Here is a 72,089-nt window from a genome sequence, read left to right on the forward strand (position 1 = left end):
ATTAAACAAAAACAAGAAGAGAAAAACACTACTCTTAAAACTGTTTTAAATTTGTTGAATTTTCTTCATTTTTTTCACAGTTTTGAGATTTATATTTTATTTGATCATGATAATCACAACTGCAACCACTATTTAAGAAGTTTATTGTCATATTTTCAAGTATGACAACATGAATAAATCACAATTACGTGACAATACTATTATAATTATTGAAATTTTCACCTAAAAAATCCGAAGCAATTGAAATTCATTGTCAAGACAAACGATTAAAAAGTTTTTTTACTCAGCAAAAGAAAATTATTACTGTCTTCATATTACTTTTAGACTATTAAAAAATAGCTAGTCTCATGTCATAATTGTATTTTCAGATATGATTAGATAATATCGTGTATACATTAACTTACTTGCCCTTCTGATCAGAATTTTTTCAATAGATAAAACATTGAAAAATGAATTCTTTTAAAAATATAACACTATACTTTTAGTACCCAATGCATATTGGTGTAAGCCAACTTCACTTTTATATCAACGTATCTTAAAAAATAATTTCTGGATATTTTCTCAATTATGACTTTTTAACTAAAGGGCACATTTGATACATAAAAACCTTAATACTGTATCTCATTTTTATATAATTTTTTAATATTGTTATCTAATTTTTATCGCATATGGTAACTATAATATCTAGTACCGAGCTATACTTTCTAAAGTCTAAATTTTATATTGAATCCTTGTTTTGTTCAAACCTTAAAAATACAGTTTTCTGTGCCTGAATGTTAGCCCGTTTGGACCTGGTGTTCAGTATATCTGATATTAATAACCAAAATTGCAATATTTTTGTTTTATTAGATGGTCTTTGAAATTATAATTTTGTTTTCCTTGATAGACAACATTATGGAACTTTTAAATAAATTGCTTTATTCTTTATTTTCAAATTCATCTCTTTCTGTTTTTGGAAGCTCTACAATTAATTTTTTTTGTTTGGTTAACGTAAAATAAAAAAAACTTAATTATTTTGTCCAGTTAATCAATGAATGAAAAATCAATTTTCGAACATTTTCTGGAATTATTTCATTTATATTTGGAAGGTCTATTTCCTAAAAAACTTATTCCGGTAACTCAAAAATTTGCAAAAAGCTATATCAAGCGTTAAAATAGGTACCAAAAAAAGTTTTTTAATCAGCTATTTTAAAATTTCGACTAAAGGAAAAAATTGATAGCTCTGGATAGTAGGATTAAAGAGCCACCTCATATGAATTTTAAATTGAATGCATTTAGTGTAAATTTTTCTAAAAAAACCATTTACTGGGTCTCTTAAACTGAAAAGCCAAGTCTAAATTTCCACATGTTCGTGCGGTTCTCTGGCAATTTTAATAAATCGCCACTGAAATTATTAATTGGAACAACAATTTATTTCGAAGGTGTTGAGGTTGAGTTCGAGATTAGTTAGATAGTTTCCTGTGCTGGCAACATCTTCTTGCTTTTATATTCTTTTTGATGTAAATAAAAGTTAAGTTTTCAGTTTGTGGTGGGAACGCCTAATAGGAGTTGTCAAGCGATGTCAACGAAAGGTACTCGGACGAGCACTTCTTGACGAGGAAGGTCTGTCCACGACCCTCATTGGAATAGAAGCCGCTCTGAACAGCCGACCATTGGTGGTGGAAAAGATGACAGTTCCACAGCCTTAACACCAAGCCATTTCCTGACAGGACAAAAACTAACGGCCATTCCCTCCAGCCCAAATAACAACACGAAGCTAAAAAAAATCTACAAGCAGCAGCAGGACTTACTCGACTGCTTTTGGAAAAAATGGTCCAAGAAATATTTGCTTCAATTGCGGTCATTTCATCAAGTTCATAATCAGGACAATATCATTAACATCCGAATTGGCGATATTGTACAAGAGGATGTCCGACTACGGCACATGTGGAAGAAAGCTAGAGTGGTGAACTTGCATGAAGGACGAGATGGAAAAATAACATCCTGTGAGCTGAGAGTTAATGGTCACAATATAACCCATTCGGTAGCTCTGGTCATCCCCCTCGAGGTCGACTAGGGTGGGGAGGATGTTGAGGTTGAGTTCGAGATTAGTTAGATAGTTTTAAGTTTCCTGTGCTGGCAACATCTTCTTGTTTTTATATTCTTTTTGATGTAAATAAAAGTTAAAGTTTCAGTTTGTTCTACGTGATATTCAGTCTAATTTACTCTCAACAAATCCCAATAGGAGGTATATAAAATCGTGACTGACGTTACAACACAATTCCTAAAAAATGCTTGCTACATTGTCTGATTTTGCAAAGAATTTTTGAAAAAATATTTGAGTGTCTATTACGTAGTGAATTGACTTCAATTTTCCTTTGGAATCTCTTTTTTTTACTATAAAAGTAACAAAATAAAATTCTTTTCTTGACAACAATCTAATTTAACATAAAAATGTAACATTTTACAGAACAAGAACAGAAAACAGCTTAACTGTGCCAAACACTACTGAGGTTGAACTCGGTTATTAGACTGAAATACCGAAACTGAAATATAAAAGACGAAACACAAGTATTTATTAAGCATAAAGTGTAACAGAAAAAGAATAACGTACTTTTCGGTAAATTTAAAAGTAAAGAACAGTCAGTACATGTTTACGCGAACCTACTATTTTCTCTCTCTCTCTCTCTCTCTGTATATATATATATATATATATATATATATATATATATATATATATATATATATATATATATATATATATATATATATATATATATATATATATATATATATATATATATATATATATATATATATATATATGAAGAACTTATAGCTTTTCTAAATAGTAAACTGTAAAATCGAACCGCTTGTTGAACTTTTCTTGCCTTTCACTCTTTTAAAACCAATAGCTTCTATTTTCTTAAGAATTCTCACCTATTCCCTTAAGGTATGGTTGGAGGGAAATAATATGTCTGTTCTTTACATGCTGAATTTAAAGTTGCTGGATTGCAATGCCATGAATTTATACATTTCAAGTACTTTTAGCAGTAACAGACTCATTTGTATGTTGGACTTTGTATCTAAATAAATCAATTGCCGAAAATACAGTGCAATAGCCTTAGACAATGCATTCTGTCTTTGAGTCATATCTCAGTGCAATCTTTTTAACAAATCGAAAACTTTGAGATGCAGGTCCAAATTTGCATTTTTATTGAAAAACAACACTTATGCGTCGAAAGAAGAATTTGATTTTCGTCCATTGTAAAAATTGCAACACAATTTTCAAAATAAGAAATTATTTCACTGTTGCAGTTTAAGAAATTCATATCTTGGAATCAGTAATTTAGGTAAAAAAAAAAAGGTTTTTGTTTGATGACTGAAAACTGTAAGTTAAATTATACATGGTGCGCTAGTTTCTAATCAGCAAACATTTTTTTCTCTTTCATGTTTACTCGGAGAAAAAAATTCTGATGAAACTACCGTACTGTATGGTAATAATATTTCTTGTTAAAAAGAAACTATAATAGTGGTCAATAAAAACAGAATATACGGTATTTAAAACATTCATTTGGTAATTTCTCCGTTAATATAGTAACAGTTTACCGGAAATGCTAGTTTTCAAAATTTAAGTTCTTATTACTACGTATTTAGTTTGAAAGTGCAGAACTATAAATAAATTTTGCCGAATAATTTTTTTTAATGTTATGCTTTAAGATATCAAATAAAATCTCCAAATTTTATCGCATTTACTAAATTTTATTACATATTATGAAATCATTTTATTGTTGATTTTACCAAAATCATTCCAAAGGCTTCGGGAAAAATAACCGAGCTTTTTGGAGTTCCCATAAAGCCATAAATATAGTATATTTTACCATATTCTGGTACTTTTCACCATATTTGTTTACTCTATGTACATGCAGACGCTTAAATTGAACTGAATTATAAAATATTTTATTACACATTTTTAGATGTCCACAAAAATGCGACTCAAAATATTAAATAGAAAATGCGAAATAATACAAAAACTTACATTACGAAAAATGCTAAAAGATTTTTTAATTAAAACTTGTGTAAAAAATGAAAATCTTTTCTTTTTCCTTTTTTGAGCCAGCAAAAAATTTGCAGGCATGCGTATTTTTTTCTTTCGTAAAATAGCTATTTTATATTCCGTTTTTATAAAAAAAATTTTCTGAATGTAAATGAAACTTTGTTTGTACCGTATAATTCCATCCAGATAAACTGTTAAATAAGACGACGCATCACACGTAGTTGATTAAGCTTAAACTGAACCCCTGTAAGAATAATGTCATTACTAAAAAAAATGCTCGTTGCAAGCATGAATAATCGAAACATCATGTTCAAAAGTAAGCCAAAATACGGTTCTAATTTGCGGAAATCTTACAAAGAGATTTAAAATAAGCCATATTTTCGCTCAAACCTAACCATTTTATTTTTAGTTTAAAATCGGTGATGAGCAGCCTATCTAATTCTGAGTTTAAGAACATCAATATTGAACTCTGTAGTAACTCCCTTTGTAAGTTTGAAAACGACTCGGAAGACAAGGAAACTCCTATATCAAGCATTGGGCCAAACTAACTTTCAAGGACTTTTAAATTAAATTTACCATCATTTGCGTTACACGGAGAGGAAAACCTCGAAAGCCCGAAGGCAAGGGGATTCCATCCCATGATCCGTCTATCACAGAGGATTTTTTTTCGTCAGCACTAACGTCAGTGCGAGCCAGAAACAGAATTCATATCAACCAGCCACCGTTGACTTTTGGACCTGGGTCACTTAACTAGACCACAGCTTAAATAGAACCATTGTTATCAAATTTAAGAGATACAATATTACTAGTCAACTTAACACTTTAATTTTACAATAAATAGGAACAATATCGTAATTTAAAACTCCCGAAATATTTACAATCTGCAATGAAAATAAATTTCCCTTACATTGTTAAATCAAAAGTTAAATTGTTTAACTTTTAAATAAAATTGTAATGATAATAACAATGCTAGCAATGTAAATTATTTAACTTAAGAACAATTAGTGTAACATTAACTTTCAGTAGTTCAGAATTGAGTTACTTATTTAATGCATTAACTTTTAAAATACAACTCAATACATTAAAAAGGTGATTCGCAAATTCTTCAGTTGAGAAGTTAATTTGTAAGGGTTCTATATCTAAATAATTTCCATTAGTGTGTCTCAAATAAAACAATGTATGACCATTTAAATGTTAAATTTTCTCTTCAAACAAAGGCTTTTACTTAACTTGATTAGATACTGCTTTAAAATATTAAATTATTCACTTAAGTTCTTACAACAGAGAACAAAAATAAAAAATTCCAACTGTTCATTAGTCAATTTAAATGTTCAGAAAGTACGAAAAGTGGATTAACTATTTTTTAAAGAACAATTTTTCGTATTTACTCAAATAGAATTTAAAAGAAAAGAACGACAGAAAGAAAGATAATGCTGGAAAAGTATAAAATTAAAGAGGAAATTAAAAGGTGGTAAAAAATCATTTACTGTTTGTGGTTCGAACAAAAAAATTCAGTTTATGCATTAAGAGGATTTAATTTTTTTTAAATAAATCTTTGTATAGCATCGAGAAAATCTTTAATTATACTGATTTTTTTAAATTTATTACTCATTATCATCTTATCTTTAACATATCAACTAATGCTTCTAACCTGTTTATATCTTTAATTTCCTAGATTGTATCGGTTTAATTTAATTTTTAAGAATCATAAATAAAGTTTTTATTGCTGTTATGTAACAATTATGATAGTTATGTATATAAACAAATAACTACGTAGTATAAAACTGTGAAACAAATTAATATAGCACATAAAGCCACAGAAACACGTCCGCAACTGACGTACGCGAGAACGCGATTCAAACCACCGACTTACACTTGCTTACGTTCGAGTATTAATTGGGGTTAACATTGTAGTGCAATGCGTTAAAAATTAATGCAAATTGGAAGTCTGTAAAAAATCTCCTGTATAAAAACCCATTGCACACACAACACACACACACACTCACACACACATATATATATATATATATATATATATATATATATATATATATATATATATATATATATATATATATATATATATATATATATATATATATATATATATATATATATATATATATATATATATATATATATATATATATATATATAAGTTCAAAAAGAAGAATAAAACGAAGAAAAATTATAGATACATTAAACAGGGAGGTGGGAAATAATAAATAAAAAAAATAACAAACAACATTTGATAAAAAAAAAAGAAATGTTAATTAAAAAGCCGGAAAAGAAAAAGGTATAATCTTTTCTTCAGCCCACACGATTATATCCGCAAAACAGTCGTGTAACATAATCGTGTGGGCTGAAGAAGAGATTATATCTTTTTCTTTTCCGGCTTTTTAATTAACATTTCTTTTTTTTTTTTTTAATCAAATGTTGTTTGTTATTTTTTTTATTTATTATTTCCCACCTCCCTGTTTAATGTATCTATAATTTTTCTTCGTTTTATTCTTCTTTTTGAACTTATCTAATGAGTGCTGTTTACTTGCAGCTTAAGCGCAATAAATGATACTTATTGTTTTTCTTAACTTTCTTAGTGTTTTCTTGTATCTATTTATTTATTACATATATATATATATATATATATATATATATATATATATATATATATATATATATATATATATATATATATATATATATATATATATATATATATATATATATATATATATATATATATATATATATATATATATATATATATATATATATATATATATATATATATATATATATATACACGAATTATTTAACTACAATTTACGAAACATAAAGTTCGTAAATTGTAGTTAAAGTACTACTGTCTCTTAAAATTACATGTTAAACATTGACTCCAAAAATGTTCCACTGAAAGATACCCTAGTCAGAAATTGACTTGTGGAGGGTGCTTTATTTAGAATTAAATAGTTATATGTCAAGCGGGTACAAACTTTCGCTAATCGTTTTCTTGTAACTCAATCCTAATGTAAAATATCATAATTGAGTGTCCTTGTTGCGACGGACATTATCATTATATTCGTGAGGCTGATTGTTGATTATCCAGGCCAATAAATAATTAATAATAAATCAGGATGGTTTTTTTTTAATTTTATTTGAAAAATAAAACTGAGCAATAAATTGTATTACACTTTATATGTAAGTCAAAAAGCTGAAAATTCAATGAACAACCTCTTTCTATCGATTCATAAACTCTTATCTCTCTTCAACTTTCAAAGCCCACTGTTCTAAAAATTCACTCGCCAATCTCGTTTCTCTAGCTTGAACTAGTCATTTTTTATATTATTTAATCCTCTCTCCAATCAACATAAACTCTAGTGGATCCTTAGACTTGTAACGACAATGTTTCTAAAATTAACACTTCTTTAGATGCAAACTATAGAGTATTTTATCCTATTAATAACAAAAACTGACCTGTTACTTATATGACTATCCAGATCAATGACTTACAGGATTATTTATCTTTGAGGAGTGGCTCTTGATAAAACCATAATCTTAAATCTGACCCATTCTTTCGACAGTAATAGTTTTTTCTGTTTTCAGTTCGCCAAAAGTATCATAAAAATATTAATGTTGTTTCTTATTATTTTTAGGAATTGCAATTAACTAATTTTGGTAATTGGTGCAAATTGAAATATAAAAAATTTTTGTTTTAAAATGTTTAATCAATGGAGAATGGAGAATTCGTGTATATTAACCGTAAGAAATTTTCATGTTGTCATTGACGTCAATGATGAGTAATTAGTTTTGGTACATGGTCTAATTGAAATGAAAAATTATGTTTTATACAAAAAGCTAAATTAAGGAAAGAGTTAAATTATATTAAATTATACATATATAGGTATTGTAGTAATTGATTTTTTTCTTTTACCCTAATATCCTCATCCCTCTTCACTCTAATGTCACCATCCTACACATACATGGCACCTAATATATAACTTTTTTTATTATTTATTGTATAATCCGGTACAGTTAAGTACTATTAGATTTACCATTGTCTGCATTAGAGGTTTAACTTACCATAGTTTTTCCATGGCGTAATAGATAACTTCAATTTTATTTCATTAGTTCTTGATGAGTTTCCTCTAATTACGTTTATAGAAACGCGCTTTAAAAAAGCACCAATATAAGAAACAAGTGGTCTCATATAACTTTCGAAATACGAATTCAGTTACATCATTCCCATAAGTTCCAAAATCATTAACGTTGACTTTACTTCCGATAACCTAACATAGGAAACCTAGGATAAAAAAAAACTCATAAGAACTTGCAGTAAAACTAATTTTTGATTAATTAGAGCGACAAGCTAACAAATCACTCATATTTTAAAATTTGTATCAAATTTTATGGAAAATTGTTTTTTTGGGATGTAGTGCACAAACAAAGGGATTTTTAAAGGTGACAGGTCTGCCGTGTTGTTTTTGAACATATATGCACCAAATTTGGTGCGGATTGGTTCTAAATTGCAAACTTGTTACATACATACATATAAATATTCTGCTTTATTTATCTAGAAGATTATGGTAATTTTTTTTACTAGAAATGCCATTATCATACAAGTTCTTTATTTTCTCCTTGAATTCCATAAAACTAAATATTAATCACTGATAAATTAGTTTTTTTTTACCAGAACCACAATTTTCATTCGAAAGCGAAAAAAAATATATAAAAATTCATCAGTCTGAGAACGATTTGAAAAAGATAAAAACAAATTTAAAATAACTTTTAGCAAAATTCACAAAAGCTAGAGAGTTTATAATGCCATCACACATATTATTCTTTCTTAAAGTAAAAAATCTTTCCAAAAAGAATCAAAATAAAGTACACCAAAACATGCAAATTAATATACATTAGAAATACAACTGCTGTTATAAATCCACAGCGGTGTCATTTTATACAAAATCATTTTCATTATGGCAGCATTTATTCGTAAGCGGTAATTCTCCTTATTCTAAATATCAGTACCTACCAAATCATGAACATTATAAATCTATATGAATTTACAAACTTTTCAAAGTGTATCAATTACAAATAATGAGTATATTTAGACAGTTCCAAGAATTCTACAAAACTGTTTCTAATTTATGCGGGCATTGAATCAATTTCACTCTTAAGGCATTTCCCTATCTTTAGGCATTTATTCAGAACTCGATAAATCGCATCCTTTTGCATTGATTGGTCTTCCGAGCAGCATCGCAACAAGAGCTAATCTATACGCATCCTCTTTAGCCTGCCGATCTGTAAGAGACGGGTGCAATTTATTGAATTTTAATTAAGCGGCCCGGTGCACCGTTTCTAAGTCTTTGTGATTAAATAATCAAACTTAATGAATTGTCCGACATTTATCAATGACAGGGAGTTCGGAGAATGTGGAAGTCATTGTTATGAGTGATTTCTAACCCTTCATTTTGATAGGAACGTTACATATGTTGTATTGTTATGATACAATTTACGATTATTTGTAATCCATTTCATGTGTATTTACCGTACACTGTTGGAAATTTCTCGGGAAAAATGGTTAAATAACAATTTATTTAATTGTTATTTTACCATATTCAAACGAAGAAGCCAAATAACCATAAATAAGATGGTGTTCAAACTGTTAACTGGGAGAAAAATTGTTTATTAACTGTTTTCACTTAGTACGGTTAAGCAACCAGAATTTTATCGGGCCAACTAGGCTTCCCAATGAGGTTTAGGCCGCTTTGCAACTAGGTAGTACATGTTATAGCCATTGTTGGCTAATCTTTAAACGAAGAAACATATTCAAACGAAGAAGCCAAATAACCATAAATAAGATGGTATTCAAACTATTAACTGGGAGAAAAATTGTTTATTAACTGTTTTCACCTAGTACGGTTAAGCAACCAGAATTTTATCGGGTCAACTAGGCTTCCTAATGAGGCTTAGGCCACTTTGCAGCTTGGTAGTACATATTATAGCCTTTGTTGGCTAATCTAACAAGCTCTTGACCAACAGAACAGTGTTTCGAGTGCTAGGGTTCATAGCACAATATTGTCCTTTCAACGCATTAAGAGTTTCCAGTGTCCTGCACTCTCTAATTTGTGACCTTGGACTATTAGAATACGATACTTAGATTCAGTTGAAAGCTGCTTAACACAATATCAATGCATCTTTTATCAATGCATCTATTATCAACATAGCATCCATTATCTAGTATAAATATATCTAGTATATCTAGTAAGCATGTAGTATTTCCCTTCTCTTACGATAATGTAAACAACCAGATAAACTAATTAAACCATTTTGCATGGTTCATTTAATAAACACCACTCAACCACAACCTAATTTAAAGTCGATTACCTAACGAAAGTGCTTGATGAACTTAGAAACTAAAGTTGATATTTGAAATTCAGGAAAATAGTAGAAGAAAAAAAAATTTTCAATTGTGCAGGTGGTGGTTCGCTAAAAGGTGGTTAAAGAGATTAAATAATTTTTCTTGGTGGTCCGGGAGTTTCAAAAGATCGGCAATCACCTGCTTTAGTCTATTGCATTTAATCTTTTTACTTTTATCGTAATTTGCTCGCTTAATTTTGTATTATATTTAAAACATTTAAGTGCTTCTTTGCGAGTGAAATAATAATGTAATTTATTTCACAATTAAACTGCATCTTATGCAACCTTCCATAAACTTCGCTTGAATCTGAAATACTTTATTAACGAAATATCCTGATGGCAAAACCTTGTTTGAAGTTTTAGTCAGAATCGTTTCTGATTAAATAAACAGATACAGTATCCAAAACTAAAAACAAACAAACAAAAAACTTATAAAATCATCTACTTTTTTTTGTAAGTGTCACTTAATATTATAATTTATTCATTATTCGAAAGAAATTCCCTCTGCACCCTCAAGGATAAAAATGCTCATTAAATCAAAATATGTGTAAGCTGATTCATTAATAAAAATCCTCTAAGAAAAGCGCAAGAAGTAATAAATAATGTATTATCAAAACCAATTAAGAAATGCGAAGTTTACTAAATTAAAATATATATATATATATTTCTAATAATATATTTTAATAATAATTATCTAATCATTCTTTGTTTGAAAATAGATTAATTTTTCGTGTCTTGGGGCTTAGCGAAGCGATAAATTACTTCAGTTAATTTACCTAACTGCTTTGTTTTCCCAGAAATATACTGTGCATGTAGGCTAGAGCTTTAATTAATCAACAGTTATAAGTAATAAAATTAACTAAGCTTTCATAGCTCATGCTACTAAAAAAATATATAACAAATTTTACAGTTTCTCTGCTTATGACTTTTTTTGTAATTTAAAATTTGATACAATCCTATTTAAACATCAATTTCATACACACTGCGAAATCAATAACAAAGTACTATTGAAAGTAATATCAACACATATTACAGCATAATATCTCTCCCTTGTGACATAAAAAAAACATAATCGCAAAAACATAATTTGTTGAGTTAACCGTTGATTTAAACAACCAGTTCTTTTCTTTGACAAAAAAGAGCCGAATATCTGTAATTGTTATAAATTGCAGCAAAACTAGTAGAATTGGCAAATTACTTTAAAATAATAAATGTATAATGTAAGAAAAATTATAAATGTAAAATAAATGTATAATAAATATATTAATGCATAATAAATATATTTATGTATGATAAATGTATTAATGCATAATAAATATATTTATGTATAATAAATGTTAACATCACACTATTTGTAAGTAAATACGTTTTTTGATAAAATTTAAATAATTTTCTGTGAACTTATTGCCTATAATCAACAAAGAAAAGATGACCGCTTGATATTTCAGACTTTAATGTATGTACACTATATCTGAGAACATTCGTCATTGTTACGTTTCTTATTTTAATGTTTATTTGTATAGTTGTAGAACAAAAATCAGTAAAAATTGTAAAAGTCTTTTGTTAAAAAAAATCTTTGTCCCTTATGACGAAAAAATATTCAGAATTCTAATTTTCCATGTGTTCTTTAGTTTTCGAAACAAAGAAACTTTGATAAAGAGAAAATTTGGTCATTTCCCACAGAACAAGCATGTTTTAAGCTTGCGTTTGGCATTAGAATTTCCAATCTATCAACGTTCTCTGTCGATTTTAATCTCAAACCCAGTTTTCCAAAACTGAGTCTTAAAAGAGCTCATTGATTAAAAGTAGAGCTACGCATCCATCATTTTAGATTATTTCTGTGGTCTCCAGTAAAATATTTTCTACGATCCTTGAAACTTTTGAAAGAATTAATTTTTACTTTACATTGTGATACTGTCTACTAAGTTTCAAGCGAACTGAAACATTTGAAGCTATAATCAAAAATTCCTTTGTATTAACGTGACCTTTAACCATTATTTGCAATTTTAATCTAGAAACATTTGCATTATGGGCTTCTTGGAAACTTTTCTTCCAGTTTTTTCCAATCAAGTAAAGAGTCATTAGTTTAGAATTTTTTTTTTGTTCAACAACAACAGATAAAAGGAAAAAGAAATTTTGAAAAATGAAGGGGGAAATCTACACATATTTTTGAAGCTTTGAAGCATATTTTAAGACTAATTTTACTTATTCCTGAAACCAGGCATAATGTTTACTTAACTTCTATTTTCCTTTCTCAAACTATTATAGTTAAAAGGTAGAAACACAAATTTTCAGTTTCCAAAAACTGGAAGTTTGTTGATTAAAAACTCGTGCTTTGATAAAGTTTAAAATGTGGACGTAGAAAAATGATGCTACGTCAGGCATTGTTAACTTTCTGAAATTTTTAATTAAAAATGATACAAAATAGTGGATTTTTAAAATATTATTCTATTTTGTATTCCACTATAATTCTACTAGTATAATTAAAAAAATACAATTAAATAGTATAATTAAGTAAGTATAATTAAGTAAATACACTAATTATTTTTTAAACAATCTGAAATAAAATAACATTTTTGAGTCTGTCTCAAATCCTTTTCCAGAATTTAAAAAAACTTTTTTTTTTTAAAAAATTGCTGTTATATTTTGCATGACGTTGACATATGAAAAATATATGCGTGTATAACACCTATAAGTGTTCTACACGTTCCATACGTTTTTGAGTCTCTCTCAGATCCTTTTCCAGAATTAAAAAAAAACTTTTTTTTAAAAAAATTGCTGTTATATTTGGCATGACGTTGACATATGAGAAATATATGCGTGTATAACATCTATAAGTGTTGTGATGCCACAATTGGCATACACATATTTATTTTCTATCTTTTAAAATATCTTTCATTACTTAAGCTGATTTTTTATTAATAGAATTACATTTAAAATAAATCAAAAACTTAATCTTTTTAAAACAAACATAAAATATTTATTTCTTCTCTTCCAGATTAATGTAACGGATACCTTTTTTTATTTCATTACTAATGTAGACTTATATATTCACTGTCGCCTCTAATCGAAAACAAAAATCTATTTATAACTTTTTATTCTAATTTTCCAACGGCTAAATATTTCGGTTGCATGGTTGTAATAATTCACATAAATTTGTTGGCGACTCGTGATCTCCAAGGTATTCTTTTAAACCCAATATTGATATGCTGGTTGGCCTTGTTTTGGCTATGCTATATTTTAATAAATCGCTAATTTTGGATCTCCTACCAATGCTTCTGTGTCCGCTGGGAACAATTTACATGTACTTTTTAATTTGGCTTTTGACTAGGCAGGTTGTGGGGGATTCGTCTCCCATGGCCTGTCCTTATTAATATTATTGTGCAAAAATTGATTCAACTGAAATTCTTATGGATAATATGATTTTTATATTTTGTAACTCGAGCACTGCAAATATACTACTAAATAAAAGCTTTTTTTTTATTAATTCTAATCCAGCTCAACTATTGTTTTCATCACCCTTCTGTTTTCATGTATTCTTCAACTGGCCCACTATACGAATACAATCTCCATCCACACTAAATCATCCTTCTCCATAAAATTGGTACCCAGATTACAAATCCTATCTTCATAAAATGGTGCCTAGTTACAAGGAGCGATATTGGGTTATATGCTGATCTTCAACTCATAATTTTTATCTTCACGGCTACTTCAAACCGCTACTTCATACTGAAGCTCATGCTTAGCGGAGAATTTGGAATGCTGCGAAAACGTATGGAATTGGATGAAGCTTGGTTTACGATGCTCTATTTCGTCTGATGTTCGACATTCCCCCTCCTACGCTACTCGAAAGAAATATCTATTAATTTATAAGAAGAAAAGAAGATACTAAAGAAGAAACTAAATTTGTGTTTCCTTCAACTCTCGTCTTGCTTTTGATTTCGTTTTCATCAGGATTTCATCGAACAGTCATCCGTTACGTATCTTTTCAATTATTTATATTTTATGTTTGCAACATTTAATTGAATTTAAAATTTTTGTATGACAAATTGATAGAGCATTTGACTTAAAATTTTTTTAGAAGTTAAAAATATAATAGAAAATTTTTAATTTTATTTAATTACAACGTGAAATTTTGTAATTTATCCAGTTAAGCGGCATATTTGATTTTATTATTAGCCTTTTGGTGATGTTTATACAGGTGAAGAATTTATTGAAAATTGAATTATTGTTGGAACTAACTTGAATTCTGAAACGAATATATTTTCACAAGATTTGAATAATTTAGTTTATATTTTTATTTCAGTGATAGGGATTTGTAATTAATTAATATACAAAAGAAATGATAAGTCAAATCAATTTTTCCATATTTTATTTTCTATAAAAAAAAATCGAATGTTACGTATTTTATTAATGAACATTAACGAAGTTTTCAGTGATTTTAAAGAATTTTTATTTATTCTTAGCAATAACATTTAAGAGCTTTTTATTATCCACATTGATTATTCTATTAAATGATATTTGAGTTAAGATTTAAATTGCTAACTCTTGAATTAAACTATTTTAATGTCTGAACAGAATGATGCAAATCTACTTTTGTTTTCGAAGAAAATGTTTTTGGTAAATTAGAAAGAGTGTTTTCCGACTTTCTTACGTTTTGTTTTTGTGGATGTTATGGGAGCTTTCGTGTTTTTGCACCTGATTTGACCAGTAAGCAAACTTTGTTAATTTGAAAAATATCTTCAATTCTTGTATTCATATAACAGACAATTTCTTCAAAGCAAAACAAGAAATGATTATAGTGTTGGTTAGGTGTAATTTGCATGTGGAGTTTCTTTAGGTATCTGGTATTTACAGATCGTGAGGTGTTTGACATTCTACTTATGTATAAATTTATTTTCAAAGATTAATTTCTGCAATCAAATTTTGCTATCTAATTAAGAATAACAGAACTTAAAATATTCATATCATATATTGTTCATAAAAAGAATTTCAATTTTGTCTGATTTAATTGGTCATTTTAACATTATATATGTTACCGTTAATACCATTATCAATATCAAGATCATTATCAAGAATTGCAATTTTACAATAAAAAGAAATTGATTTTATACTGTTTGCCATAAAATGATATACTATATCTATCTCAAGTGCATATTTAAAATTATTGTTGTTTATTTACAAATGTTATTAAACTAAACCAGAAATGTATTTTAAATAATACTGATAATAATAATGATATATTTATAAACCCTTATGCACACTTAAATTTTACAATTTAAATTGGCTTCAAGCTAATTAAGTTATTTTGAAGTATTCAAAAAAAAATATCACTAATTAACTCTCTATATTTTTTTGAAATGTTGCAAATTTCAAATAAGATAACAATACTTAAATAAGAAATATTGACATCTACACAAAAGCACAATAGAGAGTAACATGTTATTAAAATGTATTATAAGGATTAAGTTATCCCAAAGTGATTCTTAATCAGTACTTATAGTAGTGTAACATAATTTCACCCAGATTTTTTTTAAGAATTATAAAGTAAAATAATAAACACACAATTACACACTTTTGTTATCTTATGAAACCATATTAATCTGATATTCCAATCCTTTAGAAGTTAGGTTGGTATGAGTGTTTGCAAATTTGAGAATTAAAGATTTCAGAATCTATATTTTTTCTTTAATTAAAAATTTCATTAACTGTCTCATTGTTGCTGTTGTTTTGCATGGAGGCGTCCGTGCGGAATGATTTATGGTGATTTTCTTTACTAGGTGCCAAGTAATTAAAATTCATTAAATGACGTAGAGATATTTTTAATAAAATGAACATAGTAATAAATAATTCATCTAATATTTTTTTTTAATTTTACAATAGCTATTATATTGAGCACAAATAGTCTTTCTCTTTAGAAAGTAAGCTATTTCATTCAATGCAAGTGCATATTCAATAGGGTTGATCCAAATAGTTACTCACGAATATTTTGTTTTATCAAAACATAAATAAATCCAGAAATTTTGTTATATAGAAAAGAAAATATTCTATTGATTTGAACAATGCAATTGTCGAATAATTTTTAAGTATTTTAATTTATATTAAATTAGTGTCCAACTGAGCTAAAAATACATTCATGAAAATCAAGATAAGAATAATTGAGAATATAATATGACTATAATATATTCCTTCATTAAAAAGAAGTGAATATTTTGATGCAGTAAGAAATAAAAAATAAAACAATAACTTTTATCTTCTTGAATATAATATACAGCCATGATAGTATAAATGATAATACAATGCATCAAGTATTCAAAAATTCAGGTTAGAATCCTGATCATAGGCTTGCAATAACATTAATTCAGAAGTTGATAGGGTTAAAAAAAAAAAAAAAAAAAAAAAAAACTATAAAATTATTTTACCTTGAATTTAATACTAGATAGCTGTGATAGTATAATTGTTAATACATTGTGTCACAAAAATTCAGGTTGGAATCCTGATCACATGCTTTCTAGATCATATTAGTTAGTTCAAAGGTTAAAAAAAAAAAATTTAAATAAAAATATAGATATACATGCTGCATTTTTAGATAATTTTGCCTCTGAAATAAAAGAGATGATTTTACCTCTTGAAATATAAGAGATGAAAATTTTGCCTCTTGAAATATAAGAGATGATAATTTTGCCCCTTATGAAAAAGGGATGACTAAACCTAGGTAAATAAAATAACAGTCTGATCAACTGTTTGTTTAGAGCTAAAATAAAAGCTCATATTTTTTTGAATGATATGCTCTGCTCAGTATGTTTTTTTTTCTAATAATAAGCAATAAACTAAAGAATTTTTTTTGACACTTATAATTATTTGAATATTTGATACTAATAAACATTTTATTAACTTATAATAAGAAATATAGAATATGATATGATAAATTGCACTTATATGTTTAAATATTTTGGATTGTATATGTATATCAATGTAAAAAAAAAAGTATAGATAATAAGGAAAATATTTGGTAAATGAAATGATTATGCAAATTATGTTGTTTGTTGCTGATAAAGTTTTCTCAAATTCGAGAGAAATTAGAGTATCCTGTCCAGGTGATGACAATGCTCAGCTAATTTTACATCAACATAAGATTTAATAACATGAGTATTGAAAATATATATTTGAAGTATAACTTTAGGTCATAAATTTTTTTAATTGTTTTACTTTGATATTTAGCTATACATAAGTGTATATATAATTATTTTGTTTCTTGAATATATTATGTTTCAATGCATAAAATTTTTTTGTAACATGGGGGAGATCCATTAATAAAAAAAAAAATATCTATATATACATATTTTTTTTCTGTGTTCAGCGGGGATATATGTGATGCCACAATTGGCATACACATATTTATTTTCTATCTTTTAAAATATCTTTCATTACTTAAGCTGATTTTTTATTAATAGAATTACATTTAAAATAAATCAAAAACTTAATCTTTTTAAAACAAACATAAAATATTTATTTTTTCTCTTCCAGATTAATGTAACGGATACCTTTTTTTATTTCATTACTAATGCAGACTTATATATTCACTGTCGCCTCTAATCGAAAACAAAAATCTATTTATAACTTTTTATTCTAATTTTCCAACTGCTAAATGTTTCGGTTGCATGGTTGTAATAATTCACATAAATTTGTTGGCGACTCGTGATCGCCAAGGTATTCTTTTAAACCCAATATTGATATGCTGGTTGGCCTTGTTTTGGCTATGCTATATTTTAATAAATCGCCAATTTTGGATCTCCTACCAATGCTTCTGTGTCCGCTGGGAACAATTTACATGTACTTTTTAATTTGGCTTTTGACTAGGCAGGTTGTGGGGGATTCGTCTCCCATGGCCTGTCCTTATTAATATTATTGTGCAAAAATTGATTCAACTGAAATTCTTATGGATAATATGATTTTTATATTTTGTAACTCGAGCACTGCAAATATACTACTAAATAAAAGCTTTTTTTTTATTAATTCTAATCCGGCTCAACTATTGTTTTCATCACCCTTCTGTTTTCATGTATTCTTCAACTGGCCCACTATACGAATACAATCTCCATCCACACTGAATCATCCTTCTCCATAAAATTGGTACCCAGATTACACATCGCAATCTTTAGTTTGTCAATATCTCCAACTACTCCTCACCACCTGAATGTTCCATCATCACTGAAAATACATCACCAATATAAAATGGCACCCTTGGCTTTTCCTTCATCATAAGTGTTCTATACGCTCCATACGCTTTTTAGTCTCTCGGAAGTCCTTTTCCAGAATTTAAAAAAACTCTTTTTTTAAAAAAATTTGCTGTTATATTTGGCATGACGCTGACATATGAAAAATATGTGCGTGTATAACATCTATAAGTGTTCTATACGTTCCATATAAATCACATGCACGCAATTTTAATATATTTAACAAAATATATAAGATACATATAGCCTTTAGGACAGTGTATATACATACCATCGATTAAGGCATAAATCGAGAATTAACAAACTCAGAAAGTCTGGTTCCTGTCAATAGTAACAGAATCAAAATATTTTTAGAAATACACATTGTAGTTATTAGAGAAAAGTTTGGGCAATATGAATGATAATTCATTACGTAAGAAAGCACCTAATATTAATTGAATGAAAAAACGATGTAAGCCGTAGTATATAATAAAAAGTATAGAATTAGTAAAATCGCTTTTATGAAAGCGGAAAATAATCATTAATATTTTTAAAATCTTATTTTGGCAAAAAAATACATTTAAAATTTACGAAAATTTATTCCATGGTCATACCAGTCATTATTAAGATAGAGACGGCAATAGGAGCTTTGCAAAAAAAAAGCTAATAATTACAAAGTAAAATAACAAACGCATAAAAACGCAAACCACGTAACAAGATTAACACAATGTAAAACAAATGGATGGAATTTTAAATTCCCCGCAGATGGGAAAAAGAAATCGTAGAATACGTATTTCAAACCAGGAATTCCTTTTTGGATAGAACAGAGCGTAATAACCAAGGCCTGCTCAATACAGTTTCCGAACGAAAACTTAAGAAATAATTGAAGACGAATTGCATTGCTTTTTTATACTTTCAGTCATATGCAAATGGTAATGCTTTACCATCTCATTAGCTAAGAATAAGACAAAATAGTGTAAGGACGAAATGAAAGCGACATGTCATAAGAATAAAATTTTTTATAGAGTATTTTGCAATATCTGATTAAAATTGCTTATAGAATATTTTGCAATAAAAAGCACCTGCTACGGAAATAAATGATCGAATGTTTTAAAGCATTCAAATTCCATTTTTCTTTAATTAGAGAGCAGACAAATGTGGTAAGATTTGGGAAATCTTCGGTGATAATAATATGGTTCTTATTTTTTTATCCATAAATGTCCCTTTCACTTTACAACATTAAAAAAATCATTAAGTTAAATGAATTTAAAAAAAATTTAAAAAAAAGCTATTGATATCAGAAATTTTATGCAAATTTTAAAAGTAACTACAATAATTTAATTTTATTTTATAACTGTCGTTGAACAGCCGATCCAATTTTGAGTTTACGACTACCGATGTCAAACTCCGTAGCCTTGTAGTCTTGAACCCAATTCAGAAGACAAAGAAACTCCTGGATCAAGTATTGGAGGAAATTCGCCGTTGTGGAAGATTTTTTTTTTTTGATAGAACGAACCCGCTTTTGCGTTACACGGAGAGGAAAACCATGAAAATCTTCCACGGTTAGCCTGGCGGCAAGGGGACTCTAATCCTTGATCTGAGGACATTTTACGTCAGCACTGAGGATATTTTACGTCAGCACTGTGGTAGCCTTGACCAGGGTGGGGAATATTTATCGACCTGCTACCACTGGGTTTCGAACCTGGTTCACCTCATTAGGAGTCAGGCACTCTATCCCCTGAGCCAATACATGATTTGACCAGAATATGATTTGAAAGAAAAAACCATCTCAATTTACACTAATTCGATTATACTAAATTTCAACACTACAGAATACAATTAAAATGTTGTTGACATGTTTGGAGCTCACAAACTTTTCCCGTTAAGACAAATCGAGAATTGTCAAAACAAATAAAAATGTAACAATTAAAACAAATGTAATAATTCTGCATTAGTTTTTTATACTTTTCTGCCATTCCAATGACTGTTTAGCACTGTTTATATCACTAAAAGTAGCCGTAGTTATTACGGTACTACTCAGGCTAAATTACAGTTTTGACGTGTATAGTTTATAGGTAAAAACATGCACTATGCGATTTGCTTACAATGAGGAAAAGTACTGTAGTTTCGACGGTTTAAAACTACCTACCCAACATTACATTTTCAGAAACTTATTTTACAGTGGCAGAAAAATGGTAACAAATATGTTTCAATCAAATTAAATCAGTTGAATGGAACTTGAGAAATATGGGACACTATTTTAAGACAATCACAAAATTTTGAAGAACTTGAGTATAAATTCAGAGAACTTCTTTATTTCAAATAAAGAAAAATGATCCTCCGAATAAAGAAAAATAGATTCAAGTTGTGCAATAAAAAGATCACCGATTTCTTTTTTTAAAAAATTCGAAACAATATACCCTCAAGTTAAGTTTTTACTGAAAGAACTGTTACATTTATTAATTAAATTGTTAATTATTTTCGAGAAAGAATTTCGGCAAAAAATTCATTTTTGAAGATTTTTATTTTTTTTATTGGTAACTATTTTCTCGCATTGATCAGGAAAAAAATACCGGTTCAATAAATTAAAAATTCTTAATTAGGAGAAAAATAAATTACTTTTTTTAATCTTATTCACTGCTGAAAATATTTAATACCTCCAAAAAAAACTGCATTCGCTTTCACCATTATTATTCTTTTCGCAAAACTGAAGGGGGAAAAAAAACATATTTTTGCGCATTCTGTCACCAACAAAAAGAAATTTCGCAAAAAATTAGAGTTCGCTCCGCATCGATCTCGTAAATCGTAGCTTTTGTTAGGAACATCTTTTCAAGACTTTTCATAAACTGTGGTCCTATTTTTTTCACTTAGAAACCGCAAAGATTTATGTCTTCTCCCCCATCTACCTCTGATTACTTTCTTAAAACTCGGAACTCAAGTTCATTTCAGGAAATCTCAACCTTCAAGACAATGACTTTCACAAAAAGAAAGCTGGAAGTTAAAAAGAAAAAGAGAGAAAACTCTAAAAAAAAATGTACTTTAATCCTTGATTCCAAAAACTTTAATTTCGCCCTTCTTGACCTTTCTAAAAAATTTCAAATAAAGTTGTTTAACAATCAGTTACTTTTAAGTCATGATACGAGTCATGATATTTTGCAGGATTTTTAATTTACTGTTGTTTTTTTACGCGTTTAGTTTTTACAAATAGTTTATTGATTGGGATCTTACAAGAACATTGAAAACATGATGGGATTTTTTTTTCATTTTCAATTTTTCAGTTTTTTAACAGCAAAAATCTGTTAATTTCTTTAATAAATCAAATAAAGAACGGAAGTAAATTTGGAAAGAAAAAAAATTTCCGAGGGTAATACAATCAAATCAGATTCAATGATATTAAAAATAAGTTTTAATACTTAGGTAGCTTATGTAAAAAATTAAAAATTGTTGAAAATTAAAAATAATATGTAAGCGTGGGAAAAACAAGTAAAGACTCATAATTATAAAGAAGGCATCTACAAAGAACATCAAAAGCTGATTTATTTTGTAATTTGAAATTCGGTAGACTTTCTAACAATTATTCTTCAACTTCTCCGTTTCCACCAGCAATTAAGCAAATTTTGGCAAGTGATATACCTACCTGTTTCAATCAGTTTTGATTCATTATATTTCAATTGCAGTTATGTTTCTCTTTGCTCCAATTTTAATTTGACTGGAAAGCTTATATTTATTATATTACTGTATTATTATTTACAATACTTATATTTTGCTTTTTTAATTATTAGATACTAAAAATTTTGATTAAGGGTGGTCGTTACTGAACATCATTTGTAGCAGCAATATATCAATTACAGAAACATATTTTTTGTACATTTAGTAATTTGAACTTTTTTTTTGTCGGAATTCATTTGTACTATGTCTTAATAAATTATTGCCGAATTCTGCCAAAATTGAGTGTTTATGATCGGAATTCTTCGGACTTCAATAAGCCTTGATTTAACGATATTACGAAGGCATATCAAAAAGTAAGTTGCACTTACAAGTCATGGCTATTTATTAAATCCCCTATAAAAAAAGTAACATGGCTATGACAGCATGCAATGCAAGTTCACTTTTCCACATAGTTCCAAAGAGACTGAACATTTCTACTAACGGACAACCAACTTCATGAGTTCGATTCCGGATGCATAGAAATCTCCTCCAGCGCTGTGTAACTACCCGGAAACAGCTGCTTTCACCTCCTCATCCCATTTGAAGCGCTGCAGCAGTTCACACGTTTGGCGAGATGTTGCGTTATCGTGTAACAAATCATGGAACACTATCGTGCCGGTGCTCTATTTTCCACGCAGCTTCTCTTTAATTGCTTTACGCAACCAGTTCATCGTTTGACAATACGAGGACGAGTTGATTGTCGTGCCTTTAAACGTTCAACATACCCTCCATGTCAAGAAACACTGTCGCCATAAACTTTCCTGCTGAAGGTTGGACCTAGGGCTTCTTTCGTTGGAGTGATGAGGTGTGCACCCAGTGCACCCATTTCATCGATGTTCTTGTCGTTTCGGGGATGAAGTGGGGGACCCGCATTTCATTTCCAGTGATGATTCGCAGCAGAAACTCATTGCCCTTCGCAGAATACCGTTGCAAAAATGCCAGTGATGAATGGAAAGATTGTTCCTTGTGTTCATTGATGAGAAGATGTGGGATCCATCTTTGACACAGTTTACGAAGTCCAAGGTAGTCGTGAACAATGGAGAACACACTGCCATACGAAATGTTCAACATGTTGGCAATTTCACGCAGTTTTATGCGTCGATTGTCTTTTATCTTTGCATTCACATGATCAGCATTTGAAACTGTGCTGGACGTTGCGGATCTGCCAATGTGGTAATCATCCGTGCGTCCGGCTTCAAATTCTTGACACCACTTCACAATACTTTGCTAAGAAATCGCACGATCACAGTAGTGATTTCACTGTGAATGTCAGCACAATTAATCCGTTTGGTCCATAGAAATCTGATCGTTGCCATCACCTCCAATTTGTAATGAACTTCTTGTTGGCTTGCCATTTATCCTAGTCCCCATTACTGACCCTTTCTCCACATTGTCCAAAATTACGACACACTGCGTGCTCTTGCGGCGACTTAGTGCAACTTACTATTTGCCCTCGTAATTTATTTAATTTTGAATTAACATTTCTATAACTTTTGATTAAGCATAACAACATAAATATCAACAATGAGATTTTAGGAATTTTACTTGTGTACGCTGCAATTACTTCATACATTACGAAACATCGAATTAAGTATTTAAAACTTATAAGGGAAACTTTTTATGTGCTCGGTGTTTTTAAAATTCAGTACGCATTATTATTTCCGTGGCTAAACCATTCATAGCTAGAGTGATTAAAAGTATTTTTTGGTGAAAAAAAAATCTTTTACTTGAGCTATCTAACCAATGATTTTTCGTTTGTTACACAACTAAGCGACAATTCAAAATGAAAGATAGAAATATCATCTTGTCATTAAAATTGAAGGATTATTTTTTATCGCTAAAAACATATCAAATGAAAATGAAATTACTGAATAATTTTTGTTCTATTAGTTGAAATTTTGCATACTAAGGCACAATCTTAATAGTTTAGAGGTAGAGTTAAAATCTGCTATTTTTATTGGTTCAAACAATGAATAACAAAACTTACCTAGACATGTCCATTTTTCGCATAAATTGATCATTTGTAACCATATTTTATATTATTGGCTCTAAGATTTGTATGAGGTAGCCACCATCTGAAAAATGCAGCTACAGTATTCGGGTACCTTAATTCAACATTTTGCATTTTGCATAGTAGCTCTAAAATTCATTGCGAAAATAAAAAGCTTTCTGTACCCATTTATAAGGGTCCTTAATTTAGTATTTTGCATTCTCCATCATTACGTTTAAACTAATTGCGAAAGATTGCTTTTTGCATTCTCCATAACAGTCTACAAAAACTTTTTGCACCTATTTTTAGATACCTTAATTTAACATTTTGCATTCTGCATTATATCTCCATAACTAACTGCGAGAATCCAAAACTCTATACACCCATTTATTGATTTGTACTTCTATTTAACATTTTGCATTCTCCATCATAGCCCTAAAACTAATTGCTAGGATCCAAAATTTTCTTGGTTGGTTGGTTGGTTCTAATGCCACTTGCCACACGGGCAAGCCTGCTTGGTGAAACCGTGTAGATTTAAGGCAGAGTGTGCGAGTCTTGTTTTTTCAGTGGCGCCATCTATGACCAAGAATTCAACTTCTGCCACATCATACGTCACACCTGTTTATAAGGCGGACCCATTCATTCATCCACAGATCGTAATTTTGACCTGAATCAGAGAACGATCGATCACCAATCCTGTACCCCCAGAGGTATTGATTCGTTATGGGAACTTGGAGGACTTTGCGACTCGACAGAATTTTAACGTGCATCAGTCACCAACTACACGGGGAGTCTTCGGCCGGCGAGGTTCGAACCCACAAACTCTCGGACAAGGGCCCAGTGCCCTACCGACCAGGCTATCCCGGCCCTATTTCTACATTCTCTACATTCTACATTGATATACTGAGTACCTTAATTTAACATTTATCAATTTGAAAGTTCAATGACCAAAAGTTATACAAAGGTGTTTCTTTTTGTTTGTTTTTTTAATTTGCTGACTTTACTTAAAATTTTAAAAAAAAGTTTAAGTTTTAAAATTATTATTCAAAATACAGAAACCACATTTATACTTCCATGTGCAATTTTTTTTTATAACTTTTAAATACCAATTGCTGGAATCCAGTTGTTCATATATACTTCAAAAATTTATGTTCATTAAAAAAGCCCGGCCCCATCAAACAAATACCAAACTTTTCCTTGTATTCGAGCTTCCATATTCTTCCGGAAATAGGCATATTTCTTTCAAGTTTCGTCACTTATCATACCTCAGTTACATTTATATCATTAGACGGAACAGGAAATATCGTTCTATGGCCTCGTTTTCTTCAATGTAGAAATGAAGATATAACTACATAAAATGTCATTTTTGCTACGTTATCAAAATCGTTATAGTTCTCCTGTTAGCGATTAACGGAAGCGAAAAGGAATTGGGTATGTTATTTCTTCTGAGAGAAAAAATGCCTGTCATATTACTTTATCTAAATGGAATAACGTACACTGACGATGCAAAGTTTAAGTAAAGAAAGAAATTGAAAGAAATGCAGTCGCCTCTTTTCTTCAAGTAACGAAGTGACGAAAAAAAATGATGTAAAATATTTTATACAGTTAAAAACCTTTACAATTAAAAAAATGAAAAATTTTTAAAGTAATTAAAAGTCTTCATGAACTAATTAAAAACCACTTTGACACAGATATCGCATCTGCAGTTAGAAACATCTGAGAGCTCTACCCTGTTTTCTGATATTTATTTATTATTATATTTTGCCTCAACCATTTATATTTGAATGTATTTAAATCAAGACACTCAGAAAAACGGCTAAGTAAAAGAATCCGTGAAAATAGGATTGCCGGAGAAGGAGTTAGAGATAGGCGCTATTGTTCATTGGCTAAATTTTATTGTGGTTAAAAGCTCTAAATAATGTCTGAGTTAGAAAGGTGCGTCCAGCTCTTAGCCCTGTAAAGATTATACTTAGTGTTTCTAAAAAAGTAAGTACGAAATTCCCCTCGGAGTGAACATTGAAAAAGCACTTATTTTTCTGCCCGTTCTCTTAAACACGTATTTTGATTTTGAGCTGCGTTCACTTTCTCAAACACGTATTTTTTACTGTGTCCCTTTTCTTTAAAATGCTTTTCAATCTGAGGCCATTTTCTTAAACACGTATTTTTTGCTGTGTTAATTTTCTCAGACATGCATTTCAATCTATGTCCATTTTCGTACAAACGCATTTCAATCTGTGTCCATTTTCTAAAACATGTATTTTTAGCTGTAATCATTTTCTCATACACGCATTTCAATATGCGTCTATTTTCTTAAACATATATTTTCAGCTGTATTCATTTTCTTAAAAACGCATTTCTATCTTTGTCTATTTTCTTAAACGCGTATTTCAATCCGAGTACATTTTATTAAACACGTATATTTAGCTGCGTCTCCAAATTCTTAAACATGCGTTTTGAGCTATATCCAGAATAAAAAAGTTCACCGGCGATATTATAAATTCAGAGCTATTTATGTTGAAAACAAATTTAAGCTTCTGAGAAATGTAAGAACGAAAGAAAAAATTGTTTTTTGTAAATTACATGCTACAGTTATTCAGAACTGATAGATTAAAGTTTCTTTTTTCACAGGTTAGCTCTTCCTAAGCTGATTAAGAAAACAAAGAAAATATCAGCATAAAGGCCACAGAATTTAAAAATAATATGCGTTTGTATGTAGTTTTTTTTTCGAAATATGAAATATTACTCCATCACAAGATTGTCGGAGCTCCAGAAAATAAACAAAAATTACGAATTATTTATTGGTAAGCCTTTTTTCCTCGGCAAAAAAAGCGAGATTTTTAATTTGTGGCCTTTTTTAATTTTGCAGTTTTTCCACTTTCTTTGGTAAAAGAGTTTTGAAAAACACACTTAAATGGTAATCATTGATTCATTCATTTTTTTAAAAAAATATTTTTAACAAATAGAAATTAATCTGATTGTTTTCCAAATCTATCCAATGAACCGAATGGATTTAATACTTTTCCTCAATTAAATAATCACTTTACTTTCTTATAAGTTTCGATGCATTTTCTGGGAAATTTCTGAAAGTTATAGATGAGGGCACCAGAATTTCTCACTGGTTATCGAAATAGAAGAAAATATGAGATTTCTCATTGGTATCAAATTATTATGATTATCTAATTATGGTGGAATATCTAATGACAAAAGTGATAATAAAATAAAATAAAGAAATTTAAAAACTACTTTTAATATATTTTCGAAAGACGAGAGAGGGAGGATTTCAGTGGTAAGCGCAGCTTATATCAAAAGTAATACATTCTATATTCTTAATTTTAGGCGTGACAAAAAAATATTACTTCCTTTTCAGTCCACTTAAAAACATAAGGTAAGTGACCTAAATGTGGGCACTACACCTAATATGGACATTGGACGATTCTGCATAAAAAATGCCTAATTCGTGATTTTGAATGTCGTCAATCTTTACAGTGCAATACCATATGCACTTAAAGCAACGTAAATTAGGTAAATGAGTGATAAGAATCTTCGATCCTTGCGGTGCAATACCATATGCACTTAAAGTAACATAAATGGGGTAAATGAATGATAAGAGTCGTCGATCTTTACAGTGCAATACCATATGCACTTAAAGCCACATAAATGGGGCAAATGATTGATAAGAATCTTCGATCTTTGCTGTGCAATACCATATGCACTTAAAGCAACATAAATGGGGTAAATGAATGATAAGAGTCGTCGATCTTTACAGTGCAATACCATATGCACTTAAAGCCACATAAATGGGGTAAATGAATGATAAGAGTCGTCGATCTTTGCGGTGCAATACCACATGCACTTAAAGCGACATAAATGGAGTAAATGAGTGATAAGAATCGTCGATCTTTGCGGTGCAATACCATATGCACTTAAAGCCACATAAATGGGGTAAATGAATGATAAGAGTCGTCGATCTTTGCTGTGCAATACCATATGCACTTAAAGCAACATAAATGGGGTAAATGAATGATAAGAGTCGTCGATCTTTACAGTGCAATACCATATGCACTTAAAGCCACATAAATGGGGTAAATGAATGATAAGAATCGTCGATCTTTGCGGTGCAATACCATATGCACTTAAAGCGACATAAATGGAGTAAATGAATGATAAGAATCGTCGATCTTTGCGGTGCAATACCATATGCACTTAAAGCCACATAAATGGGGTAAATGAATGATAAGAATCTTCGATCTTTGCTGTGCAATACCATATGCACTTAAAGCAACATAAATGGGGTAAATGAATGATAAGAGTCGTCGATCTTTACAGTGCAATACCATATGCACTTAAAGCCACATAAATGGGGTAAATGAATGATAAGAATCGTCGATCTTTGCGGTGCAATACCATATGCACTTAAAGCGACATAAATGGAGTAAATGAATGATAAGAATCGTCGATCTTTGCGGTGCAATACCATATGCACTTAAAGCCACATAAATGGGGTAAATGAATGATAAGAATCTTCGATCTTTGCTGTGCAATACCATATGCACTTAAAGCAACATAAATGGGGTAAATGAATGATAAGAGTCGTCGATCTTTACAGTGCAATACCATATGCACTTAAAGCCACATAAATGGGGTAAATGAATGATAAGAATCGTCGATCTTTGCGGTGCAATACCATATGCACTTAAAGCGACATAAATGGAGTAAATGAATGATAAGAATCTTCGATCTTTGCTGTGCAATACCATATGCACTTAAAGCAACATAAATGGGGTAAATGAATGATAAGAGTCGTCGATCTTTACAGTGCAATACCATATGCACTTAAAGCCACATAAATGGGGTAAATGAATGATAAGAATCGTCGATCTTTGCGGTGCAATACCATATGCACTTAAAGCCACATAAATGGGGTAAATGAATGATAAGAATCGTCGATCTTTGCGGTGCAATACCATATGCACTTAAAGCCACATAAATGGAGTAAATGAATGATAAGAATCTTCGATCTTTGCTGTGCAATACCATATGCACTTAAAGCAACATAAATGGGGTAAATGAATGATAAGAGTCGTCGATCTTTACAGTGCAATACCATATGCACTTAAAGCCACATAAATGGGGTAAATGAATGATAAGAATCGTCGATCTTTGCGGTGCAATACCATATGCACTTAAAGCGACATAAATGGAGTAAATGAATGATAAGAATCGTCGATCTTTGCGGTGCAATACCATATGCACTTAAAGCCACATAAATGGGGTAAATGAATGATAAGAATCTTCGATCTTTGCTTTGCAATACCATATGCACTTAAAGCAACATAAATGGGGTAAATGAATGATAAGAGTCGTCGATCTTTACAGTGCAATACCATATGCACTTAAAGCCACATAAATGGGGTAAATGAATGATAAGAATCGTCGATCTTTGCGGTGCAATACCATATGCACTTAAAGCGACATAAATGGAGTAAATGAATGATAAGAATCGTCGATCTTTGCGGTGCAATACCATATGCACTTAAAGCCACATAAATGGGGTAAATGAATGATAAGAGTCGTCGATCTTTGCGGTGCTATACCATATGCACTTAAATCGACATAAATGGGGTAAAGGAGTGATAAAAGCCGTCGATCTTTGCTGCGCAATTCGAAACAAAGCAGCGAATTGATGTCTGTCGAAGCAAAAATTGTTCTTATAAATTTTATAAAGATTAATTTATTTTTTTTTTACCAAAGGTGAATTTTTTATTGTTAATCCCTATTGCATCAATTTTGAGATCATGATGTATTGTATCATTTCTTACGAACCATCTGGCTTTTGTTATTCTTCTTAATATTTTATTCCTGCAAGCTAGTAATTTATTTAGCTGAGTCTTCATCAGGCACACAGCTTCAGTAGAGATATGAGTTCTCCAACTAGTCAGAAAAGTGAACTAGATTTTTATTGCAAAATTGCATCCTAACAAGCATGAATGTCATTTAAACTGTTGTAAAAAGAGAAATAATGCGAAAAATAATTTCTCAGCGGTGACTTATTTTCAAAATGATGTTTTTCTCTAACATATCACTTAAAAACTTGTGTGAGATTTTTTTTTATTCCAATAAATATTAAAAATGGAACCAAAAAATTCCCTTCTCAGAAAATACTTTTGCAAGCTCTCTTTAAAAAAATGTCAGATGTTTTCTTTCACCACATCCATACTCAAATAAAACTATTTTTAAAAAAATACTTGGCGATAGTTTTTATAAATTGCATAATTAAGACAGCTATAAAGATCAACATTCTTCCAAACTGAAAAAAAGATTAGTGGATTCAGTTTTTATTTTGGAATGAAATGGAAAATATTTTATCGACTTACAAAAACTTGGTATCTGTGGAATGACTGAAATAGTTTTTTTTTCACACGTTTCGTATTAAATGATACCAAAAAAAACATTTAAACATATTATTGGTTCCTTTTATCTTGTCCAAAATATGAAAAAATCTATCAATAAACGAAATAGCATATTTAATACTTATGCACAGAATTAAAAATATATATATTATTTTTTAATATTTTAAGTTATTTTCTGTTATTGCAATTGATTTGCAATACATTTCGGATTCAAGAAGGAATAATATTTTAACTTTATTTTTTTAAATATTTCAAATATTTTTAGGATATATTTAAGTCTAAAAAATTTAAAAAATGGTATATTAATTTCTTTACTTATTTTCCAAGTGTTATTGTAAGTACAGACTTAAAAATATTTCAACAAATTATTGATAGCTAATTAACTGAAGTTAATAAAATAATGAAAGTGAGTTTGTCAACTGTGAAAAATTTAAAACATTGCACGAAAAAAAATACGCAGAAGTTAATGAAAATAGGTTGTTTAATGGTAATAAACATTTTAAAAACACTTGAAAATCATTTTACCAAAAATTGATATTATCAAAATACTTTTTTATTAAATAACTATTTTATCAAATAACCCTTTTATGTAAAAAAAATTTCATTAACTAAGTACTTTAACAAATTACTATTTTATAAAATAACTATTTAATGAAATAACTTTAGCTAAATCACTTATTTATTCAATCAATTTCATAAATATTATAATTTAATCAAAAATTTAGTTTATTCAATTTCTTATTTCATAAAATATTTTGGTAAAACAAATAATATCCTAATTTTTATATTCATTTTTTTTTGTCATATAGCTTTATCTGAATATTTCTTTTGAATGATCTACTAATTTAAAGTTAATTTTACTATTTTTAAAAAGTTGAAACACTAAATTGTAATTTCAACTTTAATTCTGACAATTTTAGAACTTCTCACAATATTCCAATTATCTTTTTATAATTACTAAACCACAAATTTTGAACGAAAATAGAAAAAAAAATGTTTGACATTTTTAAATTGAATTAAGCCTTAAATGCTTTTCTGAACACAATAATTATCACTAAATAGCTTTAGAATATGAGATAAAAATTTAATGGAGTCCTTAGAAATACGGCAGACAGTTTTAGTAATGTAAAACATCAACAAATGAAGCATGCAATTTACTCTTTAAAGTAGCTAACATTTTTTTTAATTGTAATTGCAAAATTTTTCATCTCTCATGAAAAACATATATTTATATACTATTGTATAATTGAATAAATTATTTAATGTATTTCAAGAAAAAGTTATTGTAAAAAATATAGTTTAATATTAAAATTGTCTATGATTTAAAAATAAAATTTTTCTCGAAATTCTAACTAAGGTGACTCCGAACGTTTGGCAGAAAAGCGCCAAATCCGCCAAGACACAAAATCCGCCAAACAAGAGAGTGGGTCGTGAAACGCCGCTGGATTGGAAAATCGCGGCTTTCGTTGCGTTTCGTTCGCTTTCTCGTCTGATGTTGAAACACAAAAGTGTATAAGCATAAAGTATATAAGCAAAAGTGCATAAGCGAAAGTGTCTAAGCATAGAAAGTGTATAAAATTCTTGTATTAGCAATATGCTCATACATAAATTGAAATTGTGTGGTGATTCGACAATAAATTGGGCAGTATTCTTATGTCCTAAGATACTGAAAATAGTATTGTGCACAATAGTTAACATAAATATTTTCTATTTTATATCAAAATATACTAGACTTACTAGGAAGCATGTAACTTAGATCGTTTCTTTCTACGTATACTGAAAAATCTTAGAAGCCGCAGCTGCTTAGGGTACTATACATTTTTTTTTAGGTGTGCAAAAACTATTAGACTATAAGACTTGAAATATGAAAGTGTGTGAAAAATGTATGGGTGAACAAGAAGAAAAAGAAGTTTTAACATTCGAAATTTAGTTTCAGAATTATGATTTGTTAATCTTGTAGTAAAAGAAAATCATGCAAATTCATACAGCTCTTTTAACAGCAAAAATGTAACTGCATAGTTGATATTTGAAGAACTGAAATGGCCTTTTTTGTCCATAAACTTAACATGATGTGTTTTTTTTTTCTCTTTTTTTTCATTTCTGAAATATACATTGTTGATGAAAAATTTGCTTTTTCCTCTCGAGATCTTTATTTCATAAGCTTCCATTTCAGTTGATGTTAAAAGTAACAAATAAAAGAGAGATCAAGAGAAATTAAATATTACATGATATAAATCTTAACATGCGTATTGATATTTTTAAAAATAAAATAAAAACTTAGAATAATAAGAGATATGAAGACCCTCTCCTATTTTAACTGTTATAAGTCTCGTTAACGAGTAAAATTTCCTGTTTATTTCATCTTATTCAGTCACACAATTTGTACTCCTTAGACAAAAAAAAAATTTCAAGAGCAGACGATTGTTTTTTAAATTCCAGTAATCGGTCATTTTGTTAAGATTTACGTGCTAGCAAAACGATCTTGAAAAAAACTTTTGTTAAGAAAATATTATTTGCTTTTGTGAAAATGTTGTCTTTTAATGAAGAAAAAAAAAGAATGATGAACGCGAAGCAATTACAGGCCCAGTTCGCAGCTGAGAAAAATTGAATTTCGATCGTAAAAGCGCATCTGAAATAAAATAACATCAAACAACAAGTTTGACGTGTTTTTTTCTTTAAATAAATAGATAGTCGCTTTCAATAATAAATAAATAACCTTATTAAATCACGCTTTCTGGAAGGATTTCATAATTTACAAGATTAAAACAACGTTCCTGATTTCTATCTTTATTAAATAACAGATAGTACCACTAACTAGAAGTTATATATCAGATACAGACAATTAAAAAGCTGAGACTTAATCTCTTGCCAAATATTTTCAACCAGTTAACAACTTATGCAATGAATGTTAGAAGCAAATTTAAGTCAGCATTAGACGTAGTAAAACTAATACTTATGCTGTTACCTAATCCCCGTTACTTATAACTGACGAATTGAATGTTAACATCAGTATGGTATTATTCAAAATTAAAATTAGTTTTCATGGTTTAAGATTTTAGTTATTGTTTAATGTGCTATTATTCGATGAACTAAGGGGAAGAATGTTTTATGTGCATGTGTCAGAAAAATGACGGTAGGATCGCTATCTTGTACATTTTGAGGATCATTAAGTTTTCACAAATCAATAACGTGGAAAATCAGTTTTCACCGAGAGTTACTACACAGTGAAATAGGGCAGTGGAAAGGAAAAACAATTCCTCTCCACGCGTAGACAAAAAGAACAAATAAAATTTTAATGAAAAGACTAAAACTAAACTAAACTCAGTGGCGCGACAGCCCAATGAGGGCCAAGGCCTACTGTGCCTATCTCAGTTTTCTTGACCTTGAGCTCTGGGATGCAGGAGTGTTCCGGTTAGGTGGTTAGCCGACCGCGAAACCCCCAGTGTTTAGTTCCCAAGCATGCTTTATCGACCCACTGTCGACCCATGGTCTAATGAAAAGACTAGTGAGAAAATGTTCTTTGGGGAGGAATTTTGAAGAGAAAGCGGCTCGTGTCCAAACCAATTTTTTTAAATTTTGTTATTTCACAACATCAAAAATTATAAATTTTGTTTTGAAATATTTTTTTTTAAATTTCCAATGAGCTGCAGAAGTGCGCACGCATGAGCTGACCTAGTGCTTTCTCCAGAACTGGTATCCACTCTTTCAGGACCACCACAATGGGTGAGATACTGTTGGCAATGTTAATTTGGACACCTAGTTTCTGCCACACTAGATGGCAGCACCGAGACTCTTATTTGGATGCTAAAGTGCACTAGGAATTTTATTTTGCCGGAAATGCCAAGAGCCAATAAGGCACTCCAGGGATCTTTTACATGCCGCATAATCATACGACATGGCCGCTGAGGATTTTCTGCAACCCGAAAATCCGGTGTCTGGACCGGGGATCAAACCCGCAGACTTGGGCTCAGAAGGCCGACGACAAACTAACTGCGCCACCCAGCCACCTGTTTTGAAATATTTAGCAGATATAAAAAAATAATTGTGACATTTGTTTGTATTTTTATTTTTATGATTTAAATCGCATGCTTTCTCTTGAATATTCTCAAATCTTGAAATATTTTTTCACAGAATCAGTTATCATTTTCATAAGCCATTTTCCCTCCTATATCTTCGTTTAGCAGAAGTGCGAAAAATTGAATCTTGATATAGCTTTGGAATTTTAAATAATTATTTTTCATTCGTTATTTTAAATCCATACATTGGCTGAAAGCAGCTTTTCATAGTATTTATTATAAAAGTAAAAATTACCGTTTAATATTTGTAAACAGTAACTAAATATTGTTAATATAAAACGTAATATAAACTTAACGTAACGTTATCGTAAATGTAATACTAATATCATGCATTTACGTGATCAAACATTGAAGGAACAACACTTTTAGTTTTAAGCATTTATTTTGATTAATAATAAAATTAGGAACGTAATATTAACTGAAAATAGTAATAAAAACTTTGTGGTAAATATTACTAGAAAAAACTTCCATGCTGTTGCGTAAGGAATAAATAAATAATTTTTATCAAAATATTGCTATAACTTTTATTTATTTTATGCTGATGCATCAGAAGATATCTAATTTTTCTTTGCTTAACACTAGATTGCCCAAGGAAATCATTTTGACTGCTTTTTAACTGCTTTTTTATTTGCAAAAATCTACAAATAATAATGCATAAATTATTTTTTTTTCCAAGTGATTTTTTTTATTGTTAACATTTACAAATAACTTAATAACTGTAAATAATATAAAAAATCTTAAAAATTAGTTAAACAGATTTCTTTACACATTAGTTATTCCTTCACTATGCAGTCATTTTAACTGCTTTTGGGCAGTAAAGGTATATACTAAGTTTCAGTCTGGTGTTAATAATGATCATATCATGCAATTTTCATGTGCAATAAAAATATGCGAAAACGATAATTACCTTTCCATGATGTAACCAGAAATAAAGAATGCCTAATTTATACTATTGTTAAACTATCTAATAACATCACTGGATTCGAACGCTCTACTTGCGCAAAATTAAAAATAAGCATTAACAGTAGATTGCTTAAGGAAGTCATTTTGACTGCTTTTTAATTTCAATTAGAAAAACAATGATAACAGAATTTCTTAGAATTTTGTGACTTTTTGGACAAAATATAATTTTTTTATTGTTAATATTTACTAATAACTTGTTATATAACTGTAAACAATATATAAAAATTAATATATAAAATTAATTTTAAAAAACGTTTTTAACACATTATTTTTTTTAATTCAGTCATTTTGACTGCTTATGGGCAATTTTATTTTGCTAATTAAGTAACTTTTACTTAATTAACATTTAAAATCGTTTTTAGTTAATTTTGGAACTAGTTATAAATTGGTATTTCACTTTTCTTCTAAAGTTCATCAACTAATACTTTTTAAATTAATGTAATCCACGACCTTATCTTACTCACTGTTTCCATAACGATGGATACTAATACTATACGAATCCTATATTATAAAAAAATTCAAGAAGAGTTGAAATTTAAAATAATGGAGCTCAACTTAGCACTGTAAATCTCGATTGTCTATGAGTGGATTATACGTGGTGAGGATTATTTGTGGTGAAGATTATACACATCCCAGAGTTCTGCAAAGAGATAGATAATTTTATGACACCGGATTCATCATCGATTTTTTTTTTTTAAAAATGTAACTGAGCACATTTATGAAGTATTTATGAACTCATTTTTTTTCTTTTGTTCATACATACTTTCGTATTTTCGTACATACTGCCACTCCTCAACAAAACAAAACACTTTTTTTTTTCAAACACAACGAGTTCAAGCAAATTGCACTTGTAATCTCTTCACGTCTTACAGTCTTTTGAAAATCAATATTTATTCAGTCTTCATCTAAAGATTATAAAATAACTAGAAACAACTTAACGTCAATAAAACGTCACGAACCATAAAATGTTTTATAAGATTTTTGAGAGAAAAAATAATGTTCGTCGAAATAATTTCGCAACAAAATATTTTTCCTCTCTTATAACATGCTAAAAATGTCTCTCAGATTATGCTTACTACCTTTATTGGTATTTAATTTTATTGCAATTGGTAAGTCATTTATAATGCTCTATATGTATTTCATTTTGTAAGCATCTTTACAATCGTTTTATTGCAATTTAAATGTTATATACCATTCAATGTGTTTTATATTTCATAGAATTATCAATGCTACTTTCATAATAAATATTAAAACTGATTTATATCACATAAATAAAACATGCAGCTATAATGTCAGCAAACACGGGAATTCCCCCTAAAGCTTAATCTTGATTTAATAAGATACCGATAGACTTAGAAATGGTGATAGTTACTTAAAAAAATAGGCCCCTCTTTTGTTAGAAAAATAAGCATTATTTTGGCAACTCCTTTCAGAGAGTCAGTTAAATAAATAAAAACTCTGGAAAATGTGTTTCTATCATATAACTAGTGAACCGCAATAGTGCAAAACAAAATGACTGCTATATAGCATTTCTTCAAGACTATCTTTTTGAGTGATGCACAGTGTGCAAAATATAAGACGGACCAGCCAGAATAATTTTTGATCAAATGATCGGATCTTCACGTTCTAGGATTCATTCTTCTTGGTGAGGAGTGGACCTCAAATATGCTAATTAATAAGTACAGACACTATTTCAAATAACGAAATTAGACACAAAGGCGTTCATTCTCTGAATGAATATATCTTATTTTCGACGAATTGGGATTTCTGAAAATATCGTCACAATGCACAGTGGGCCAGCATCTAAGGTTTCTTGGCCAAAATTAGTATTTCGATAAAATTTGCTTCAAAATTTGGGTTTTTTATTTAGGGGTTTTTATGTGCAGGTAAATTGAATTCATAGTTGAAATTTTGAAATGCACTAAAAATACCCAAAAAAAACAAAATGGCGGATGAAATATGGCGAGCAAAAATAAAAATAATAATATAATACGCTTAAATAATTAAATATAGCAATGAAAATATAATAATTTTCGTAATTTTATATTAAAAATGAAAATCAAATTATATTTCATAAGTAATATTACAAAATAACGCGAATTAATTGCGAAATAGCGTGGAAACATGAAAAGGAACAAAATTTTTGCTTTTCGGTTTATTTCGGAACTAGGCTTCGAAAGTCATTCAAGCATTGTAAAATGACAAATGATAAGATATAAACTATAAGTTTGTCAAGAGTATTAACTAATCCAACAAATTGAAAAATTGTACTATAATTTCTGACTAATTACTCTGATAAAAATGTAACAGTAGGGTGAAATTCCGATATATATTTCTGAAATAAAAAATTAAATTTATAAAATATTAATTTATAAAAAGTGCTCCATGTTCCCATAGCAAAACATATCTCTTGGGATACTGATCCAAGAGTTTCCTTGTCTTCTGGATTGGTTCAAAATTACAAGGCTGCGGAGTTGAACATTATTAGTCGAAAACCCAAAATTGGGTCGGCTGTTCAACGACGGTTATAAAATATAAAATAAAATTCAAAAGTTTTTGCACACAATTATAAATTCGTTTCCCTACAGATAATTTCATGCAAAATATAACTTTCTGTAAATATTTAATAATTCTTGTGATTTTATTTAAAACTTCTTGAAAAATGTTTGAATTGTAAGGTATACGAATTTTTACATCATTTTAAAGAGCGTAATTTTACGTGGCAGAATACAAAATTTGAGCGAAATCGGTATAATAGTTTTTGAGAAATCAAATTTTAAAAATACAACTTTTTTCAATATTATATTTCTCAGGATTTATTCGATCGATTTCGTTCAAATTTTATATGTTGCCATGTAAAATTACGTTCTTTAAATTTATGTAAAAATTCGCATACCTTACAATTCAAAATATTTTCGAATATTATTGACTTAAGTATTAAAAAATAATAAATATTTACTCAATGCTATTTTTTGCAATGAATTATATTTGGATAAACGAATTTTAAGATTGTGTACACAAAATTTTTTTAATTCACTTAAATGGATCTAGAGATGTGGCGAAATACGAAAAAATAGAATTAACATTAAGGGGTCCAAACTTTGATCTGCCCTGATGATAAAATTATGGCGACCATATTTCTCAGATTGCGGCTACCCCCTATATTTTGGGGATCAGAAATTCAAATCCATTTAAAAAAAGGTATGTTTATTAAGAAAAAGTGGGGTTTTGGGTCTGATTTCTTAACTTTAAATATCGTCTGCACTAATTAAGTACCTAGTTAATTGATATTTTCAATATTTAAAACCTTCTGGTTTACCTCAAGTTTACCTGAACACACCATTTTCTAAACCTTAAATTTTTAATTACTTTAAATTGGAGGAGAAACAGAATCTATGATGAAAATATTCTCCCGCTATGTAGCTTTTGCTTAAGTTATGATGAAAAACAATTTTTGTGCATATATACTTCAAAAATACAGATATTTTTTCTCATTTTGATGTACCGAGTTTTTCAAAAATAGCACATTTAAAAAAAATTCAAAATTTCTAAACAAAATCATTAGAAATTTGCAGCAAAAAAAAGCAATCAAATGATATAATGCTATTTCTGTAAATAATTTATTTTCTGCAAAAGACTGTAATAATCCTGTAATAATTATTTGCTTTGTAAATAATGTATTATATCAATACTATTTAAATATGAAGTCAGCCGGTAAAAATTTGTACCAGTTACGAGTTCTAAAGGCTTAGAAAACCAACTTTGAAAACTTTTGAAATTTTCAGGGCAAAACCAGTTCTAGAAAGGCCCTGTTCCTTAACGCAAATATTTTTAAAACAATTTTATTCATTTATTCATTTATTTATTTTTTAATTATGCATTTCCTTACTTATTAGAAGTATACGTATTCAACACAGCTTTATTCTATACTTGAAAATCATACTTGTCATCTTTTTATTTTAGTTCAACCGAAAACATATTTTACTGTTCATATTAACAATCGAGTGTTTTTTTAAACCGAAGAAAAATACCCAACAGTCATTAATAATCTTCTTCTAATCACTAATTATTTTTACTTTTACTTTCCCTAATTTATTTAAAAACTTCTATCCTTTTGTATTATACATTTCATATCAAAAAAATTTTGTCAAATTTAGTTTTGAAACTAAAACTTTATTAAATTTTATGGCTAATTCCTTATAAATGATACATTAACATTTATAAAAAAACGTTTTTGTGTATTAAACTGGAAATTTTTAGAAAATAAGAAGAATAAAAATTTATCTTTTTTCTTCATTAAGTTAACAATTTTACTCATTATGCTAATTTAAATGCTACATACGTTTGCAAAGATAGCATAATCAATGAATCTCAAAATTTAGTACAACTTCTAAGCTACTATTTCGAAAAGCAAATTTTAGTATAAGAAATTCATTATTTACGAACAGAAATAAGAAGTACAACGGAACATACACGCTTGGTTGATTAGCAACTTTTTCTTTCAATTCTTATTAGTTAATGTGACAAAATTCTTCATTTCCATCATTTCAAACAATTTTAAATCAGATAATCCTAAACTTTGAGTCATAAAATATCGCAAAATAAGTCTGAAAACTTTTTGGAAACTGCAAAATAATTACTTCAATTTTCATTAAATATTTATTAACATTTGTCACAAGCAATATTTTATTTTAGTTTAACTCTGCTGTTATCATTTAATCCATGATTCTATTATTGGAGATTACTCCGATCATTATTTAGTTTATCAATCATCAATGATATCACTTAGTTTATGAATTCTATCATTATAGATAACTCCTGTTATTATTAAGTTTATAAATTCTATCATTGTAAAGGATTTCTGTTATTTTATAAATATCCCTTCTACTTAAGCATTTGTTTATTTTCCGAAATTTTTTCTTTAAAAAATCTCTTCACTCTCATCTTATTTTACGAAATTTAATAAATAATGTTGATTTGAAGATATATTTTTGATTCAAGAAGACAAGCTGGCCATTGATCTTCTATCGCGATTATAAAAAAAACTGGGAAACCGCGTTTTAAATATAAAACTCAAACAAAGGCATTTGGTAATCTTAATGGTTGTTCAGCAAGTTGTTAATCTCTTAGCGTTATATAATCATTATTTATTTCTAATGAGACCACACAGATGAAAACTTCCTCTATTTGGTGAGCAATTTTTTCCTAGAAATAGCAAAATTTATGTTTTAATGTAAAATTATTCATACAGTAAACTTTTTACTGTGAAATTCCCTATATATATATATATATATATATATATATATATATATATATATATATATATATATATATATATATATATATATATATATATATATATATATATATATATATATATATATATATATATATATATATATATATATATATATATATATATATATATATATATATATATATATATATATATATATATATATATATATATATATATATATATATATATATATATATATATATATATATATATATATATATATATATATATATATATATATATATATATATATATATATATATATATATATATATAATGTGCGCATCTTGTTTTGCAATAAAAAGATACGATTTTTACGGCTTTCTGTTTACAAATTGATATATTTTGAAAATATATTAACCGTCTGGGATGTTTACTTTTAACCTAGTACTAAGAATAAAAATAGGAAAACTTGAAAAATATATCTAAATTAGAAAATCTATCTAATTAGAGGAATAAAATTTGAATTTTTCAAAACTAATTAAATGATTCTCAATTTGCAAAAATTATTATGTTCCAGAGGTTTTCAAAATTTTCCAACTTGCAGGAAGCATCCTGGCGAAATTTAAAATTTTATCTTAAATTTCATTTTTCCAACCACGAATATCCATTCCTTTTTATCTGCGGTATAATATTTATAATGAACATAGAATGAATGTTTCATACGCCCATGAAACAGACACTATGGAAGTAAGTGGTGAGATCATAAACATACTTAATATTTCTCATGCTTCAAATCCATTCAAATACGATAATTGAAATTAATAAGAATGTATTGATAACAATATATAATATAAGCATTAATAACATTGGGGAACAAAATTTGTGCTGTATTTATACAAATACTTGATCTTGCCTAATTCGGTTGAGGAGATTTCAGATATGAAATTAGTTTTCTTCATAAAGTTCCAGATTTTTTTCAAATGACATTCTTAGACGAAATGTACCAAGTTTAAAAACGTTACATATAACATAATGTAGCTGTAAAATATAACGCACCTTAAAAAATAATTTTAATTGTAACAGATAACTTCTAAAGCGTTAATATTAGATTTAATGTCGCAGATAAAGCGTTAATATTAGATTTAATGTCGTAGCCTCTCTCGTCTCATACTCAGAAGTAATTTTCCAATCCAGCAGCTTTTAACAACCAGCTCTCCTGTTCGGCCTTTAAAGAGAAAACTTAGTTTTTGACTTTTTTTTAGTTCAGGTTACAAATTTTAAAGAAAATAAAAGCTTGAATTATAATCGTAACCAAATTCAAATAAGAAGAAAGCCTCCAAAAAGGAGAACGAGTCGTTAAAAGCAGCTGAATTGTAAACTAGTTTCCCGGACACCAATTTCGGGAATCATTGCTTTACTCTATTAAAATCTAGTTAAAATTTTACATTTAGTAATATATTGATAAATATAAGAAAAGTTAGTTAAATACTTTATCAGAAGTTATTTTACTTTGTTAGAAAGAATAAATTTCATAAAGTATATTAAATTGTTTACTATGAAAAAGTCAAAATTTAAAGATACGAATTCACCTAATATTTATTTAAGCTTAATATATTAAATCATCTTCAATATTAAGTCTCTTAATGTATTTTGTGTTACAAAAATTAAAAATAAATAATTTTATAACTTTGAGTTTTATTTTATTTTGATTTTAGATTACATTTTTATATATATTACATTTGAAAAATATAATTTCGAAACTACGACTAACAAAACATAGAAATTGGAAAAAAAGCTTTTATTGCACTAAAATTTTTCTCTTTCTCCTTCAAAAACCCTCAACCCTGCTTTGACTAACCAATCGAAGTAGAAATTACAAAGTTTTTAAGAAAATTAATGTAACAAACTAGTAAAATGAACTATTAAATCAACAATGCAAGTTGTTGAATTTAAAAAAGGTCTCCACAAATATCCAAAACAAAGTAAGGAAAAAATTCCTTCTAACATTCTTGCTATTAACATAAATGAAGTAGGAGTACATGGTGATACGAAAGAATTTTTGAAAAACATTTTTGAAAAACAACATTTTATTAATGTAAACTTCTTTTTTGTTTATTTATTTGTTGTAATTTTTTTATGATTTTCAAGTTAATAACTGAGCATAGAAAAGAATATTTACTGTGTTAGATTTTTTTATTTTATTATTTTTCTACAGATGTTGGTTAAATAGGAATTAAGAGAGTAAATATTTGCATTATTTTATTTTTTGTCGCTAATAGTGTAAATAATTATGGTTTTCATTAGTTTTCATGTCATTTCTAAATTTGTCTTTTACACTGTTTCCATTATAAAGTAGATGTTGAGTAGTAAAACAGCTGTTGATTTTCTAACTCATAAAGAAATAGGGAATTCTCCAAAAGATCAGAAATGTTTTTTTAATTCCATGGCAGAGTACTGGAATTTTAAAAAAAATTGCAACCTCCTGTACCTGTACCTCCCTGTACCTGTAAACATTATACCTCTTTGTAGCGTTGCTTTTCACAAAGGCTCAATGCAAGTTAGCTTTTGATATTTAATGGAGAAGTGTACAGAAACATCGGAAAACTTTCGCTCCTGCTCTTTTGAGAGTTTTCTGCAATTTTTTCAAAATATGATAAAGGAAGAAGAACAGTTTATGTCCGTTTTTTGCCATGTGTCTAATTTTGAAAATTACTAGGCTTTGACAAAACAATAAAGTGGAAAATCCGTTCTCCCTGAGAGTTATTACACATTGAAAATAAGAAAAGTGGAGAAAAGTAGTTCCTGTCTAACTTAAAATCTGTTTTTACTCAATAAGCATTTTTGGGCACAAACCGTTCTTCCTTCCAGATCTTCAAATGTATTGAATAAATTTAAACGTATAAATAAATGTAGAGAATTTTTTTAGAGAAATGGTATAAAGATCCGTACAAAATTGAACTTTTCTTGCTAAAATAAACTTTAATTGCGGAAAAATTTGGACTAGTTTAAACCTTTAAAAAAGCCTCCTTTTTTGGCAAAACTTGGGAACAAAAAGGAAGAACCAAGTTGCGGTTGCGAGATGTAGAGCTGTAAGAAATTTAGGAACACTGAAAGAACTGAAGGATCATTGTCACGCAGAAGAATACGTGTAAATCTCTTCAAAGGAAAGCTTTGGTTACTCTGGGCTGTCGTTAATGAGGATGACATTAATGAATTTTAAAAATAACACAAAAAGAGAGAATCAACGCAATTTTTAACTTACATCAGGAGGAAATCTGAATAATCATTACAATTTGTAGTTGTTTTTATCCAAACATCGAAAAGAATACTCAAAATAGCCATAAACATAGAGGACAAACAGTTATTTCATAAAGAGTAGGGGAGAGTGGGGTCAATTGTAACAAGGTACGATTGTAACAGAGCAAAAATTTCGAGTGTCGGGTTCTAGATTTGATTCCTAGGTGGCGCACAAGGTGCATTTAACAAATCTGCATGTACACCCCTGATAGCAACCATTTTTATGTACTTTTGAAAGAGTTACATCGCAAAAGATATTTTCACGCCACGCAAGTACTTTTTTTGGTATTAGAATACTATATTGTAATAAAGTAATTTTGTTTAAACAAATAAAAATTAGTAACCGAATATGTAAGTGGACACCTTAATTAACATTTCAATAAAAAAAAGATTAGTTTTGCTAATTAATTAGCATTGTTTTTAACAAATGAAGCTGAAATGGCGTCTTGGGGACAATTGTAACAATAAGTAAGGGGATGATTGTAACAGTTGAAAATAAATAATCTTATGAAAATAAATAATCTTACAAACCATTACTTAACTCTTTAAGAACCACCAATAGTTTCCTATAGCATTTATATTATGTTGCATGTGCATTATTTTATTTGTCACCTTTCACAGCATAAATTAAAATTTTTAACCCCTTAAAGTTAAAAGTTTAACCCTTTAGGTCTCTGCTCATTATTATTTTTACTCCTAAAATATCACTACTATTTTGATCAATAAAGAAATATATCACAACTATGATAATATGTATAATTAACTATGTTTTAGTTGAATTTATGAACTGTTACAATTGACCCCGTAAGTGGGGACAATTGTAACAAGTGCACGACTGTCAAAAATTGTTAATAACTAATATAATAATATTTAAAATCAGGTATTTATTTTTCTTCTAGTAGAGGATAGTCTACTTTACACGTCTGTCAATAAATACTAATAATATATTGGATTTTTTGTTAGTTAAAAATAGTTAAGTAAAAAATGTTACAATTGACCCCACTCTCCCCTACTCATCATATAACTTCCATCTTCTTTGCCTCTTCCGACATTATTCAAAGTTTACTTTATAAACTATAACTCTAAATCAACTTCAATTTCACTCTGCATGATTATACGGATTTACTGTTTTATTATTTAACTAGTTCATAATTTAACAGTTTTATAATTCGCTAGAATTTTAAAATAGGAATCAAGCTAATAATATGCAGCTTCTGATCAGCTTGATTTTGTTTTATGTAACCTAAAAAAAAGAAATTCTCCTTTAAAAATTATATCTTGTTTTCAATCATTTTTCTCTCTAAAACATTTCCGATGCTAACTCATTTAAGCGAGCTTCACAATTAAAATATAGGTGAGAGTTGAACGTTACCGGGTGTTTGGCTAAACTAATAAATGAACTAATAAACTAATTCTTTTGTACAACACTTTTGACTAAACTGCAGCTGTCATTTATCGTATATATATATATATATATATATATATATATATATATATATCAAATGATACTAATTGCAGACGACCATCATATTATGTACAAATAAATGAAAGACAGAGAAGGATTTTTTTTTAAAAAAGCCAATGTTGTAAAAAAAATTTCTTGAAAAAGTTTTGATTTTTTCACCACCAATTTCACTCGGAAATTTCTTATTGCTGGAAGTTCAACTTCTTATAACGCCTCTTTTAGATATCATGTAAAATTATTAAAACAGGTTTTGCATCAGCTTGAAAATATTCTAGCCCTTCTTTCTCTTTGTTAAATAGCGTTTTCGAATAAAACCAGAATCTTGCCAGTCATACAAAATCGGGTTGCACAAAAAAAAAAAAAAAAAAAAAAAAAACTGTAAGCTACAGGATAGACCAAATCAAAATCTCGGAAAATTAGAATGCATTACCTCAACTCTAAAGAATAGGGCCCCATGATACTTGTGATGCAGAGAAGCGTGATTAAAGTGTCTTTTATGATTAAGTTTTTATATTTGTTCAAATAACTTAATTTTTCTAAAAATTACAAATGTATTCAATACAAAATTTTTTTGCCTTAATTTTGAAATCTCCATACGTTTTTCTCTGTAAAAGGATCATCCAGCTAATTTAATGCTTTTAACAAGCATTTTAGGAGAAAAAATATCGCTTTTTTTTATTATTTCAATATATACTGGTTTTATTGGACTATCAGGTTGGATGTAACCAAGTGCTAATATGCTTCCAAACAATAAATAATTTACCCTTCAAAATACAGTTTGTGTTTTTGTGATAAATATTTAATTTTCTTATTTGAATTGGTTATTTATCATCCGAATAAAAATTTAAACTGTTTCATTTACGTATTTTGACAGAAAAAAAAGAGAAATTTTAAGGACTTGGTTTTGTCAAACATTCCTCTCTATCAAAAATGATCAAAGCATATTCTCTTTCTTCTTTTCAAATAGTATTAGTTTTTAGGTAAAACTGAGAGAATTTTATTATTATTAAACATTTTCAAGTTAATTATAATTAGCAACAATGTCAACTCGTATTGCTTATGTGATTTTTGATCGTTGAGAGTCAAAAGAAATCCTCAGATCGATTTGTTTGAATTTTCATTCTAAATGCAGATGCTCCCAAAGTGGAGCTCCATGGAGTGAGCTTTTCCTACCTGGGTGAAGGTCGGTTTTCAACTGTTCACGTTTTAAAGAACAAATATCGTTCCAAAGTAAATATCAGAAAAGAACGGCTTTATTCCACGATTTGAAAAGATTGCGATTTTATTATATATGTTTTCAGCAGCAAGCTCACCCATTGCAGATTTCACAATATCTTCGAGTATCGATGTTAATTACCCGTGACAAATACTCCTATTTTCTTTTATATTAGTAATACTTTTAATGTCATCAGTGACTTATTAATTAAAATAAAAAGAACCTGAGTTAAATTTAAGTATGAGTTGCATAAAGTGAAGTTTATATCCCCGGCCTTTACTTCCACAGTTTCTGTCTCTTTTTCTTTCTGTCTCCACAAACGAATATTATATGACAGGGGTTTCCAACTTGCATGAGGCCGGGGGCCACAATTAAGAACACAAATCAAATGGCGGGCCGCAACTTTATCAAAAATTTTTGTAGGACGCTTTTATGCTTGAAGGAACATTAAATATTACTGTCAGAGTATTACCAAGTTGTACAAAACAAAAGTATTGAATTACAAATTAAAATAAGAAGTAGATTTTTAAAAATATTTAATTGCTATTAATAATATTTTTAAAAATATTAAATAAATAATAAAAATTCGGGCTACAATAACTTAATGTGCACGTATGTATTAAACAATTAATGTGCAACAGATATCTAAATGTTAAGATATTAAACTTATATAGTAGCAAAACAAAATATTCAATGAGAAAATTGATGTTTGTCTGCTGCAACCACCAGAGAATAGGTATTTGCATCTTAAATTTAAAATTACAAATGTGTGTGAAAATATTTTCGTCCAAACTGAGTGGTTTCAAAAAGTAAAATCGGAGAATTTCTTCAAGAAAATTTCTGATACGCACATGCTAAGTTATATTCACAAAATACAAAAAAAAGAAATAAAAAAGAGCAACATACACGATTATTTTAGTATTTGAATAAATATTTTCTTGGGTGCAAAACGTGAAAAATAGATTTCTTTGCACCGTTGGTATGCTAAATTTCACAGAAACGAGAAATTAGGTTTTTATTAGCGAGAAAAGTATTTTAAACCCATATAGATTTTTTACGAAAATTGTCCGTAAAAAAATGACAACTGATATATTTTAGTTCGAGGGCCACAAGAAAAGGCTTCGCGGGCCGGATGCGGCCCCCGGGCAGCCAGTTGGAAACCCCTGTTGTATGACTTGGGTGCCGTGAATATACGATTTTTATATAACTTGGGTTAAATTATATGACTTGGGTGTTAATGTTTTAGTTCTTAAGTTAGCCGCAAGTCCTGTTAACTTCTTCTCAAAGTATGAAGTATACAAAAGAAAAGTTAATTTTTATCCATATCTGCTCAAATTTATGAAGAAAAAACTTGTTTATATACCAATGGTTAATCATTTTATTCCATTTTTGTTTATTAGCCTCTAGCCAAAATTGCATAAGGGGTGGAATGATGGACAACCAGTGCATAGCGGAGGAATTCCAGAATGTTATGGATGATTTCATGGAAATTGAAGAAGCTAAAGAAAGTGTGGGCAGTGAATTTGAAGAACTTGGTGAAGATTTCGAGGAGATTGCGGATATATACCAACCTCTTTTAGATTGTCACACAAAGTTTCCCTTCCCATTTAAGGATTGTTACAGAAATGTTGAAGTTCAAGCTAAAAAGGAAGAAAAAGGAATGTCATTCAGAGAATTTGAGGACTACAAATGCGCGTAAGATTTCCATGCCTTACTTTATATAAGTAAAGCTGTTGTACTACTAACATTTGTGATCATATTTGTGATCATCTATTGGTACCAATAACTTTGAATACCAATGTTAATTATTCCGCATGAATTCGAACGAACTTCGTAATTTTAAATGACAAAAGTATTACTCTAAAAAGCATTCTCATTTAAAAGGCAGGCTTATTATCGTCCTACGGGTTTCTTTTTTTATTTATTTATTCATTTTCAAATTTTATAAAAATGTTGGTAGTGTTATTCAATTACCAACTCAATGAAACTGTAATTTAAGCAAGAAAAAGTTTGGGGCAGACGCAAGGAAAGTTTGTCGGGCAATTTCAAAAGTATCTCTCAATTGAGTACACCTTCAAGAGCAATCTCTTCGTTCCTTAAAGAATAGTTGTCCCTTACTTAGACACTACTTAAAACCTTGAAACATTTCTTTTATTGTCATAAAATTTCATTTCAAACTTCATCAGTAAATTTAAATGGTATTAAAATTTAAATAAATAACTTGTAAATAAGTGAAAGAATTAGATATATATATTTAAAATTAAATATAAATATAAAACACGTGTAATTTTTGAAAAAGTGTGTGATAGTTACAATTGAGTTTCGTACTTGTAGAGAAATATATTTAAAATATTCTCTTATGTCATTTTGTCTAAAAATCGGAAATGACACACAAGCACTGAACTGTATTTTTTCGACGTAACTTCCCAGCCCCAGCAAGAACTAAGAAATTATCGAAATTTTCAATCTATCCAAATGAAATGTTCTTTAAAATTAGCAATATATTAATATGACTGGTTAATCTAGTCAATGGATCACCTTTTCTTTCTCATTGATGCATCTTCCAAATTAATACTACCATAATAGTTCCTGGGTGGTAAGACATCTTCTCCTTATTGTACCCTTCAACTCTTAAAAATTCTTGAACGTCAAATTCGTTTTTGATTGTTCCATGACACGCTCCAATATATTGTTCTTAAAGTAAAAATCTTCAAAAGAGAGGGATAAACATACTGACAAGGAGAGATTCAAATTTAGAAAATCTTTTCTCCTTTAAACTTGCAATACCAAGGAGTCACATCTCAGCTTCACTACACCTCTTCCTTATCTTCCTTCATTCATTTGATTATTTTGTTTGGATTTGTTCCCAAACAGTCAATCCCCTTTTTAGCCTATTTGTAACCTTGGTATCTCTCCAAGTTTCAGCATTGAGAAAAAATGTTTCCCTCCATAAACTGAAACTAGAATGTGCCTGTTTATGTGACAATATTTGTGCTCTCTTTTTGCTTTTTTAGCTTCATTCATAGACATAAAGAAAATTAATTTTTTTTTCACGTCGATAATGAATGTTCACCGACTGTTTTTGAATGTTCATCAATCAAATTCATTAAGAGATAAATGCATTAAAGCTTCTATGTAAGAGGACAAAGAAAAAAAATTACCCCTTAAATAAATAGATTCGTATTTGGAAATGTGACTCACAGGATATAAAAATGGTTATCATCAGGAAAATTTCCTACTCCCTTCAAGAAGTCGCTCAGTCACATTGCTTTCGGGACTTTCATTCAAAATGTCATGAGCAAACGCATACAAACTTCAAAGAAATCCCTCAAGATATACACCGAAGAGCCATCACATTATGACCACCCTGCTAATAACATGTAGGACCACCTTTAGCCCTCAAAACTGCTAGCACCCGCCGTGGCATTGATTCCACAAGGTGCTGATAGGTAGTCTGAGGTATCTGGTACCAAGCGCTCACCAACTGGTCCTGAAATTCCCTCACATTGCGAGGGGGTAGCGTGGCAGCACGAATTTGGTTTTCCAAGTAGGACCACAAATGCTCTATTGGATTAAGGTCAGGTGAATTTGGGGGCCAAGACATGACTTGAAAGTCACTGGAATGTTCCTCGACGATTCGACCCTTATGACATGGTGCATTATCCTATTGGTAAGCACCATCCCCCGCAGGAAAAACTGCTGCCATGAATGGGTGAACTTGGTCTGCAACTATGTTCAAGTAGCTTACAGACGCCAGGGATTGTCCTATGAGGATTATGGATCCCAATGTTCCCCATGAAAACATTGTTCTTGGGCGAGAAACCATGAAAACCTGGGCCAGCCCATTGTTATAGATGGAGGGTGGTCATAATGAAATGGCTCTTCGGTGTATTTTGCAAAATAACTAAATTTTTACCTTGACCATTATTGTCTCAAATTCTATCCGTTTTAGACAGTCACTGTTATAAATTTTAAAGCACATTAAACCCTTCTTGTGCTCAAGTGTGAAACAAGCTCGATATGGTGCTAAGTTGTACCATATTATTGCACTTCTTAAACTTGATTGCACGATGCTGTGGTACAATTTAAACAGAAATAAGATTCAATATAGTACCTAATCAAGGTCGCAGTAAATTTGCACTCTATGTTCAAGATATCGAGATTATGCCTCATCATTGAACCAATTTTTCTTCAAATAAACTCATATTTTAAAATTTGAGTGAATGAATGTCATTAGGTAAATTAGCTTTAAAGTTTATATGTAATAACAATAGACTCAAAGATTATGGCTTGATTATATTTTTTGTACGCAAGTTTGCAGTTATCGTAGTCTATATAAAACTCAAACACTCATTTAAGCTGTTTGCGTCGCATTCTTGGTTCTTTAATATGCTGCTAACAAAGGAAACTAGGGAAGTGTGACTCGCCAATTTTGAAATAAACTAGCGGGATGTATGCCTTATGAGGTATAATTTTTGGGGGAAACATTCGTTTCGGCCCATAAAAGGTCCTATGAGAGATAAAAAATAATTCAATACACAGAAAAATTGGTATTTTATTACTTCAATGCAGACTATTAGTTATTGTAATTGTCTCATACTCCAATTAATTTGGTGGTAATAATTAATTAATTTTCTGATTGATTTATTAATTAGCAAATTAATTAGTTATCCAATTAATTACAAATTAATTAGATTATGAGACAATTACAACAATTAATAGTCTGCATTGAGGTAATAAAATGCCGATTTTTCTATATATTTAATTATTTTTTTATCTCTCACAGGATCTTCCATGGGCCGAAACGAATGTTAATTAGTTTATTAATTAGCAAATTAATTAATTATCCAATTAGTTACAAATTAATTGGAGTATGAGACAATTACAACAACTAGTAGTCTACATTGAAGTAATAAAATACCGATTTTTCTATATATTTAATTATTTTTTATCTCTCACAGGACCTTCTATGGGCCGAGACGAATGTTAATTAATTTATTAATTAGCAAATTAATTCATTATCCAATTTATTACAAATTAATTGGAGTATGAGATAATTACAATAACTAATAGTCTGCATTGAAGTAATAAAATACCAATTTTTCTATATATTGAATTATTTTTTATCTCTCACAGGATATTCTATGGGCCGAGACGAATGTTGCCCCCTAAAATAATTCCTCATAAGGCATACATCCCACTAGTTTATTTCAAAATTGGCGAGTCACACTTCTCTAGTTTCCCTTGTAAGAGTCAGGTTTTCTGATATTACTCGTCGACTGTACATTGCAAAGTGTGCCTCGATTATTCGTTAACCCCAAAATTACACAGAGTCTGTCCCTTGCATCGTTCATACATAGAAATTTTGGAATAAAATAACATAGCAAAATAAATGCTGTTAATTAGACTAAATAATTAAGACTAAAATAAGATATTTTCTCAATAAATCGCTTTCCTTTTATTAAAAAAAAATCTTTATACTCTTTATCTACTTTTCTAAGTTCAAAGAGTATTATCATGTCAAAATTTCAGACAATTTACCAAAAACCTGCGCTTGGTACTTTTTCTCATTCATTTCTGTGAAATGACAGTAACTTTACTATTTGTTATCAGTTTATGATACTTAGTTTAAATATTTATATTTCAGAACCCTGGTTGGTTTGATTGAATGCATTGAATTAAAAACCAGCATATACTGCGGACTGTCGGAAGCTGGTTTAATGATGGAATTAATAGGAATGTTCAAGCCTATATTCGAAAACGAATGCAACAAAACTGGAATTGTTTTGTCACACATGGTTCAGTTTTCTTTTTAATCAGCTGCATTTTTCATGGTTTACAGTTATTGTTTGATTTCTTTGATATTTTATTAACAAAATAGTCTTTTTTTTTCAATTTAAAGTAAATCTATTATAAAATGTGGGTCATTCTCCTTAAAACCATCATTTTAAGTTAAATTTGTAAAATTCAGAGAAAAAAAAAACTTTGTAATTGTATAATATTATTTCTAATTATATTAATTTCTAATTATATTATGACTTAAAAAAATTTTATATTTTAAGCTATAGAGTAGTTAGTATTTTTAATTTTTTAGATAGTTAATACTCTAAAATCATTCCCTCATGTCTGTAATGTATTAGCAAGGAAATGACAAATTCTTTAAAATTTAAAAATAGTTTTGTTGCTTAATTATTTGGAATTAGTCATGCACAAATATATTTATTCATGGAATTATAATGATTCACTTTTTAGGTGCTATTTAATTTCATTTTACCCTTAAAAAAACATGACATATTGATATAATGGTAAAAAATATTTTCTAATTCAAAAGTATTCCACATGCAAATTTTCAATGAGTTGAAGATAATAAAAAAACGCTCTATTATTTTTTTATGTTTGCTAACTGTATATCATTAACATTTTCAATAAAAGATTTTATTTTGTGGTGATTTAGAATAATTTATATTGTATTGAGCAGGAATTTCGGAATGCTCTAGAACAAACATTAACATAATGCTGTGGCAATATTTTTTTATAAGAATTTGTTTTCTGAATTTTATATTTTAAGATTATAAAATGAAAATTGTAACGCTGTTAATTTGTTTTCTTATAAACAATTTTTATTATCTTTATTGAGAATAAGTGAGCGGGAATAAGTGAGGAATTGACATATAGGTATATTTCAGTTAATATTTAAAATAATTAAAAAAATAATTTGTCCTTTTTATTGTTTTGTTGACATGACTTCTAAAATAAACTTTATACCCAAAAAATTTATTCATAAGTTATGAAACATTTCTAAGTAAACTGAATCATAAAAAAACTGTTTCTCTGAAAATGACCCGTGTACTTGTTGTAAAGGATTAAACCAAATCTAATTCTGGCAAGATCCAAGGTTATGGATCGCTTACCAGGCAAATTATTTACCATCTAAAAGTTATTAATAGATTCGAATTTTAAAAAAAACTATAAAAACTTTCTTTTTTTCTTTTTAATTATTTTAAGTGATATTTGTAATTCTTACAAAGTACTGTTTTATTTATTTAACAATTGTTCGTATGTCAAATTAATGTAGAAACTAAAAATGAATAAAATATTGAATAAATTAGTTTAAAAGTGTGTTTACTGGTTGTTAAAGCTATACAAAAGTTGTGAAAGTTTAAACTAATTTGCACCCAGAATTGTACACTCTTTACTCGAACGATTTTGAAAATCCAGTGAAGCTCACAGTATTTTTTTACTAAATAAATTGCTTATAAATTCAGCCTTTTTAACAACAACAAAAATTCGCAAAGTTAGAATATGGTTGATAACTGCTCTTTTGCTGCTCTTGTCTGTACTTTCAATGGATTCTTGAAAATTCTCACAAGCACAGTTAAAAAAAATACGAGCCTGTTTAATCGCAATTTTTAAGTTATGGCAAAGGAAAAATAAGTCAGATTAATAGAAAACTATAGTACAAATATTAAAAGACAAAAGGAAATTTATTACACTTAACATGCAAAAATGTCTTATCGAAACAGTTTATTGGCAAAAGAAAGAGTATAGGTGTTGCCAACGAGAAATAAACAAATATGAACTAAAATTATCGAGATATCACTCATTTCAAGACTCCTTCCAATATCAAGACTAATTCTTATTTTAAGTAAACAATCACGGAAAGCATAACAAACTATAAAATAATGAAAACACTACATTTACCTAAATTCCTACAAAATACTAGTCTACTGTGTCTATTACGGTGGTTCTCATCTCATGGATTTATTCGCGATCGCAACGCTCGAGTACGCCGTCTAGCGGGAGCCTGTAAATATCAGGCATTAATTTATCACGTTTTCATTTAGTACCATCAAAATCATCGACTGAATCAGACGCGAACCACAACATATTCAATCTCTACTTTTGAAATTGAAATAGATAGTTATAATCGGTACTACCACGTAATGGCTGATTGAGAATTAATCAAAACTGTACCAGATGTTGAGAGTATAGTCTTAATATCACCATCATGGTCAGCAACACCGAAGAAAGAATAATTAGTTTGTATGCATGTGTTTAAAACCTCAACATCAATTGTGCCAAGTAAATATCTGAAGATCCTCTTTTCATTTTCTCTGTCACCTTTTGTAGCTTTACCCTGAGTTCTTGAAGCAAAAGTAGCAGTAAAAGCTACAACTTGCCTGTTTGTCATAATAAAATATTGTAAACTACCAACTACCTCTCTTTAAGGAACATCTCTCTAATGAGATTTAGTATCATCACAAGGATTCGATATAGCTATAAGTTCAATCCCGAATCTCGAATTTTTTTGGTAATTCTTTAGGATGAACCATAGTCCTTGCAGCTTCCACAATAGTTTTCTTCTTCTTCTCTTCACCTTCATTATATTCGGGAGTTTCAAACATATCGAAACCCAGTTCAGTGTCTCGATTAGTCAGAATTTTTTTTTTCACTGAGTAGTTGATGAATTTAGTAACAGCATGACAGAGGATCTGTTCAACAATATGTTCAGCAGTGTTTACTTAATGAAGGGAGGTGTCTAATTTTGCTTTTCAGTTTTTTTTTTTTTTTTTTTTTTTTTTTTTTCATTTTAAAGAGATTACTCAGTGAAATTTAAGAAAATTATTCTTGAAAAAATCATTTGAATTTTAGAAAGTCATCGATTTAGGTGCAACGTTGGACCCATTTTTCAGTGTTAAAGACCTCATACATCTTCCTACTTTTTCAATTCCTAAATAGATACATGGCTATAGAATGATATTTAGAATAAAAAAATAATAGTGTGAGAATGAAAAACATACTAAAAAATACAAGTACTCTCTTAATAAGCTTATCCCATAAAATAAACTGAAAAGTAATGCTTCTCTAGACACTTATAAAAACTATAAATTTATGTGCAACAGGTGATGTCAAGGAAAAATTAAAAACAATAAACGTAACTCCGTTTGTAATTTTTATGAGCAATGCGAAATGTTCTAAAAAAATCTACTATCTTGCCAAAAGCATTTATTATTCCCCTTTTAGTGAAAGAATTAAACCATCGGAATCAAAATGTGTTATAAGATATTTATATCATCATTATTGGCATTAACTATTATCGTTACAGGTAAATTGTTTGTTCTATTCTGTTCTATTCTAGATATTTTATTTTTAAAGAGATAATAATGTCTTCCACGCAGATACATAATAAAAGAAGAAACTTAATAAAAGAATGACATTCTTAATCGTTTTATAAGAAGCGGTTGTTATAGTTACCGATATCACATTCTTTACCGTCTAATATACCTTCAAAATATTGGCAAGATTTTGTGTACCATTATTTTGGCTGCTCCATAAGTGTGTTAGCTGGTAAAATGTAGAGCATTTGTATTGCGTGTTACAATTAAGTATCCAAGGGCGTCCCATACTTGTTCGATGGGATTAATGTATCACCTCCTACATCAAAAAGTCTCCACATAGTACTTTATAAGTAGCCTGCGCAGACTATTTGAAAAGTGAACCAGCTGTGCGCATTAACCCAAATTCTATTTTAAAAGTAATTGAGGGAAATTTATCATATATATTTGAGAATTGAATCTGTAGTGGTTGACAAGTGAATAAGACAAGCCAATCATATTCATGAAGTAAATAAATTTTTAGACATTTATTTGTTACCACTTTCTTCTTTTTACTAGATTTTCTATTAAATGGCTCTTTCGAAATTGCTTTGCCTTCATAGAGGTCAGATCGGACTGCCTATGAGAAACCGTCCGGAGAGTTTTTAGTTGTAGGAGGCGTTGATTAAGGTCAGGGAACATCTTAGGCTACTCCAAGATTGAATATCTTCCAAATTGGAGATTGTGTCTACCAACTAAGACCTTTGTGAACAAGCGTTATTGTCAATAAAAAAAAAATTCGGTCCATATGCTCCACTAAAAAGTCTCACATTGAGTGCAAGGCTTTCGTCCCTGTACTTGAAGGTTGATATGCCTATCTGCCATGATGTTTGCCCAGACCATATGACCACTTCGATCACAGTGGTCTTTTTCGGCAACGTTAGAGGGTCGATAACGACTCACGATTCTCTCCAGATGAGAATATGTCTCGAATCACTGTCCAGACTGAATCGCAACTCACGACTGAAGAAAAAGATGTTCTCGGTACCATGCTAGACAGTCCTTTCTGAGATTCACAGTCGAAGGGATGCAGATTACACAGCACCTGGCAAACAAGCCACTTAACAGTCTTGAGCTGACGTTGTTGCCCTTTCGCGCCATAACACTAGGTCGATAGATCACTGTTCTTGTCTCTGTGAACTTCCACAGAGTGGACACCACATTTCTCGAACCCCGAGGTCCCTACAGTAGGTAGCCTATGATTGGCTCCCCTCGAGTCTTCTATGTATCCACCATATTGTAGCATCGTCTAGACGGTGACGACTGGCCATATTAATGACGGGTAAGCAAAGAAATTCAAAAAACAAGGATTGGGCTAGGCTACGATGCTTCAAAGCGATCTTAAAGCTGTCTTTCAAGCATGTAAGCTTTAGCGAGCAAAACATAATCACAGCACCACTGTCTTTCGACGTAACACGCCACTGCATGCCAGAGGTGCCCGCGAAGAGCTAAACTATCATCTGATATTGCATTTGAGTATATGCGTTACTTATTTTATTATTTAAAAAAAATGTTATTTCCCTTAATTGTTTTCATATTAGTGTATTTAAGCCTACAGATCTTCAAAAGATAATGCTTATTTTACCTTTTGAGGATCTGTAGGCTTAAGTACAGTTTACTGATTTCTCATCGGTGGTCGGGCTACCGAAGCGGGGCTGCCCTCCCCTCTGCAGAGGATCAAAATTGTGATGGCGTGTCTTCGGATCATCCTCAGGAATGTTTCCCAGACTGTCATCAATAGCCCATTGTGCAGCTCTACAGCGACATAAATGAACTACAACAACAACAACTTCTCATTGCTTCTATTTATGCATTGCATTTATTGTTTTCGTTTTAGTTTTATTTTCCTTTGGAACTTTTTGGAACTAGAGATTTTTAAGTGTTCTCTACGTGTCTCAATATTTTTTTTCCAATGGCAGGCACTGAATTTGAATCTTTTGCCTATACTATGCCAGAATTGTTGCTCATTTCGCGTTACCCAGTGGGCACCTGTGAACCAAAGTCACGGAGGCGAGCAACATTGCCCACGCCACACTGCCACAAACCCGTTTATAGGGTGGGCCACATTCACACATCATACACACAATAGAGGACAGCACAAAGAGAGAGAGAAACATCCATGCCCAGAGCGGGATTCGAACCCGCAGCCTATGGCTTCGCAGTCAGGCACGCTAACCATTCGGCCACCTGACCGGCCGTGTCTCAATATAATCTTGATCATTTTGTAATTTAGATATTTTTATAACTGAAATATTAACTGAATTTCGTATCTTTTTATAGAAATGTAAACTAGTTTTTTTTAAATGGCAATTTATTTTTTGATTAAAAAGCTACCGTATTAAATTTTATCTAAATTTCTTACTCAACTAGTTTTGAACTCAACTAGAAATGTAAACTAGTTTTTTTTTAAATGGCAATTTATTTTTTGATTAAAAAGCTACCGTATTAAATTTTATCTAAATTTCTTACTCATTGTTTAACAGAAAAGTATCAGTTTTTTTCATTTTGAGCTTAGATTGAAAACATTATTCTGGATCTAATAACTAATTATTCTACGGAATAAAAATGGCGTTGTTAAAATAAATTCACCTTTAATGATCAATTTATAAAATTCTTAGCTATATTTACTTGTCCAAATATAATAATAGCTTTTATACTTCTACAAGAATTCTGCACAGATTATTTTCAAAAATACTGAAACTCCTGCATTCAGTTCTAGTTATTAATATGGAAATTAATTATTTTTATAAATAAACAATTTGATTTCAAACTGTTCCCTTAATTAACTGTTCCATCTCTCCTGAAATTGTCAAGATGATGATATTTTTTATGCTATACGTAATGTAAAATTCTGGGACATTGTGCAGTTGTAAATGAAATTCATATTTTAAAATTGAATTAAATGTTTCTATCGTCCATGAATTCAAGTTTACGATAGTTCAAGATTTCGATAGTTCAGGAATTCAAGTTTTTTATAGTTTTCAATAATTTTACCTTAATTAGTTATTGAAAGTTTAAAATTTTATTTAACCTTCCCTTTTAAAATCTTTTTTATCTCATTATTCACAATCAAATATTTGATTGGATATAGTTAGTCAAAATTACCCATGTAACATTTCGCCATTTAGTTATCAAGTTATCATTTAAAACCCATTTTATTAGAAATTTAATATATATATATATATATATATATATATATATATATATATATATATATAATAGAAACTATATGATATATAATCTTTTTATAAAAATATATTATCAAAAGAAATTTTAATTTTTCTAATTAAAATTCGGAATGATTTTTTACAAACAATTAAATTTCAGAGCTTTTAAATTGGGATTCATCTCCTTGTAGTATAAAATGTTAAAACAAAGGAATAAAAAGAATGAAGATAGCTGGGAAAAAAGCCTTTGTTTCAATCAGAAGCTGGCAAAAGTAGTAAAACAAATTGTTCAGTTTTATGGCACTTTTAATGCTCACTCTAAAAGTATAGAGCGTTAAAGGTCAGAGCAGAAATTACTGTTCAACAAAATACTTATATTAGAATAGCCGCTTCAGACATTTCACGTCCATTACTAACCTACAATTATTTTAAATGTTAAAACACCATAAATTAAATGTTTCTCGTAGTTATGTTTTCATTATTTTTTAATAAAAAATCTACTTTGAAACAAAAGCCATCCATAAATCTTTTTTTTTTGTAGCATGAACAATATAATAACAATAGTAGTACTTTATTCACGTCGCACTAGAGCTGCACAATAAGCTATTGGTGATGGCCTGGGTAACATTCCTGAAGATGATATGAAGACATATGGCATCACAATTTTGATCCTCTGTAGAGTGTATTGCTCTCTCGCTTTGGTAGCACTACGACCTGCTCGCGAAAACGATCACTTCACGGTTAAACAGTTTAACTAGGACCAATGACGCACACCCTCGGTCCCTAAGCAGACTGATCAAAGTGGTCGCCCACTTACTGACAGCAGCCATTGATGCTAGACTTCGGTATTTTTCTGAGAGCCTTTCCGAGTGTTTTTAACCCCTTAACGCACAGATTTTTAAAAAAAAAACGGGCCAATAAAAAATCCATTTTTTTTAATGCGAAAAAAAATTATTCCGATCCTGGTTCAACTTTTCTTTAGGTGGACAATTTTGATATACTGTAGGAAAAGGCTATATTTTATTCTTGAATAAATAAGTGTTATAGCTTACACTCCTACGTAAATGATAAATATATATCAATAAAACAATTTTTTTCTCTTTGCTTTCACATTGTTATTTTCAATTCTCGATTATATTCGAGTGTGAAAAATTATAGCAGCATAAAATGCAACGCCTCTCGAATTATCTCGAGTGTGCACAGTTTGGCCTGTTTAGCCAATACCTCCTAGATAGGAAGAAGGTACTGGTTTATCAGCCTCTAGAACTGGCGGCCCGACTGGCTGCCCAACTGGCGGCCCGGGGGCCGCATCCGGCCCGCGAAGCCCTTTTTTTGTGGCCCGCGAACTAAACTATATTAGTTGTCATTTTTTGCTGATAATTTTCGAAAAGAATCAATATGGGTTTAAAATACTTTTCTCGTTAATAAAAACATAATTTCTTCATATCTGTGAAATTTAGCTTAAAAACGGTGCAAAAAAAATTTATTTCTCAGGTTTTGCACCCAGGAAAATATTTATTCGAATGCAAAAATAATAGTGTATCTAGCTCTATTTTATTTAATTTTTTTGCATTTTGTGAATATAATTCAGCATGTGCGTATCAGAAATTTTCTCGAAGAAATTATCCGATTTAACTTTTTGAAACCATTCACTCATTTTGGACGAAAATATTTACACACACATTTGTAAATTTTAAATGTAAATATATCTATTCTCTGGTGGTTGTAGCAGATAAATCTCAATTTTCTCATTGAATATTTTGTGTGCTACTATGTAAGTTTTAATACCAACATTTTCAAAGTTTTATATCTTTACAATTAGATATCTGTTGCACATTATTTGTTAGGTGCACATTAAAGTTATTATAGCCCGAATTTTTATTATTTATTTAATATTTTTAAAAATATTATTAATAACAATTAAGTATTTTTAAAAATCTACTTCTTATTTTAATTTGTAATTCAATATTTTTGTTTTGTACAACTTATTAAAAATCTGACAGTAATATTTAATGTTCTTTCAAACATAAAAAAATCTCTCATAGAATTTTGATAAAGTTGTGGCCCGCCATTTGATTAGTGTTTCTAATTGTGGCCCGCGGCCTCATTTAAGTTGGAAACCCCTGCTCGAGAAGGTATTGGTTTAGCGCGCTCGAATTAACTCGAGCGCACAAGTTAAGGGGTTAAACATCCCTGAGGATGATCTGAAGATATGCCATCACAATTTTGATCTTTCGCAAAAGGAATGGCTGTCCCACTATGGTAGCCTGACGTCCTGTGCTCTTCACGGTAAAATAATTTATCTAAAGCTGATACCGCGCACTCACTGTCAGTCCCATCGCAGACTAGTGGCAGCACTGATCCGTTGATCCGTGTTTTACGAGCAGTTCACTGTTGAACGAATGATATAACAGGCCTCTTTTTTAACAACGTCAAAAATACTTTTTTTTCATTTAGTTTTTTCTATTTAGTTTTCTTTTTTCCTATATTTCTTTTGAGCACAAACGAATTTTTTCAGCAAAAAAAAAAAGCTATAAATTAAATAAAAGTTAACTTCTTGTCTTTATCAACTTTTTTGGTTGAAAATTTATATGAACCAAGAAAATAGATATTAAAAATTAAGTAAAAAGTCAAGAGTGCTTTGACTCAATTTAATTTCAATAATTTAATGATGGCTGATTCAATTCCAGCTATGAAGATTCCAGCTTTCTTAATGTCCCGCAGTGGACTGATCGTTAAGACACGGTTTCCAGCAGATCACCGAAGTCAAGCATCACTGACTGCGGTCAGTGTGCGGGTGGGTGACTACTTGGATCAGTCTGCGTAGGGACCGAGGGTGTGCGGTATTGGTCCTCGTTAAACTGTTCTACCGTAAAGTGCTCGACTTCGCGTGCAGATCGTCGGGCCATCCCCTCTGCAGAGGATCAAAATTGCGATGGCATGTCTTCGGATCATCCTCAGGGATGTTTCCCAGACCGTCGCCAATAGCCCATTGTGCAGCTCTAGTGCGACTTAAATGAACAAATCAATCAATCCAGCTTTCTTAAATTCAAAAATAATAAAATCTGTGGCCGAGCGGTATAGCCCATCTAACGCAGTTCGAATACCGCTATTACCCTGGATGTATCTCAGTTCTGTCTTTCTATATGACAAAGGTTTATAAGTCTTAACTGAGCACACAAGCAGCTTACAAATGTATGTTGTACCAATAAATAAATAAAAAATCTGTGCCTCGAGATTCAGAAGCACCCAAGCTCCAAAATGATAGTATAGTACAGTACGAAACAATAAAAATCGAGACCTCCGTGATCGAAAAGTATTGACCTTCCGACAAACGCTATGAAATGTTTAGAAGAGTGTGAGGTTGCTGGTTTGAATCATATCATATCTCCACCACTAATCATCAATGTGTTGTCTTTCTCTTAATTTATGTTTCTCATGAAAGAGTTTATCTTGATAATAGATTATAAAACGTTCTTTGTATTGAACACATATATATTCAGAATAAACAGAGCAATTTTTTTCCGAAAATAATATATGCAGAAAAAAAATTTAAAAAAACATTCCTAATTAATCAAGGTTTTATTTACGAAACTTAAATTTATAGTGATAATTACTTAACTTTTTTCAGAATGTGTAACATATTTAAGTCTTTGCTTATTTATTACATTTTCTCAAAATTATAAGTGATAATAAATAATCATAACCTCTATATTGTTCTTCACTTAAATAATTCAAGAAGTGTCACAAAAAATATGTACAATGGAAGTATAACGAGCCTTTTCTCAAATAGATATAAAGATGCCCCACAAATGGAACGTTTGATGCGTTACGTCATTCTGACGCAACAACTTTTTTCACCTGAGCAGAAAATAAAGCCTTTTAATGCGTAGTAGTATAGTTTCTGCTCACACAAATATCATAAATGGTGTAAAATTTCTATTCAAATATCAAATGGTATTACAGTCAAAGATAGATTCGAACTGATCATACACAATTGCCATATATATTGGGCAATGATGCTAAATCAATGGATATACAAATTCTGCTACCAATTATTTTAATAGAATAACATTGCAAAGAGGGATTATTAAATTTATTTGCGCTTTCAAATATTATACGAATCTCTTGCTTTCAAAAATTATACAAACTGTAATGACCGCAATAAATCAAAATTATAGCGTTTTTCCTTATAAAAGCTATTCAATTAATTTTTGAATTTTAATCTCTTTCTAACTTATAATCTCCTTCTAACACATAAAAATCCTGTAAATTTATGAGTGAAATAAAATGGAGTGCTAAAATTGAAAACAGGTAAAAAAAAATTCACATATTATAATAAGAAATATAAAATGACTAAATTTAATTTATACCTAAGAAAATTAAGAATCGAAATTATATTTTCCAAGTAAACTCTAAACATTTTCGCAATACAGGGATTTTTAAAAAAATGAAACTTAAATAAAGAAGTCTGAAATATTTTCGGCTACTTATACTGCCTTATAGAGAAAAATATAATTTATTAATTCATGACATTGGAATATATTTTAAAGGTTAGGTATATCGGTAATCATTTAGTGAGCAGAAAGACAGACGATATTATGTTCTGAGATACACTGGCACTTCAAACTCGCAATCCCCTTTTAATATTTCTTATGGTGAGGGACATAAAAATCGTCTTATTTCCAGCATGAAATCACACTGTAAGACCTGCATATCATAAAAAGGGTCGTAACCCTATTAACCCTCTTTTCTCTCCTATCAGGTAACTATTTTTTTCATAACTTAAGATTCCGATGACTTCAACGCGTGTATGAAAACTGTTGAAGGGTTATTTTTTGACATACCAGCCTTTTTTTTCCTTAAAATAATTAACTAAAGCTAATTTTTTTCTTAATTTTGAACACCAACGAATATTGAACGTTTTTTCAAAGGCAAAATTTTCTTCAACCCCATCACGTTGCTTATTTGAAAAAGAAAGCGCGTAAAATCAAGAGACTTAAAACGTATTGTAAAATTAGCAGAGCTTTTCTATACGAAATTTTTTATAAATATTTTAAAACATTTCAAAATACTGGGTGTGAGCCGGGATAGCCTGGTCGGTAGGGCGCTGGGCCCATATCCAAGAGGTCGTGGGTTCGATCCTCGCCGGCCGAAGACTCCCCGTGTAGTAAATGGTGACTGATGCACGTTAAATCTGTCGAGTCTCAAAGTCCTCCATGTTCACACAACAAATCAATACCTCTGGGGGTACTGATGCAGGAGTTTCCTTGTCTTCTGGATTGGTTCAAAATTGCAAGGCTACGGAGTTGGACGTAAGTAGTCGTAAGCCCATGAAATTGGGTCGGCTGTTCAACGACGGTTATAAAATAAAATACTGGGTGTAACACTAAGCTGCACAAAAATAGATGTGTCTAAGCTGACATCACTTCACTTACCAGTCCGCTGGAAATCCATCAATGATCAATCAGTTACAGATGCAACCAATAGGATACGATATTATTGGAATAGGAATATGAATCGTGCAATAGAAATAGTGCAAACGGAAATTGATCGATGGATAGAGGAATACTTATTCAGTTCAGCCTCTGACCTGGACATATCTATAGTTAACTTCACTCATAACAATGAGGACACTACGTCCTAACACAATTCTGATTGACAAACAAATAACACAGAATAAAATTATTTATAAAATTAAATAACACGTAACAAAATAACGTTAACAACTTAATAACACTAAAAGATATCGAAAGATGGGAAACAGTTCTGATAACATTTAATCCCTCTCTCTTTTCTTTCTCAAACACGAGTTTATAAAATAAAGATCTTGAGAGAGAGACAAATGAATTTCCCTACAGCAATAAAGTCATTATTTAAAGCAAAATAAATGAGAAAAAAATCTCGAAGAAAGCATTTAAAATTACAATAGCTTTCAAACAAACTGGAATTGGAAAAGGGGAAACACCCATGGGTTTTTAAAAATAAAAAAAAATAAAAAAATAAAAAAAAACCTTAAGCACATTAGATTTCAACTGTGAAAAATTGCTTTTCTACAAGCTGAACACATGATATTTTTCACAAGTTTAAAAGTTGATAATTGTCGAATTGATAATCAGAATTTAAATTTTTTCACTTCATTGTACTCTCTATAACTTTTTCTACTTATACATCTTCGCCAATTCAAGATTCTATATATTATAGTTTTTGTGTACCAAAACAATATTAATCGTTAAGTTGAACATCAAAAAACTGCAGCAACTCATACAACATTAATATAGAGAGATTAGTTATAAGTTATCCATTTCAAATTTGCTATCTTTCATCAATCCAAGTAGTAAAATTAAAGACAAATTCAAATGGTCTTAAGAAAAGGCAAGTCATAAGATTTGGATAACAGTCAAAATCCTTGATATTTTTCCTTATTATTCAAAGAGAAAAAAATGGCTATCAATTAAGCCAAGTTTTCTGAACAGGGAAAGCAAACATGGCAATTTTACTGACAAAATCATGAAACCATAACTTTCATTTTCCTGAAACCTTTCCTGAAACTTGCATCTTTCAATGGATACCAGAACACGTCTATATCGATGATAATGAGAAAGCTGATATCCTGGCCAAGGTGGCCCGAGATAACTCCCAACTTTCCAACAGCCTGACCCTAACTGATGCAGATGCGATAGCCAGCCACAGACTACTTTCTGCTACCTCTCAGAAGCACTCCATCCCTGCCCTAAACTGTGATCGAGCCATTTCCACAACCATAGCTGGATTGAGGACTAAACACTTCAAGGGAATGAAAATATCTTCCGATGGCCATCGAAGCTACAGAAGTTGTCCTCACTGCATCAACACCGAACTCAACTCTCTCCATATCTTTGATTACCCAGCCATATTGGCGAGGCTCTTCGGGATCCATCTGGACCCCCCGCAGCAACTACTCTTTTCCATAAAGATTATTGATGTGGCCAAAGCTGTTTTAGATACTTTTGGACAAATTTAATTTTCCTTGCACTACTGGACAAGACAACAACAACAAACCTTTCCGAAAATAGCTGCACCGACTGGTTGGTATAACTTAAATACATAATAACTTAAATACAATGTTAGAAATACCCGTGAATGATTCACTTAAAAAACATTTAAGTCTGAAATCGAACATAATTGTAATCAATTGATGGGAGCAAGAGAACGACAAAGGCTCAACATGAACGCATCAAGCTCTGCATTTATAACTAAGCTCTTATCTTCTGAAAGTTTTAAACTGAAAGGTAAAGAGAGTGGCTCAAATTTACAGACAAGTTCCGTTTCCATAAGACCAACACCAGTAGTATTCCATATTTTAAAAAGACCCATATCAAAATCAGGGGACCTCCCTGGCCGAGCGGTATCGCTGGTCCAAACGCTCTGTTAAGCGTGGAGGTAGCGGGTTCGAATCCCGCCGTAACCCTGGATGTATTCTTTGTGATGTCTTTCTCTGAATTGTTCTATCTGTATTTTCTACTTGACAATGACTTATAAGCCTATATTGAGCACACAAGTCAGCAAATGTATGTAATTTCAATAAATCAAATCAAAATCAGAGGACCTAATGTGCCATGTGGCTACGATTATTTCTGCAAAACCATAACGAAAATAAGATAAACTTTTTTCACGAAAAATTTATGACCAACAAACGACTTATTTTAAGAAAAATGTATAGTTAAAAATCAAAAATGTATTCAATAATTCGCAATATTTATTATTTTTGGGGCAAAAATTAATATTAATAATTCACAATTTTTGTTATAATTATGCAAAAATTAATAATCTTTTATGAATATCAATCTGAAATATTTTTCTATTATAATGCTATACCAATGTACTGGTTTCGATATTCTAATAAAAATTGATAACCTTTCCTTAAAAAAACACTAAAAATTTTTAATTAACGTAATTACAATAACGAAGGAGTATTTCACTCATTACTCTCCCTGCAAAACCCCTTGGACAATGTTCCCTATACCCAAATGATCTGGAACCCGTTACTTCACTTGGAAAGTCATGATCCATAAAACGCATCATCTTTTGCCCTGCAATGAACCAGAACTATCCTTTTATGCCTACTAATGCTACTTAAAGATTGTAGCAATGGACAATTAGTCATTATTTCATTTTGTGACTTAGCGAAGTTAACTGAGATTATACCAAATCGTTAATATTTGATGCGACAATACACAAAATCTAAACAAATAACAGTTCTGAAGAGTGCTTGTTTCTCGTCAAACCGAGTTTGTTACGTAACAGAACCAGTTAAAACACTTTCCCGACTTTGAATAACATGGCTTGAGGCAAATAATTACACAGGAAACGAAACTATTAAGCTCCGCAAATCTTTAATAATCAATGTTACCAAATTCAAAATTATGCATAATAAATTAAGGAGTTTTACAATATCCGTTGGAAGCCAAACTCGTCCTTTCTTTCCATTCATTGTTATTACATACATTTATAAATTCATTTACATATATTCTAATCTCGACTTCAACTTTTCAAGTTTTGTTTGGCACAGGGCAGTGCAATAAATTGAACAAAGGCAACTTTCTCAGTTTGCGTGATGATATTGAAAGTGTGAGCGATGATTTCAGTACTTTAGGAGACAATTCTACGGACTTACAAAGCCAGATTTTAAATTTGGCATCAGATGCAAAAAGCTTTCAAGATAATTTCTAAGGTATCAAAAAATGCCATCAGAAACACCAGTTCCCATTTACGTCCTTTTATACGGACATCTATATGAGCTTAAAAAAAGATATGAAAAAAAATGAGGAAAAAAGAAATGACTGATTACAAATGCGAGTAAGTAAACTTCTTTATTTATGCTAGTATGTATAATAATAAATTATTTATGCTTCATAATTAATTTATTCAGTTAATTTCTAGAATTAATTGCCAACTAGTACTTCAATCATCTATACATTTTCATCGAGGACTTAGCATCTGAGATATTTAACTTCAAAAACTTCTATATTTCCTGGATATTTCAAAACACAAAAAATATATTTTCATAATTTTAAATAAATAAGGATTTAAAAAAATTGCTCTATTGTTTTTTTTTAACCGGTGATATATTAATAATCAATGTCTATGCAGAACATCCGCAAATTGTTATAGGGGTTTCTTAAACCAGACTTCTAAATAAAAGACATTGCATATTTGTAAAATAAACAAAAGTTGCTTCGAAATCTAACATTGAGTACTAATTATTGGAATCAGTCTATTTTTTAAAAAAAATGCTATACGGCAGCTATAAAAACATATTATTTTAAAGAAAGTATGACAGGGCGCGTAGCCAAATTTTTCAATATAAAATAAGCACCTTTTAAGCACTCAAAAAATATTTTTAAGCACTTTGAAAAATATCTTAATCAGACAGGATTGGCAAGTTTTTGACAGTTGATGGTTTTATCCGGTTTTATTTACAATTACGAAGACGATGGCGCGTCACAAACGATGAAATTAACAATTGAAATGAAATTTTCTATCGCTAATAAAGAAAGAAAAAATTGACAATGTTTAGTTGTTCCCCGTAGTCAGTAAAAATTCGAGAGATTTTTCGATTCTATTACAGAGGGCGGAAAATGAAGTCTGAAATTGAGAATCTCTTGCAAAATGCAGCAGAGTTGCACATGAGAGTCAAAATTCCTTACCACTGAATCTAGCTCAGTATACGCAAGTGCGGATCCGTAAGTATTTCATCAAACATGTAAAACAAATGGTGTTTTCATACACTACAGACCGGCGGTACGACGAAATAGAGTGGGGCTGAATCAATTGTGAAAACGTTGAATAGGACGTCTTTTTGCGTAACTTGTGGCGAAAATCAACATGGAAAAGAAAAATATCACAAATAGGAAAAATTAAGCACTTTTTAAAAACAACCATGGAAAAAAGCACCTTTAAATGCTACGCACCCTGTATAAGAGTGTGGACACAAGAAAAAATTCAGTGTAAGTCAGTTCTACACAGCTTATCTTGCAAATTGTGTTTTTCTTCCTACTCCTATGTATTGAAAACATGTATTTTTTGAACAAGTAATACTTAATGTTATTCATTACGCAATTCAAACAAAGGTAATGAGGCCAAGGATATGTGTTATGGAAACGTTTTTGTTTTTCTTGTTTAACGAATTAATATTACATTGTTGACTAATGCCTTTTTCACAATGTTCATGGCATGAGCACGATCGCTAAGGGGATAGAGCATTCGCCTTCCAATGAGATAAGCCGGGTTTGAATCCTAGTGATTGTCGATACGAATCCGCATCCGGCTTGCACCGACCACAGTGCTGATGTGAAATATTCTCAGTGGTAGACGGATCATGGGTTAGAGTTACTTTGCCGTCAGGTTGATCGTGAGAGGTTTTTGTGGTCTTCCTCCCCATGTAACGCAAATGCGGGTTAGTTCCATCAAAAAGTCCTCCACGATGGCAAAATTTATCCCAATACTTGATCCAGGAGTTCCATTGTCTTCTGGATTGGGTTAAAAATTACAAAGCTATGGAGTTGAACATTAGTAGTCAAAAACCCAAAAATTGGGTCGGCAGCTCAACGACGGTTATAAAATATAAAATGATAATGGCATAATGAGGTGAACCAGGTTTGAAACCCAGCGATGCTGGCTGATACGTTTGTTCTAATTATGAAACTTGCATAATACTGATCAAGTCTTTCTCTAGAAGCTAAGATCTTCAAGGACACAGTTCTACCAGCGCTAAAGTTCTCTCTGCCATTAAACTTCTACCATCAAATTTTATTTTTGAGAAGCATTTAGGTTCTTTTCTAAATTAATCAGTATAGCATAAATCAGACACATCAAATATTAATTTCTAGCTCACTAAAAAAAACATAATAATATTTCATTAAAGAAATGGCAACTAAATTCAATTCTTATAAAAAAATTCTTTTTTTTTTTAAGTGTGCTTAAACAATGAGAGATTTTAATTGAATTACATGCTGGAGCATCTCAATAAAAACATCTTATAAAATTATAAAAAATTAAGATTTTCTGATAGTAAATTGACTGTCCCCAAAAATATATTCTGTAACTAAGATAATCCCATTTTTTTCTTGATAGGGTAGAAATTTTTAAAAACAAATTGAGATCTTGCGTCAAATTTTGCTTCAACTGAACAAAGAAAAATTTTTAAAAAATTAATGCCATATTGCCACAAACCTGTAAAATATGTATTTCTATCACGCAATTTTCACATTCTGATAACTGAGAAAATCCTACCTGACACATAGAAAATCAGAATTACGAGATTTTAAAAAATTTGTATCATATTGTAAAATTAACAGAGAGGATAATGTAATAAATCTAGCAAGAAGTACTTTATCTTGATTAAGTGCACTTTATACACATAACATTCCAAGTTTTAAAATAAATATTTTAAACTTTCTTCGAATATTTAAATAAAAAGGCATTAAAAACTAAAGAACTTTCAATTTTATCTACCACTGTGTAACCTATTCTAATTATATCCCATGTTGAATTATTAATTAACATCATTATAAAAGATCAAGCGGAAAAAACAGTTCACGTCCATTTTTTATGAAAGTGACAATTAGATGGCCATCTGTTCCTCTTTGAGGATTACTAAGCTTTGACAAATAAATAACATGGAAAATTAGTTCTACTCAGGAGTTATTACATTATTGAGATAGACGGGGCAGGTAAAAAACAGTTCCTGAGCACTTTGAATTTTTTCTTAGAATCAGCTTTCATGCGCATAAAACATCCCCCGTCCCTCAATCTTCAATTACTTCTGATTACTGATTTAGTTTAAATCGAACTAATCGCCCCCTTTTTATCATATGCACACCAAGTAATTAAAGAAACAAAAATTTCAAACAAAAGCAAGTTTCAGAACTATGTGATGTCTTAAATATTCAAATTCTACTTAACATTTTTACATAATAATATATTTACATGTATTTGTGGCACTGTGGCGTGATCAATGTTGTTCGCCTCCGTGACTTTGGTTCACAGGTGCCCACTGGGTAACGTTAAATGAGCAACACTTCCGGCATCTTCTAAGGCGAAGAACGAAAGTTCAGTGCCTGCCGTTATTAAAAAAATAATAATATTTTCATTTCTTTGTAGGGTAATGAAAGCATTGGGTGAATGTATTATTATGAAGACTGAAATATACTGTACCAAAGAAGATGTTGATAATTTAAAATCAATTGCCAAAATATTTGGGCCACAATACCAGCAACAGTGCAATAAAACGGGAATTATCAAATCATACACAATTGAGTTCTCCATCTTAAACTATAAGAGTAATCACACAAAAAAATAATAAAATGTATCAAAGTACTCGTTTTATAATAAATATACTTAAAAGTTGCAACCTTTATTACCTTCTCAATTTTGAAATCATTAAGCATGTAATTAAAATGTATAAAACGAAGATTTAACACTTAAATTATTATGCTTATAAAAAATAATTTAAGAAAACCACACCACTAATCAGTCACCCTAACATTGCCTTGAAATCTGAAAAACACAAAGCTTATTTTATACATACATATATATATATAGTGAAACCTCTGTTAAGCAGACATTCTTGGGACTGAAAAAAAAAATTTCCATTTATGAGACTTGTCCGTTTTGGAAGGGTACCCTAATACTGAAGTTTAACACCATAAATTGATTTTAGAATATTTTCAAAGATATAGAAATAATTA

General features: G+C 29.8%; 2 protein-coding genes and 1 long non-coding RNA gene across 3 annotated transcripts; 1 reads left to right on the plus strand and 2 right to left on the minus strand.

The window, feature by feature from the left end:
* Window positions 1-16,830: 16,830 nt before the first annotated feature.
* Window positions 16,831-17,248, minus strand: LOC147807046 (uncharacterized). The gene is made up of 2 exons (XR_015435485.1): window positions 17,109-17,248; window positions 16,831-17,078 (listed from the first exon to the last, which is right to left on the minus strand). It is a non-coding gene; the product is annotated as an uncharacterized LOC147807046 (long non-coding RNA).
* Window positions 17,249-23,154: 5,906 nt separating this feature from the next.
* On the minus strand, window positions 23,155-23,732 carry LOC147807047 (histone-lysine N-methyltransferase SETMAR-like). The gene is made up of 2 exons (XM_087168764.1): window positions 23,697-23,732; window positions 23,155-23,604 (listed from the first exon to the last, which is right to left on the minus strand). Exons 1-2 carry the CDS (start codon window positions 23,730-23,732, stop codon window positions 23,155-23,157), a joined length of 486 nt encoding a protein of 161 aa, XP_087024890.1.
* Window positions 23,733-36,764: 13,032 nt separating this feature from the next.
* On the plus strand, window positions 36,765-53,411 carry LOC107452688 (uncharacterized). Its single transcript, XM_016069252.4, has 3 exons — window positions 36,765-36,925; window positions 48,437-48,731; window positions 52,684-53,411. The coding sequence occupies exons 1-3, from the start codon at window positions 36,862-36,864 to the stop codon at window positions 52,850-52,852; spliced, it is 528 nt and encodes a 175-aa protein (XP_015924738.1). The 5' UTR covers window positions 36,765-36,861; the 3' UTR covers window positions 52,853-53,411.
* Window positions 53,412-72,089: the final 18,678 nt, after the last annotated feature.

This window comes from Parasteatoda tepidariorum, chromosome 7 (assembly GCF_982258835.1).
Source record: "Parasteatoda tepidariorum strain Cologne lab strain chromosome 7, Ptep-v5.0, whole genome shotgun sequence".
Classification (NCBI taxonomy): domain Eukaryota; kingdom Metazoa; phylum Arthropoda; class Arachnida; order Araneae; family Theridiidae; genus Parasteatoda; species Parasteatoda tepidariorum.

What these genes read in the sequence shown, in the direction of transcription:
- LOC147807047 (XM_087168764.1), bottom strand. Translation starts at nt 23,732, where the DNA reads ATGGCAAGCCAACAAGAAGTTCATTACAAATTGGAG. An exon ending in AAGTTCATTACAAATTGGAG is followed by an intron (nt 23,605 to 23,696) that starts GTGATGGCAACG and finishes GCGATTTCTTAG; the next exon opens with CAAAGTATTGTGAAGTGGTG.
- LOC107452688 (XM_016069252.4), top strand. Translation starts at nt 36,862, where the DNA reads ATGCTAAAAATGTCTCTCAGATTATGCTTACTACCTTTATTGGTATTT. An exon ending in ATTTAATTTTATTGCAATTG is followed by an intron (nt 36,926 to 48,436) that starts GTAAGTCATTTA and finishes TTTGTTTATTAG; the next exon opens with CCTCTAGCCAAAATTGCATA. An exon ending in TTTGAGGACTACAAATGCGC is followed by an intron (nt 48,732 to 52,683) that starts GTAAGATTTCCA and finishes TTTATATTTCAG; the next exon opens with AACCCTGGTTGGTTTGATTG.